The following is a 71,388-nucleotide window of genomic DNA, read 5'->3' as shown; positions in this document are numbered from 1 at the left end:
GAATGCTGAATCAAAGGGAGGAGGAAGAAAGAGGAGCAGTAGGGTTGCAAGTACATCTTGTTAAGAAGCATTTTGACTTTTGAAAAGACATCTTGTTCATGAGAGTGCAACTGTTGAAAAAGATGACCTTTAACAGGATTGTTTAACTGATAAATATTTTATTGCATTAAATAATAGAAACAGAAATGTTTTAACTATATACAGTTGGCCATCTCAGGAATGGAGGTTGCACAGCCATTCTGCAGACCCTGTCTGGATGCACGTCCGTGCTTTTGCCACATGTAGATGAAAACCGGAACTGACACAGGCTGGGGGCTAAAAACCTGATCCTGCCAAACCTTCCCGGAGCCCAGAAATCCCCTGCAGATCCTGCATACCCATAATCCCTCCCATGGATTGTGTTTACCCTCCACCCTCCCAGATTGTGCCTACCCATTCCCCACCCAACCCCCCATGCATTGCACCCCCCCACCCCCTTCCCCTGCAGACATCCCCTGCCCCCTGCCCCTCTGCCAATGCCCCCCTATCTAGGGTTACCAGGGGGAGCAGGGAAACGTGGGTTGGGAATGAGGAGCACCAGCAGGGCTGGGGGAGGTCAGGAGTGAGGGATGCCGGTAGGGCTGGGAGGGAGCGGGGTGCTGCACACCTGAGACACCTGAGCTGGAGCAGGCATTTCTCAGTTAAAAAGGCTCTGTGCACCCAGCCAGGGGCGTACACACACGACTTCACCAAACCATTTCTATTGCATACGGATGCCTCCAACGCGGCAGTAGGTGCGGTGCTGTCCCAGACACGGGAGGTGGGGAACATCCAGTGGCCTCCATTAGTCAATATTGCTATTGGGTCTGCTCCCAAGGGGGACACATGGGTTCATGCCTGTTGTGTCCCTGGGAGCCGAAGACCCGGGCGCCCCAGCAAAGAGCCAGGAGATAGGAGCTCGGCCGTGAGAGGGGGCGAGTGAGCCCAGGGGTGCTTGTACAGCGTGAGGAAGTGTGAGTGTGTGCGTGAGTGTGTGCATGTGTGTGTTTGGGGCCATGCTGGGCAGGACATGTCAGCTGAGTGGAGCCCAGGAGGGAACCCCCCCCCGCAAGTCCCTACTTAGCTGAGCCCCCCCGGGAGCCCCGGGAACAGAGCGCACGAACAGGTGCAGCCCAACTGGGGAGCAGCGGTTTGCACAGGAGCTCGTGCAGAGGGGCGTGCAAAGGGCGCCCAGAGGGCTGGTCCAAGCAAGCGGCCTGAGCCCACGGGCCTGAAGAGCAGCTGCTGAGACCAGGTAAGTACGAGACGTAGTTCGCAGCCGTGGCAGTGGCTCAATGTGCCTGTCAGCTTCAGCTTCCCCACACCCAGACCCCAGGCAGACAGAGCGTGCAGCCCTGGCCCTGGACGGCGGGGCTGCCTGGGGTGGCAGCGGTGCTGGCCCCGAGCACAGGCGCTCCCCCACTTGTGGGATGTGCTCCTTGCTGGAGTCCCTGGAAGGCCGAGTGCAGGAGCCTGAGCAGGAGGGACGCCAGCTGTGCACATCGGGGCCTATGAAGACCACATCGACAACCACCGCCAGGCCCTACTCCAGGGAAACGGCACAGAGAAGAAGGATGGGGAGGAGAAGGGAAAGGAGGTGGCCACGAAGAAGACTGGCCACAAAAACCCCCTGGAGCTACCTGGAAAACAGTCGTCTCCAGGTCCAGTGCACACAGAGCTGGCCCACTCCTCCCTGGCACTGCACTACAGGTAGCTCCCCGCCCCACGCAGGAGACTCCGAGAGAGACACCGGAGGAGGAGGTAAGTGCTCAGGAGGTAAGTATTCCCACCCAGAGGAGGGCACGCTGGGTGGGGGGAAATCTCTCCTGAGGGGCACGGAGCGACCTATCTGCTGTCCGGACCCCTTAGCCCAAGAGGTCTGCCCGGGGACTTGCACCCAGGAAAGCTCCCTTGTGCAGGACACGAACAAAACTTCTTTTCAAAATGCTAACCGTCTGGTTCTCTCACAGCGTCTCAGGACATCGAGGGGGTCAGCTGGGGCCTCAGCTGCCTGTACGCCAGTGCCAGGAGCATAGGGAACAAGCAGGAGGAGCTAGCCCGCCGGCTCCCTAGTGGGCAATATGACCTGGCAGGGATCGCAGAGGGGAGGCTGCAGGTGCTGCCTGGGACAGGCGGCAGCAGCAATTATCGCTGGTGCTTGCTGCGCCCCATGCCCAGTGCTGGTCCCAGGTGACAGGGCAGCCTCCTCTCGTCCAGGGCACAGATCCAGGGGATCACACCACCGGGAGGGCTATCGAGCTTTGCTGGACTCCTAAGAGATTATGTTTGCACTTGTGCCTGGCATCTTGGGCATCATACTCATGCTGGCGCTAGCACTGGGCCTCCTTCTCCACCATCCCCATCTGCGTCAGCTCCAGCTCATACTTGAGCTTGCACTCCTCAGCTTCCACCTGCAGCTGGGATTTGCACAAGTCCCACTCAGAGGACGGCCCCTCGGGTTCTGTATGGACACGCGGAGGTGATCTTGCGGCCCAATCATCATCACACAGGATCTGAATCAGGTCTTCTCTCATTGGCTCCTTTCCCTCTCTTTCATCACCTCTTTCAAGTTGACCACAGTCATGTGGTCATACTCGTCAGCCATTCCAGCTATCTACACTGCCCACTTGACCCAATACCAAATTAGAGATTGTTTGCTCCAGGGTTTCCAGCGACTCTGTTCCCTTCCCCAAATGATGCCTTCAAGACAGCAGGTTGTCAGATCCCACAGCTACCATGACACGTGGTGGGCCAGTAGCAGGTATTCCTGTGTTGAGCCATCTGCCTCACTGCGCCCAACCACCTTCCAGGCTCCAAGTGCCTCAATGGGGGCACCTCACATCCAGCCGACCCCACTCCTGGTGCACACCTGCAAGCCTGGGGGTCATGAAGCCACCATCCATGATCTGGACTGATCTTGGCCCTGTGCCCCATGGGAAACACAGGCCTAGTAGTCCTTGATGGTATTTGATCCACTGCAAGAACTTGGGGTGCTTCCCTGTCTGAAGCAGAAATTGTGGTCCCCCTTACTCAACCAAACCAAGGGGATCCCAAGGCATAAAGTACACCCTCTCCTAATGAGTCTCCCATGCTAGGTGCAGAGGAGACCTTTATTGGTTACAAGGAGCAGGATTTGGATAGGGAACAGGATAGAGCAATATCAGAGAAATCTCTTAAAGCAAACTGTGACATGGTAGCCTTTAATCACACATCTGAGTCACTGCACGCAACGTATTTAGTTAATAGGGCTGTGAGAAATTTCATGGGGTCTTTCATTTCAAAGCTGTTTCAAAGCGTTTCAAGCTGGAAAGAGTGAGATTGAAACAAGACAAAAGGATTCCAAATGAAAGAAGGAGCCTCTCGTCCAGGGTGGAGATCCAGGGGCTTGCACCCCTGGGAGGACTGCTGGGCTGTGCCACACTACTCCTGGGGGTGCAAGCTCCTGTATCTGTGCCGGATGAGGGGAGGCTGCAAGCTGCTGCCTGGGACAGGAGGCAGCAGCATTTATCTCCAATGCTGGGTGCAGCCTGTACCCCCGGGAAGGCTGCCACGCTGTCCCGGACTCCTTCCAGGGATGCCAGCCCCAGATCTGTGAGCCTCAAGAAAGGAGGCTGCCCTGTCACCTGAGACCGGTGCTGAAGCCAAGTAAGGCCAGCTTCGAAACTCAAAAGACTTTGAAACTGTCTAAATGTTTTGAGGTCCCTCATTTTCTTTTGAAGCTGTTTCAAATCCTTTTGTTTTGTTTCAATGTCACTCTTTTGAGCTCAAAACGCATTGAAACAGCTTTGAAATGAAAGACCTGGGAAAAATGTGCACAGCCCTACTAACTAAATATATAGCCTGCATTAACCCAGATGTGTAATCAAAGGCTACCATGCCACCGAATGCTCTAAGGGATTTCTCTGATACTGTGCTATCCTGTGCCTTATTCCAAGCCTACTCCTTGTAACCAATACATTTCTCCTGTGTACCAAGAGTGGGAGACTCGTTGGGAGAGGGTGTACTTTATACCTTGAGATCCCCTTGGTTCAGGGGAATAAGGGAACCCACTATTTCTGCTTCAGACAGGGAAGCACCCCGAGTTCTTGCAGTGGATCAAATACCATCAAGGACTACTAGGCCTGTTTTTCCCATGGGGAGCAGGGCCAAGATCAGTCTAGATCATGGATGGTGGCTTCATGACCCCCAGGCTTGCAGGTGTGCTCCAGGAGTGGGGTCGGCTGCACGTGAGGTGCCCCCACGAAGGCACTTGGAGCCTGGAAGGTGGTTGGGCGCAGTGAGGTGGATGGCTCAATGCGAAGCACCATCTACTGGCCCACAACGTGTCATGAAAGTTGTGGGATCTGACATCCTGATGTCTTGAAGTCATCATTTGGGGAAGGGAACAGAGTCGCAGGAAACCCTGGAGCAAACGATCTCTAATTTGGTATTGGGTCAAGTGGGCAGTGTAGATAGCTGGAATGGCTGACAAGTATGACCACATGACTGTGGTCAACTTGAAAGAGGTGATGAAAGAGAGGGAAAGGAGCCAATGAGAGAAGACCTGATTCAGATCCTGTGTGATGATGATTGGGCCGCAAGATCACCTCCGTGTGTCCATGCAGAACCCGAGGGGCCGTCCTCTGAGTGGGACTTGTGCAAATCCCAGCTGCAGCTGGAAGCTGAGGAGTGCAAGCCCAAGCAAGAGCTAGAGCTGAAGCGAATGGAGATGGTGGAGAAGGAGGCCCAGTGCCAGCACAAGGAGGCCCAGCGCCAACGTGAGCATGATGCCTGAGAGGCCAGGTTCAAGTGCAAACACGGTCTCGCCGTACTCAGCATGCAGTCAAACACTGGAGTCGCAGGCGCTTAGCCAGCCCCAGCTGCTCCCCTCAGCCCAAACACCCCAATCTTCTCTCACAACCAACACGGAGATACCCCAGAAGCGTTCCTAAATCATTTTGAAAACAAGCACGCCAATGGAAGCTGGCAGCCAGTGAACAGGGACTGCAACAGGGCAGCAGTTTGCGGCAGTTCCCAGGCCAGTTGTGGGCAGGAGCACGTGGGGGCTTATGACAGAGACTTCAGGTAAGTGAAGGAGGAGGGGTGCTATTATGGGGTGACACGGAGCGCAGCCAAGGCCCCTGCCCTGCTGCTGCCTCCAGCCCGCAGCTCCTGGGAGGCGTCCACGCAGATAGGCCCCTTGGGTGGGTCAGCAGTGCCCAGACCCCTGTCTGCAGGAGGTGCCTGGCAGGACCTCTCAGGCCTGGGGGTAGCGTGGGGGCCGGGGGTCCCTTACCTGTCCCACCCGTGCCCGGATTGAAGCCCTAGAGGGGCAGGAGAGGGGGCTCCAGGCAGAGGTGAGCAGGCGGCAGGGGATCGGGGCAATGGAAGAAGAGATTGATGTCCTCTTTCATTCTCTGCAGGACAAGGGAGGAGCACCAGGAGGTATGTGGGGGTGGGAAAGGGGCTGTGGGTTGGGAGTGAGGGGCACCGGCAGGGCTGGGGGTCAGGGGGAAGGGGTATATACCCTTCCCCCACCCGGGTGTCTGCTTCTTTGCAATTGCAAACCCTACCCCCATCCCCCGCTTCAAACAAACCTCTCTCCCATTTCCCCCTATCCCTCCCATGCCTGCACCCCAACCCCCCGCAGGTTCCCAGGGTCCCCCAGCCTGACAGCAGGATTTATGGCAGTTCTTCATCGGATTCTGACTCTGAATCATCTCTGTAGGTGCTGCCTCTTTTTTGTGGGCCATGGTACAAACTGAAACGTGCCTTTTTTTTGAGTAAAAGGGCTGCATGGCATTTGCTGCTCATTCCATAAAATACATTGGCTCTTTCTGGGAAGACTAGCTCTGCAGAAAGAGAAAAGCAAAGAAGCGTCGAATGATTTACTCTGGATAGTAACACTACAAGCAAAAATGGGGGAGCGTTCAGAGGTGCATTCTGGCTGGGCACGTGCCACTTGGAAGTCTAAATGAGGTTCTTTAATTGGGTTTTTACTAGTTATAACACCTCCTTTCCCACCAGCAGCAAAAGTATGAGAAGATGTTGGACCATCCAAAGTCATGCGTCTGGAAGTCTGAGAACACCAAACTTACCTGTGCACTAAATGAAACCGTTTTCTGGCTCGGAGATCACTGACTACAGACAGTAGCACGATGTATACACACAGGGCTGTACATGTAGGTTGAAAGACAACCGTTTGATTTGCTTCCTTAATGCATCATTTCCATGTGTGGTTGTCTACAGCTTGCACGTGTTGGGTTCTTTATTCAACAACTAGGGCAAGACAAATTCTTTTCCATTCAGCTGAGACAACCCCTTTACCTCCTCATGCACCAAGAGCAGGGCTTGCACCGTGCCTTTTGGCAGCAGAGGAGATTGCTGCTCCAGGAGCTCACAGGTCCCTGTCTGCTAGCAATGGGAGACAGCTGTTTTCCAAAGAGGTGCATGTGTGGGGAGGGGCACACTGGGGCATTGGGTTGCTGGGTGCCAGAGGTGAGCAGAAAGAAGCCTGCTCAGCCTGGCTTTCTCCTTTCCCTTTGCATCCTCCCTCTCTTCACTGGCTCTGAAAGAGGGCCGGTAAACCCAGGGCAGGGCCTGATACTGCTGCTGATTTGATGGTGATGATAGTTTGACCTCACAATGGTCAGGGATTGATGGTAGACTCTCCTCCTGCCACTCAAGATACCCAGCAGGCTTAGGGCTTGCCAAACACTGCAAGTGCAATGCCTACAATCCAGTAGCCCTCTGTGAAGGTGAAGCTGTTCTGTGGGTAATGCTCTGGATTGATACAGTGCTTTCCCTAGTAGGGTCTTTGACCATAAGTATGGCTTTTGGCATGACAATAGTTCAAATAAATAGTAAAGATTAGCAAGGGCATGCAAAACCTCAAACAACTGGTGGCCAGGGTCCCGTGGAACGTAAGTTTAAAGGAAAAAGGAATTGGGGAAATTGGTTGTACCTTCGAGGGAATATTAAGGAAAATGGTCTTACAGTAATGAAAGAATAATATAGTAGTTACAGGAGTAGAGCACAAGCTAAATCTGAGTCATCCCTGTAATATTGTTACAAAACCCAAACAAGAACAAGAGCATGTGGGGCTGTGTTAATATGCATGTTGTATGCAAAGGAGGGGAGCCGTTTTTCAATGATGTTCAGCATCGGGGAGGCCTTAGCTGGAGAACTGGGGCCAGTTCGAGGCATCATGGTTCCTGAGAAACCGACAACCTAGAAGGAGTCCGGAGAAGAGCAACAACAACGAGGAAAGGTCTAATATTTTCCTAGACAGGAAAAGTTGGAAGACCTGAATTATGTAATCCTGAGAAAATGGAGCGGGTGTTAGAAATCTTCCAAAAGGGTTGTTACTTGTAAAGAGGATCTCTAGTTTTCCGTGATTGTAGCGGGTACAGTAACGGGCTTACTTTCCAACAGGGGACATTGAAGCTGGAAATGAGGAAATACTTCCGAACTCGCAGGTGGTGAAGTCCCGACACAGATGACTGAGAGAGCTTGTGCAACCTTTGTCCCCAGTAAGGACAGGTAGTGTTTAAGTGCCAATCAGACAACCATTTGTCTGTGATGTGTTAGTAGAGATGATCCTGCCTTGAGCAGGAAATTTGGACTAATAACCTCCTGAGGTCCCTTCCAGCCCTGGTTTTCTATCAGTCAATGTTTGTCTGGAAAATCCAGGCCTAAATGAAACCCTGACGGGTCTCTTCTTGGGTAGCTTTGACTAGCCACAAGGACTGTTTCTCATGACAAGCACTGCCCCATTTTCAGTGCCAAGGATGCTGCCAGCACTTTCTAGACTGAGCCCCTAAGAAGTTACTTCATGGAGAAAATGAGCTGGAAAGCAACCAGGGAGCTCTGTGTGCCAAACAGTGTACTAGCAAGAGGGAGAGCCTGCCCCGATGAGCGTGTTCAGGCACACAAGGTGAAGTGGGATATAGCCCTGTGACCCAGGTCACCTGCACGGGCAAGAAAGAAGCCATGCCCATGGCAAACATCTAGGAAACTTCAGTCTTGTCCAGGAAGTTGTTGAAGTCAAGGACGGAATAACTCACAAGGGCACTGGACATATCAGGACCAAAATTGGCTTCCGCCAATACTAAACGAAGTGGAGGAGAGGGAGGCTGTACTGTGCTGCACCACAAGGAATGCTGCGATGCTGAGATGACACAAGTCATCCCAAAGTCCTGGTGCAGAGGGCATCGAGTTTTGAAGCAGGATGGCTTTCAGGGAGTGGATCTGGCCTGTGTCGTCCCTGTGGCTTTCTGGGCACCGGTCAGTGTACGGGTGATGCTCCCAGCTCTCTCTTCTTTTTCATTTGGCCCTGACTTCAGACAGCTGGACACATGTCAGCGCTGGATCTCCCATTGCAAGTCTTCCCCACCTGCTCCCATGCCATCCCAAAGGGGAGTAGAGGTGTGCTGACTCCTCCAGGTAATCAAGAGGGAGGTCTCCTCCACCTGGCTTGGAGGTGAAAACAGCCCACTCTTTCTGAAATGGAGTCACATGCATGTTCTTCTGCAAGCACAAGCAGGCTATTTTCACCGGTAAAAAGTTTTGCTTTCTTACCTTTGTCCTTTGATAGCACCTGCACAAGTTTGTAGTTGGCCAAGTCCTCCATTCCTCGGTTGTTCGCCTCCAAGATTTTTTTAATTACGTCTGCCGTCCTGTCCTGGCAAGTCAGCTGGAAAAGGGATTTTGCAGTGAATGATTTTGCTTCTTTGTGTATGAAAGTCTGTTTTCAGTTTACCTTTGGATCTGGCCCTAAGTTTCAGAGTAGTGAGAAAAGGTCATGTTTTTGGAATGACTTTGTAGCTGCCGCTGAGCAGAAAACTGCGGTACACCTGACAGTGCAGTATGTTTGCATTCAAAAAGACAGGGCATGCACTAGCTGGGGCACCAGCAACTCAGAGTCATTCCCTCGACCAAACATTTGGAGACGTGACGTGCCCGTCTTCCTAGCCATACCCTTCCACGTAAATCCTTGTCCTATATGTTGCTCACAGGCATCAACTGAGTTACAGTCTGAGGTGGCAAATACGTTCTTTGACACCTGTGAAGTTTTTTGGCCTTGTTTCTTGCTTCCACGCTCCTGTGGAAGTGCAATGGGTTGTGAAAAAGCACAGGGCTCGATGCAATCCCTTTTGAAATCAGCAGAAAGATTCTTCTCACCTTCAACAGGATTTGGGTCAGACCCATAGTTCACTTGCAGGGATTCAGGTCTTTAAAACTGCAGCCACAAAATACTGCGAACTACAACTGTTCCTGTATGTCATTTATGTAGCAGGTTACAGTTACCCTTGGTGTTTGGGGCACTGGGAATAGTGGTTGTGTGGGAGGTTGGTTTGTGCAGGATTAAGACTAGCTTAGACATAACTTGAGTGGGAAGGTTGAGGCAGAAATGGTCCTGCCTTCAGCAGGGGGTTAGACTAGATGACCCCCTGAGGTCCCTTCCAGCTCTCCTTTTCTAGAAGAGAAACTGAAGGAGAATACATGAGGATATCTAGAAGTTCATGCCCTTGAGGATCCTTGTATAACTACATACTATCTATTGCTATACAGCATCTTTCAGTGACTTGCCTTCAAGCTGGTCTGCAGTGTATCTGTCTGCCTACCTGTGCACACACGCCCATTCCTACCAGTGGTGTGCGCTTTAACATCTACATTGTCATCCAGAGTGAAAATACATCCAGTAATAAATCTACACAACTCTTCCACATCACTTACCAAGATTTTGCTTTCAGCGCCTTCGCTGTCATTTAGAATGCACCGCACAATGCGGGTGTCTTTGTTTTGCTGGTAGTAAAATGCAGATGGAGTTGATGTCACGGTGCACAAGGTGTGTCCATGGAGGTACAGATGAACATGGTGATGAGCAGTGAGCGAGGTAAAGAATAAAAAATAAATGAAGAGAAAAAGTCAGAAACATGATGCAAGCAGTAGGAACAAAACAGCACAAACACAAGCAGGCATTTTGGGGTCTATACCTGGTTCTGCGATGTTGTTAGTGGTGGTGTCCTACCTACAGGAGGAACTTGGTCTTTGCAATGAAGTATTCATATCAAGACATCCACTTACAACTAACACCCCTGAAACTTGGAGGATACTGAATTTTCCTGTTTGCAATGGATATTTAGTTGGTGTCATAAAAGATACCACTTGTACCCAAAGAGCCTCGTCTGCTGAACAAAAGAGTGGCTTTCCAGGCTCCACAATGTGCTTTGCTCAGGAAGGAGCTCCTGCAGAGCGGATGTGCCTACTGACCTCCCTCTATTATTACATATTGGGCAAGGCTCTTCACCCAAGGAAACGGGCTGTCTCGTGATCTGAAAAGTCAAGCCAATATTCCAAACCACTGGACGCTCTGCTTCCATCTCCTCCACTCCTTTGTGTTTGCAGACTCCTCTGTCTTTTGCTATTTTTCCTTTTGGTTGCCCTTTAAATTTCCTCTAGTTTCCACTCTGAGCCTTGCCCATACAGAACGCGGCTCACTTCATTGGAAGGTGTGAGCTGGTACCGCAGAGTCACAGACAGAGTCCTAGAGAAGCAGGGCTGGAAGGGACCTCCAGAGACCATCTAATCCACCCCCTGCCTGAAGCATGAGCAGCTCTATCTAAACCATCCCATGCAACTCTCCTCTCAGCTCTACATAAGAAAACGGTCAGCCCTGACACAACATAGACCTCCCACCCCCACCTGTCAGTCTCTGGCATCTAGAAACCTCCAGAGGTCCTAGACAGAGGGCCATGCACATACAGGGTGTGGGGGCCGTGGGATGCAGGCACTGCTGCCTCTTGCCCAGGCAGAGTGTGGGGAGCACCGGATATGGGCGCTGCTGCTGCTTGTCCAGCCGGGGTAGTGCGGGCACAGGATGTGGGCATGGTAGTAATAGATGCGGGGTTATGCCCTGCTGCTGCTTGCCCCCGTCTGTCCGGAGCAAGCCATTTCACCCTTCGCCCCCATCTCAGACTCCCACGTCCTCACGCCCCGGCTGGGCAGCTTGTCCAAGCCCCAGCCCCAATCCCTCCCGCACAGTGGGGGCATTGATCTGCCCCCCCATGCCCTTTCCCTACCCACTCATCCCACCACAACAGACTCACCAGCTGGAGGCAGATGTGCCCAGTGTCCTTGAGGACTGCTGCCTCTTTAGTCTATGGCCGAATCTCCAAATTGGGCCGAATTTTTTCCAAATCGATTTGGAAGCTTCCTATTTGATTTGGTCTCTGGCAGCGAAGATCACGCTGCCTGCTCAGAGGAGATTACAGGGACCCAGGAGAAGTACCCCGAAGACAAGAAGGAGTGCCGGAGCAGGCACTCCAAGCACAACCACTTCTCGCCTGACGAACCAGGAGTGAGAGCTTGGGATGCGGGAGGATGAAAGACGCCCAGATTCATCAGTTCCCATCAGTTCGGGGTGGCTGGCGCGAGACGGAGAGCAGTGACAAGCCGCCCCCAGCAACAACCGGAAGGAAGAAGGAGGAGGAGAGAGAGAGGCGTGGAGAGAGCTCAAAGGAAGCGGGTTGAGAACAGAAAACAGGGACGATGCCCCGGAGGGGAAAAGGATGAGAGCAGGAAGCTCTCTCCTTCTGAGGCGCCAAGGAGTCTCCGTACTTACCGGGACCTGGAAACAAGAAAAAATTCTTGAGAAGATGCGACGGAAAGCCGGTTGCCTCCGCCGCGCACGGACCTGCAGGGACACAAAACCAACCGTGAGTGGCTGTGGTGCAGGACAAGGGCACCTGGAAGAAACCAGGGAGCCATACTTCTGCAGCACACCAAAATTAATGATAAGAATAATATAATAAGTCAGGAGTAAAATGGAGATAGAAAGCCAGTAGCCTCACGTTAACAGGGCCACGCCCACAAAGTGGAGCTAAGCATGGTAAAAAAATCCAAAATAGGCCAAATGTCAACAACCATCGAAAACAGCAAGCCTCCCTCTTTTTTCTTTCTTCTTACACAAAGTCGTGGCAGCCGACGCTGCTTGGATGTGCTGCGTGAGGACCTTCATTCAAAGATTGGCTGTGGCGTAGCAGCCAGCACGCTCCAAAATCTTGACTGTTACGTCACCATAAGATCAAATTTGAGTAACAACCCCGCTTATCTGGACCTTTTAATTGGTCTCCTGTTTCGATTTGGATTCGGAGATTCTGCCGCTGAATCGGGAAGGATCTCCTCCAAATTGAATCAGCTACCGAAGCTTCGCACAGCCCTAGGAATAGTGCTTGCGTGTGTGGACGTGTCCTAAGGGTGCAGATAGAAGTGGAGCTCCCAGCTGTAACTCAGAGCAATGTTTGCAAAGCGGTCTGAGTGACAGCGTTACCCGAGACCAAACAGAAAGTCACTGTTGGTCCGGGGGGTGGGGATCTAGCTGCCCGCTGGGAGCCTGCAAGCAGGTTCCTATAGCAAGGGCCAGGCTCTGTGCAGTGTTGGCTGTTTCAGCATGGCAGGGGGGAAAGGAAGCGCAGGGAGCTCGTTCTTGGGGCTCCTCAGCTGGTGCTGAGGGGTGGAGTGGGGGAACTGGAGCCCCCCACCTTGGGAGGCCTGCAATACACTGGGCCCAGCCTGCAGAGGGGGGCTGAAAAACCCCAAGACTCAGCTCCTTCTGCTCCCTTGTCCCCCTCCCACTCTGAAAACACCCACAGGCTGGGAGCCCCAGCACACGCACGTTACAGAAGATGCCTCATTTTGAAACATCTTTATCTGACACCACATGCAAAGAGGGGTCAGATTTTCACCCAGTGGGCCACTTGTGCTGTTTGCAGCCATGCACTTGTGTTTGGTCACAGCTCTGAACAGCTTTCTCGGGGACAGGAGTAAATACTGGATGTGGAAAGTCTATTTTCACATAGAATACAAATATCAGCAGTTCCGCATACCCTTTTCATATTGAATACTTGGAACAAAAGGTTCCAGACCATACCTTTTTCTGAGGCTGGACTCTGGGCTGGTCCTCAGGCAGGTCCCCGGGCTGGTCCTCCGGCAGGTCCCTGGGCTGGTCCCTGGGTTGGTACTTGGGCTGGTCCTTGGGAGGTGCCTGGGCTGGCCCTCTGGCAGGTCCCTGGGATAGCCCTCTGGCAAGTCCCCGGGCTGGTCCCTGGGTTGGTGCTTGGGCTGGTCCCTGGGCTGCTCCCCAGGCTGGTCCTTGGCCTGTTCCCCGGGCTGGTCCTCGAGCTGGTCCCTGGGCTGGCCTAGATACACCAATTATTTGGAGCTAAATGAGGCGAGTGAAAATGGCTGGACCAGCCTTAGTTAAGTGTGGATATTTGATGAAAAGAAGCCACAGAAATGAAATTTTATAACAATTGTTTACAAAAATCATCTCTCTCTCCTCCTTTTCTGATTCTTCTCCCCCACAACTGGCATCTCTCCTCTCGCTCTCTTTATCTTAACTTTATGGAGTCAAATCACATCTGTCAGAGCCCTTTGGGATATCTATTGTCCCAGCCTTGCAGTCTAATCCACATGGGTGGAGGCTGCATAGAGTCGTCGAGGGGGTCTGTAGAGTTCAGGCTGCATATAGAAAGCTCCGTCTACATGTTTCTCACTAAATAAATCCCTTACAACAATGACTCAACACCGAGTCTTTACATGTGCTCACGGAGAAGCATGATGAACTTTTGAAAGAATAAATTGTTCAGCTTTGTATAAACACGAGCAAACCTGATGAACACATAAAATAAGTGATCGCTATCAAACTGTTCCTATCACACTCGCAAATGAGACACTGACCTGCCCTCTCCGCACTCCCTGGCACACAGACAATTTAATGTAATTACTCTCCGTTATTTCAAGATTTGGATCATTCCATTCTCATTCAAGTGAGGTGTCTGTCGCTCAAAGTTTAAGGACCTTTTTCAAATATGACTACAAGAAATAAATGCAAGAAGAACCCCGCTGGAAACTTGTGCTCACTTTGAGCAACAGTTGGATCTCAACGTAGACCTGAACATTTTCTTGGCCCACTGAAACCAAACCCAGGACACAACCTCATTAGACACCTATTAGCAACCTTGGCGATCTGAATGTTGGTAACATTAACCCCCCAAAATGCAATTCTTTAGTGAGGTTTGGGAGATTAGGTAGTGATAGCTTGAGCAAAAATATAACTTACTCTCATTTCCAACTTGTTCTTGCTGAAACGTAACCAGCAGCTGTTCTGCCTCTTTTAATGGCTGGGAGGCAGGCATGTTCCTTTCCATGTATGCCACGAGTTTGTTCAAGGTATTGAAACTTGGTGGCTCCCTAAAATCCTCTGCAATGTTCTGCAGCCACATGGAAAACAGCAGGGCTAGTGGGCTGAAAACAAATACATTGACAAAATCCCGTCATAGTCAGGCTTTATCACAGTGATATTTGTCATTCAAACCCGTATCAAGTAGATGAATATATCCCTTCTGCTGTGAGCCAGCAAGGAATTGTGATCTGGGCGCCGTTTTACCTAATCATGGTCTGATCTCACTGACACCCGTTTTACCACTCCTGATTACTGATCCAAACTAGGGAATGAATACTGAATTGTATCCTCAAGATGCAAAATATAGGACAATTATAACTTTTTTTAGCTATAGCAGCATCCTCCAATTGTTGGTCCAGTATTATGGCAAACAAGTAGAGGAGACACAGGCAAAACACAAACATCCTGCCCCAAACCCAACCTTTACACAACACAAATCGCCTGGCTATTCTCGCTTCCTACTTTTCTTGCTTTCTTTTTTCTTGCTACATTTGGACCACGTTTTGCAGTGTTGCATGCTTTGTTTGCTCTCCCAGAAATGATTGATCCACAAATAAAAGACTACATCTGTTCAGTTTTGGGGCAGCATCCCAGTCTCTGGCAATTCATGTAGGCATCATACAGTTAATTCTTTCTTTATACAAATAAGGCTGGCTGTCTCTCTCTCTCTCTCTCTCTCTCTCTCTCTCTCTAGATAGATAGATAGATAGATAGATAGATAGATAGATAGATAGATAGAGCTGATTAAGTTTACCACATCCTCTGAATCCTGACTGAGGTTTTGCTGTACAGCAGAAAGCCACACTTACTTCCCAAGTTCTTGTCTGGCCTGGCTGGCATCTCCCGCTGCTCGTGGGATCTCCAGGTGCCCATGCCTAAATATCAAAATGGTTACTTTCAACATTTATTTAAAAAACGGTCTATGTCAGAAGAGTAAGACGGTCTACGTCAGAACCTTGCCCAGACAATGAAACATGAAGATTTCTCTAGTCAAACTAAGTTAGAGAAAAAAGATGAAGAACATCATTGTCTTTCATCCCCTTCGTCCGGCTCAACCAGGGTTTTCCCTGAAAACCAAAGCTGTCGGTCTGCTGTCCCTCCACGAGAGCAGAGCTGGGGGAGCCTTGTGGCGCAGGGGGAGGAAGGGACAGCGATGCTTTGTGCCTTTAGCCCTGTGAAATCCCTCTCCTGATCCAGCAGAGCCCGATTCATGGAGCAAAGAGTTATGCGAAGGGACAGTGACCGCCTGCATTGGTGACCCTGGTTTTTCCAGCAGTGTGTCCAGCTGTTCGGAGGACTGCTTGCCTCCAGCTGTCCTATCTTTCCGCTAAAGAACCAAACCGTCCATTTTACTTCTCGGTCTCCTTCTTTGATAAAGTGCTCGGATGGGGGAGGCATTTTCAACCCAGTTTCAACTGAAACACTGAATTTTTCAGGCTTGTTAGAAAAACATCCATATCATTTGGCTTCTTAATTACGCCTTCTTCAAAACTATCTGACATCATTGCTCGCAATGCCCCACCTCTCAAGGCTATTACAGCTTCCTCCACAGCTCTTGGCTCTTACCTGCTGAGGAGAAGGTCCAGGACTTGGCCTGGTGGCAGGAAGGCCCAGTAAGATTTTAAAAACCCTCCAGCATGGGTCAAATCCCTGACCACAAGAAAGATGTCTTTCTCCAGGCTTGCTCTGCAGTCCCCCGCAGCCTGTGAAACAAAAGACCAAAAGCTTGACATGAATCAGAAAACAAGGAGAGCCCCCACTCTGAAACTCTAATTCAGTTTGGCCGTTTGATAACACAGATGATCGGAGAGCACAAATTACTGAAGTGTCGTTATTTTGATGGCCGGTCTAGAGATGGCACCAATGGTGAACAACCGGCTCTCCTATTGGACAGTATTACCTTGACATCCTCCCTCCCCATCTCCGTAGCTAACTGCACCCCAGAGACAAGCACATCTCTCCTCTCCCAACCAGACCAGCGCTGGGACACCCTAGCGGGGAGACACTCATCCAGGACAGAGGAACCAGCAAGAGTCCACAGTGGTCTCCTTTGAACCGGTGCCAAACCCCACGTCCACCCAGTGCTGGAGCGGGGAGCTCTCTTATCAGAAGTGCATGTCGGTAGAGGAGATAGAAACTAACGCTTGACCAAGGGGAATCAAACTCGTCTTGTGAAGGAAGGGTGTTAATCCCACGAGTCCAGGCATATCCCAGAGGTAGCAATGTATTTTGTCTCCCATTGTCCCTCTTCCAGTTTTACATCTAGGTACAATATTTCTTGTCACTTTTAGACGTGCCCTTGCACTGGCTGGAGCCTGATCCAAGCCCAGGCAAGTTAATGGAAACAAGCCATCATTATTACTTGAAAGGCAAACATATGTTATTAGTGGGAAATGGTCCCTGGGAGTGATTCAGTGACTTGTGTGCGACGAGAGCCGGGGTGGAAAGTTCGAGATCGATAAAAGATGCTCCCTGCTTTGGTGATGGACAAGAGGGGGCAGCTGGGAGTGCCCGTGACTGCCCTGCGAGGGCCATCCGGGGAGCGGGGGAGCCAGCTGAAGCGCCACTGGCACTTCTGGGAGCACCGCAGCCACTTCTGAGAGTGCTGCGCCCACTTTCCAGTCAGCACAATCGGCCATGGGGGGTCTGCCCCCAGGCAGCGAGATCGGCCACTGACGGGTCACTGTCGGGGCACGTACTCCCCCTGACTAAGGTGGCACCAGTTGCAGCTCCAAGCTTTCTTTTCCTTTAAGGAAATTCCTTAAAGATTTTGAGCGTTGATCCAAATGATGTTTAAGTACACGTGTCTATGTACCCAACTCCGTACGTGCACATTGCCCTTTACAGAACTCGCACAAACAGGCAAGGCGACTCAAAAAATTGGGACGTGTGGATCCACCTTTCAGGTACGAAGACATGCAGGGTCCGAATGGGAACAGGACAGGGAATCCAATCTGGAGCGCTTTGGCACTTTGTTTTCAAGTGATAAAATGACAGAAATTGCTTCGCTTTTTGTGGAGACTCACAACACATTCATCCTTGACAAATGTTGGGATAAATGGACTTCACTTCAAACTGAATAAGGCAACTAAAAATGTTATCAGGTGATTCACAAACACGCATTATAAAAATAGGACGTTTTATTCTCAGAAAACAGGTATCAGTTTTACAGCTGTAAATATGTATTGGTCAATTAAAAAGAAAACTCTTTAAAAGATCATTCTTATTTTTAAAAAACCAACCATCCATAAAGAAGGAGATTCGAAGCCAAATTTCCATTTTAAAACACTCTCTGGGGGGTCTGTAACCCCTACGGGCTTTTGCCTACTCTAACAACTTGCTCCCACCTTTTTCTCGGGAGCAAGTGGGCGGACGAGAATCTGATGGTGTTCAACGCCGATAAATGCAAGGTTCTCCACCTTGGGAAGAAAAACCTGCAGCATCCTTATAGGCTCGGCAGTGCTATGTTGGCTAGCACTATGGAAGAAAGAGACTTGGGGGTCATCATTGACCACAAGATGAACATGAGCCTGCAATGCGATGCTGCGGCTAGTAAAGCGATCAAAACACTGGCTTGCATCCATAGATGCTTCTCAAGCAAATCCCGGGACGTCATTCTCCCCTTGTACTCGGCCTTAGTGAGGCCGCAGCTGGAGTACTGCATCCAGTTTTGGGCTCCACAATTCAAAAAGGATGTGGAGAAGCTTGAGAGAGTCCAGAGAAGAGCCACACACATGATCAGAGGTCAGGGAAGCAAACCTACGATGACAGGCTGAGAGCCCTGGGGCTCTTTAGCCTGGAAAAGCACAGGCTCAGGGGTGATCTGATGGCCACCTACAAGTTTATCAGGGGTGACCACCAGTATCTGGGGGAACGTTTGTTCACCAGAGCGCCCCAAGGGATGACGAGGTCGAATGGTCACAAACTACTACAAGATCGTTTCAGGCTGGACATAAGGAAGAATTTCTTTACTGTCCGAGCCCCCAAGGTCTGGAACAGCCTGCCACCGGAGGTCGTTCAAGCGCCTTCATTGAACACCTTCAAGATGAAACTGGATGCTTATCTTGCTGGGATCCTATGACCCCAGCTGACTTCCTGCCCTTTGGGCGGGGGGCTGGACTCGATGATCTTCCGAGGTCCCTTCCAGCCCTAATGTCTACGAAATCTATGAAATTAAGGAAATTCCTTAAAGATTTTGAGCGTTGATCCGAATGATGTTTAAGTACACTTGTGTCTATGTACCCAACTCCATACGTGCACATTGCCCTTTAAAGAACTCGCACAAACAGGCAAGGCGACTCAAAAAGTTGGGACATGTGGATCCACCTTTCAGGTACGAAGACATGCAGGGTCCGAATGGGAACAGGACAGGGAATCCAATTTGGAGCGCTTTGGCACTTTGTTTTCAAGTGATAAAATGACAGAAATTGCTTCGCTTTTTGTGGAGACTCACAACACATTCACCCTTGACAAATGTTGGGTAAATGGACTCCACTTGAAACTCAATAATGCAAATACAAATGTTATCAAGTGGTTCCTAAAGACACATTATAAAAATAGGACGTTTTATTCTCAGAAAACAGGTATCAGAGTTACAGCTGTAAATATGTATCGGTCAATTAAAAAGAAAACTCTTTAAAAGATCATTCTTATTTTTAAAAAAAACCAACCATCCATAAAGAAGGAGATTCGAAGCCAAATTTCCATTTTAAAACACTCTCTGGGGGGTCTGTAACCCCTACGGGCTTTTGCCTACTCTAACAACTTGTTCCCACCTTTTTCTCTCAAGGCAATATTATTCTCATTGCTGGGAACGGACATTTGGAGCTCTTAGAACTTGCTCCTCCATCCTTTCCTTGCTGCCCACAAGGCCAACGTGTTAGAAACGTCCAAGAAAAGCTTAGCTCCTGCCAGTAAACTGCCTACTTTCCTCCTGAATGTAGAAAACCTTAGAGCTGCTGTAGAGAGGAGGAGAAGACAGCGTGGATACTTCCTAAGTGCCAACAGGAGCCGGCAAAAGAAAAAAGAGTTCCCTGGGAGCCATGGTTGCAGAGCAGCAGCTCCGTAACACTAGAGCAGCCTCACAAAGGAAAGGACCCAGATGAAAACAAGGGGCGGAGGTCACGAGTCCAGGAACCTGGGAGGACAGGCGATACGGCCGCAACAGCAACGAGCCAGCAGCCAGCTGGCTGGGAAGCTCGCAGGAGCTATATTGAGCCGGGAGAGACCAGCTGAAGAGGCATCTCAGGGAACACCAGGCACCAACCGGGACTGCAGCAAGGAGCTGAAGGGCTTGCCGAGGAAGGCGGCTCAACCCCAACTGCAACAAGTAGACTTTTTTTTTCAGTTTCTATTGTTTAAAGGACTTGTTGTGCCGGCGGCTACACAGAATTGCAGACTCTCAAGTCAGAACAACATGTGCACTTTGTCTGATTCAAGGGGAAAGACCCCTTTCATTTCATTTGGATTCTCCAGGGAGAAAGGAGTTAGAGAGGATACTGCCCAGAACGGCTACAGCCCAAGTTCCTGGTCGGGTAGTCTTGGTTTTTCTGACTTGGTAAGGGAGACTGGAAGGAAGACGTACCTGAATTGGACGTGGCCGTCGGATTATCTGTGGATATTTAATGAGCTCCAGGTCTTGTGCCCAGAGATACGTGAGGTCCTAGAATAAAGAACAAGAATTGAATAAATACAAGCTAATTCTGAAAAGAGCGAGACCTGCGAGTTTCAGTTTACATGTAGGACTGAATTCCCAAGTGTCACTACGAGGGGCTACAAGGGAAGTTCGGAGCCATAGGATTAATTGTCCCTATGTCCTGATGTTTAGTGGTGTCTAGAATTCAATGCTCCTGACAGAAGACTTCTTACATCAAGACGTGGCAGACGAGAGTCAGGGTCACCATTTAGATCTCCCTGCATCGACCGCTGGACATTCAACCTAATCTAGAGGGCTTCGAGCAGTCACACCTTCTTTCAATAGTCCAACAAGCCTCACAGCTGCTCATGCTACATCTTCAGCATTTGCAATCCCAGGCACTTGCTCTCATAATAATGTCCCACGCTTGATGTACTAGTGTGTACCAGCCACCCACTGGTCACATGAGTTCCACCTACCCAAACTACCAGATCTTCCACTTTCCTCTCTCATCATGGGCCACCTTCCCACTATTAATCAAGAAAACACCTTCAGACCGTCGTATGCGCTCTCTATCAGCTCTACACAACATTGGCTTGTATCTACGCTCCCACTCTATGCCACAAAACACACGACAGATACAGCACATTACACGGCTCTTGTTTCCTTGCTTAACATGAGGCTGAGACACACTCCCACCTCCATACTATCAGATACCCATCATGGACTTTGCCCTGTACGAACACCAACCTCAGACACAAGCCAGCCTCAGCTAAAGTGCTCTAAGCACTGGCTGCTCTCCTTAAACCACCTTAGTGAGACACAAATATCACAGGAACTGGTTTTTCTGTTCAGCAGACTGAAAGGCAGAGAAGGGGAGTGCACACGTTCACTAAAGGAGTCAGTAACACAATTCAGAACGGAGCCAGAGCCCAGACGCTGTATCACCACCTGAGCCAGGTTCTTTATCCCAATCCCCCTGACACCCCAGTCTACCCCTCTGCTCCACCAACATATGGACAGGACAGGGGACTGCCGGTTGGAGAGCCCAAATCCACCAAACTCTGTAAGCCCCTGCACTAGACTCCTTGCTTCCTTCACCACTACACCCCCATGCACCCTCCCCGACTGACCTCCAACCACACCACCACACCCCCACCACTGCCCTCCCCGCACTCCCACTCTCGAGCCCATGTCAGTAAGGGAGAGGGCTTGGGGGAGGGGGGAACGGGAGCGGAGCAGCACTGGCAGCATCCTCCGTTCCTCTGCCCTGTGGGGGGAGGCGGAAAGGGGCAGCAAAGCCACCGATTGCTGTGGCCTCGTGGAGATTTCCAAGTGCTCCAGCCAGGGGCCACTGCAGGGGCCGTGCAATGTCCTGAAGTGGTTCCCTTTTTGAAACAGCCCCAAGCCAGCTATGCCTGGAGACATTTCAAATGTCATGTCTGCCTGCACCTTAAGACTGAGGTGCATTGTGTCAAGCGTGACTTGATCTGAGTGCTCTCCACCTCATGCATGTGCTTATATTTTAGCTGGGGAATATCAAACCGATCCAGAAGATGTTCCATACTTCAGGAGCTATTCTCTCTGATAACAGGAAGGAGCATTTTAACAGCATACAAGTTTTACGCTATGTCCACAAAATTGCCCATAGCTTACCCTGTGAGAGCACGTGTCAAAGTGCACACGTTCTAGATCAAGGATTGGTAGTTGGGGTGCCCCAGGGGACCTTTCAAGGGTGCCACAGGGGATGTCTCCAGATCACAGCTGGTAGTCATCTCTAGCAGCAGTCCTCTGGGCAGCAGGCACCAAAGAGGTGTTACTTTTAATCTATGGTGTTGGTGTGCAACAAATGGCAATGAGTTGTGATGCAAAGAAGCACCCCACTTTTGTAGCTATGGAAACGAATGACGAAAGCCTCTGTGAATAAAGACAGCATCCTTTGCAACTGCCTCCTCAGCAGTCATCAAACTCAGCACTTTGCATTCAAAATGGGGCCTCAACCCTCCGCCTCAGGATGTCTCCAAATACAATTGGTTTCTGATCAAACAGGACTGTCATGGGGGACGGCCAAATTCTGACGGCTTGTCAAAGTCTGGAACAACTTCCGATCTGGATGGGTAAAGACAGCCCCGCCGGTACTAGCTCAATTTGCCATGTGGGTGCGATGTTGAAAGAGTAATTGGTTTTCTTACCAGTTAGGCTACAAATGGACATGGTTAGTTTGGAAAGGGTTCTTCAAAAGGGAGGATAACATCTAGGATTTTTAAGTGGAGGCAGTCCCGGAGTGGGCAGACAGGGGTACAACTACTCATTTTTGCCCCCGGGGCATAGAAGGGAGGGTGGGTTGTGCGTGGGGGAGACCGAGCGGTGGATGGTCTTACCCGCTCCTGGCCTGCCCGCTGCAGCCGCAGCTGCTGCCGCCACACAGCGTCCCAGGCCCTTGACTCTGCTGTGGCAAACATCTGCTGCCCTGTCTGGCTGCCTGCTTCGGGCCTCGGCTCCCGTGTGCGGCAGTGCTTGAAGCAGGATGGCAGAAGGATGCATCTCCATCCTTGTCCCTCCTCCTGAGATGCCCTGTTGAGGAGTTCAAAACCTAGTTAATTGGAAATTATTACTTCTACTAGTGTAAGGAGCAAAGGTGATTAGGTGCTAAGCACATCTACACCGTTCGAAGTAAAACCAAAATAAATCAGAGAGAAAAAAAGAGAAAAGAATTCAAAACGCATTTGTGCCGTTTCTTTGTACGCATAAAGCGTGGCCCAATGAGTGTCCCGATGAGTGTGCACAAACTGCGGAAAGAACAATGGGGAAGATCCTAAAGTTAAAATTAAATAAATGTATGTCCTTACTTTAAGTTCAAAAGCATGCCATCATGGAGACATGGACCATGAGCACACTGGCACAGAGCCATACCTCTTCACAAAAAAAGGAAGCACGAAGGCAAGAAGAAAAGTGTTATGATATTAAGTAGGAAGTTTTAGGAGACCGTTTGCATCAACTCATTTAGAAACTGGAAATTGAAATCCAGAAGAAGCCCACAGAGCGGGTCCAGCCCCTGCACCAGGCAGGACAAGACACCGGGCAAGGTGACCGTCCCGTCTGCTCCTGAAGATTTCCAGGGGAGGTGACTGCACCCCTCAGGGTCACAGTCAGGGCGGCCAGGATCTGGAACCAGCTGCCAAGGGGAGCGGTGCTGGCTCCTACCTCGGGGGTCTTTCCAAGGAGCCTGGACAACCACTAGCTGGGCTCAGATGAGCTTCAGCTTACCAGGGCTCATATGAGCCCAGTAATCATTCCTGCCCAGGCAGGGGGTCGGACTCAATGATCTGCTCGGGGCCCTTCCCACCCTGCATCTATGAAGCACCACTGCGGGGAGTTTATTCCAGTCTGGACACTCAATTAAATGCATAGAAATACATTTTTAAAATAGATTAAAGCCGGAAACTTGTAAGAGAAACAGTGCATCGATGGGACTACTAAGGCATTAAAGGAGAAGAAGACCCCAAAGAAGACCCTTCAAGGCTATCATCCAACACAAAACACTTTAATAATCAGGGTTTGGTTATGTAAATCCCCCAGAGTCAACGGACGGTAACCAATGAAACTGGAAGCAGAATTTCGGGGTCGGTTCAACTACCAAAAAAGCCAACAGAAAAACTGGTATTGCTGGGTTGAGCGCTCGGCCCTTTTCCTCAGCGCTCAACCAAGGCAAAGTTAGCAGCAATAGCATCTTCTCCTTCCCTAGAGTAAAGAGGGGAATGGAAGTGAAGTAAGGCTTCGTTGCGTGTCTGCGGGCCTCGAGGCTCGGTCTTTCTGCATGAGCTCTCTCCGAATCCTGCGTGGAGTATGTTGCCTTTTCTGGCCCTGCTCCAGCGCTCACTGCACCGCTATGCGCAGAGACCTGGCTGGGCCGTCTCCTTTCCAGCGCAGCTCCCTGCCCTTCCCCTCCCCTCAGCACTGCATTCTTCAATTCACACCTGAATCTCTCAAATTAGGCAAGGCAAAAAGAGTATGTGACAGTGAGAACTGGCATCTCTATTTGATTTACCTTCCTCTCTTTCCAAAGGATCCCATATTTTTCTCCTGGGATAAAAGACTGTCCAGTCTTCTGTAGCTGTATGAAAGAAATATTGAAGAGCAAGTTGAAACCACAACCAGTCATTCCCAGTTACTTGATGTCTGGAGCGAGGGACAGCATCATGGCCGGGGGGCAGGGTACTGCAGTTTGGGGTGAGGGGCACTGGCAGGGCTGGGGTCAGTGGGTTGGGAGTGAGGGGCAGCAGCAGGGCTGGCGGGGGCTATGGCTTGGCACTGAGAGGCAACAGCATGGGCAGGGACAGGGCACTGGCATGTCTCTGCCCCCCACTGTCATATCCCCCGTCCCCCCTCCGCCATGTGACAGGTGTCCTGCATTTTGGACCTGGAAATATGGAAACCCTAAAGCAACCATCCGCATCCTCACTGCCTGCTCCACTGCACCCCTCACCTTGCCTGCCCAGCCAAATAGCATCGCTCCAAGCACTCCCCCCGCCTCCCCCATGTCAGGCCAGCACACCTCGTCTTCAGCCCTTGGCTTGTACTGAAGCGGACTGAAGTCATGTTTAGGAAAGAAATGAAAGCATAAAAGTGACAATTCCCCCAGCCACAAGTCACCCACCCCTACGACCCCCCAAGTGTGGGTGCAAACACCCCCTCATTTGCCCACACTTACCCTTGCGGTCAGGGTGACACCAAGGACACAGGTGTGACCTGACTCCAAGCAGTGTTGGCTCGGGAGCAGTCCAACTGCTGTGCGCGTCTCCAGGAGCCGCACGGCGACGAGCCGGTTCTAGAAGGGGCCATTGTGATGCGCGTCACCTTCTCCAGGTCTCCCTGCGTGCACGCCTCGGCCGTGTCCGGCCACACCACTGCATCAGCCTCCAGGTGTGAGACAGGGCTTGGCTTGCACGCGACCTGATGGTACTCACAAGGAGGGACTCCAACCAGGACTGGCCCCTGCCAGGGTTTCCCTCCAGGGCACTGTGACAGCGGATGAGGAAAGGGACTCCAACACCAGGTCCTAACGAACACCATTTCTTGTCTGTGCAAAAGAACAGACGGCCCAGGTCTGTCTCACATGTGCTCTCTGCGATGACTCTAACTTCTATTTCTGGAGGCCGGGGGCTCCCGCTGCTCCCAGCTCTGCGCTGGGGAATACACTGTATTACTTGCCGCCTACTGTCGGCCCTTTGACGGTGTGGGTCCTCCCAGTGTCTCAGCATTGCACTGCTTTCACGGGCAACTTCCCCCAGTTTCCCTTAAAGCCCTTTCCTTTTTGGAGGGCGAACTGTTTAACCAGATCCGTGTCCTGGATCTCCCTCTTCTGCCTTTGGTCAAACAGCCCTTGCACCAGAGCTGCGGCTGAAGAGGATCTTTCATGGATATCATGTGCTTACTGCGCCTTGAGGTAATGCTCCTTCTCTGCCATCCTCATTTTACCTTTCCTGCCTGGTTCCTTAACGATAACGGTGCTATCTCTTTCATTTTAGATGAACGGACTGGAAAACAGACGGATCTTGGTTGAACAACTGTGTCCTGAGATTAGTCCTCAAGAGCTCGATGTCTTCAAATCCCTGAGAGGTGGCCATAGAGAGGATGGAGACATGTCCTGTTTTCTTCAACCACAGAAACAGACGCAGAGGAAATCAAGAACTGCAGCAGGGGACATTTAGGCTCGATACAAGACCTTTCGCACTATATGCGGGCGATGTTTTTAGGTTTTTTTGAGCACGGAAAGGGGCTACCCAGAGAGTTGTGCAATCTCCATGCTTGCCAAGGCGTGAGAGCAGGGTCGATGCTTGGCTGGCCGGGTTTGTAGGGGTGATCCTACCTCGAGCAGGGGTGACTGGACAGCCACGACGTCTCTTCCAGTCCTGGGTTTGACGATTCAATGCCCTCTCGGTGTGCTACTAAAGGGACACAGAAGATCATAAGAAGATCAGATCAAACCCCTTTTGTCACAGAAGAGTGAAAGACATGCTCCATTTGTTAGAGAGGCTCCATGGCCTCGTTTGGAAAAGGGGGGTGAAGTAGCAGAATAAAAAGTCATTTTGGGAGCTTGAGGTGATCAGTTCATACAGACATTTAAAAAAGTAACTATAAAGCAGTGCCCACGTGCCAAACACCTTGGAGATTGGCAGCGTGCTCTCCTGAGACAATGTGAAGTTTCATGGGTCTGAAGGCTGATAAAATGGTACACTTGAAGCACTAATTCAGATTCATAGATGCTAGGGTGGGAAGGGACCTCAACGGATCATCAAGTCCAACCCCCTGCCTGGGCAGCAAAGAGCGCTGGGCCAGACGCCCCCAGCCAGGTGCCGATCCAGCCCTCTCTTAAAGACCCCTGAGGTGGAAGAGACCAACACCTCCCTTGGGAGCCCAGTCCAAAATGTGGCCACCCTTACTGTGAAGGAGTTTTTCCTGATATCTAGCCCAAAGCTGCTCTCTCTCAGTATGTGACCATTGCTCCTTGTTACCCCAAGAGGTGCCCTGGTGAAGAGAGCATCTCTGGTCCCTTGCTGCATCCCCTAATGAACTTGTTGGCGGCCACAGAATCCCCTCTCAGCCTTCTCTTGCAGAGGCTGAAGAGGTCCAGGTCCCTCGGGCTCTCCTCCTAGGGCCTTGCCTGCAGGCCCCTAACCATATGAGTGGCCTCCTCTGCACCCTCCTGACTCTAGCAACGTCCTTCTTGAAGTACGGTGCCCAAAACTGGACCCAATACTCCTAAAAGTGGGCCCAATACTCCTAATCATACTGTATAGCTCTTTTTAGGGCTGAACTTTGCCTTTGTGTAGATCTGCCAGGTTGTTTTGGCATTTTTTAAAGTGCCAGGTCCAGTGAAATGTCTGGGAAACTGCCTCTGGCGGGTAGATGTCGATGTCCCGTGCAGCGAAGACTTGCAGCTCCAAGAGGCGCACGGGACATTTCTATTGAAACTTCCAAGCAAACATGAAGACGCGTGTGCTTTCCCTAGCTGGCATGACACCGATTTTGTTAGGAAGTGTTTAACTTGCACATTTAGAGCTAGTACTAGCAAAGTGCCCATCAAGACTGACAGGCTCAGGGTCGAGATCCATCCCCCGTGGGTTAATGGGTACTGGGCCTGGGGTACAAGGGGGTGGGGAGGGGCCCTTCCCCTCCTGGTGCTGGCGGGGGAGGCTGGGGGGACCCTGCTGGGCTGGGGGTGGGAGGCACATGCCCCCCTCTTCTCCCTGCTACCAACCCCCCATCCCCCATTATGGCTAATACACACACACTCACACACAGGCATGCACACAGACAGGCACACACTCTACTTACCACAGGGGCGATGTGTGGGGGTGCACACAGGTGCACGTGCACCCCCTGAGCGTGGCGGTGCACCCTCTACTAAAAGGAAAGCCCACATTGCTGGCAAGGTCTGTGGGTGGTCGCTGCCCCCGGCCAGCGCTCGCCACCTCCCCCCACCCCCCGACCGATGCCAGCGCCAGTGCCGCCTGTGGGAGCTCCCGCTTAGCCCTGCCACTCTCCCGCCACCACTGCCCCGCTCCCGTCGCCGCCGTAGGCACGTGTCCTTCATGACGCACCATCTCTCTGCACATGGGCACGCTGGCACAAGCATATTCTCCCTGCCATGAACACACACACATACATGCAGGCACACGCACGCACAGACACATGCACTCAGAGACAGAGATGTGTGTGCACTCTACTCACTCGCTCTGCACGTAGACACATTAACACGCTCTCCATGCCATGAACACAGATTCATGCACACGCACACACGTGGACAGACATATGCACACATGCAGGCAGGCATGCACTCTACACACTCACTCTCTGCACATGGACACGCAGACACAAATACGCTCTCCCTGCCATGAACACAGACACACATGCACAGACAGGCATGTGCACATGCAGAGAGGAGCACACACACAAACACGTGTGCACATGCATACACACTTGCACACAGACACATGCACATATGCATGCACGCATGCACACACACTCATGCAGGCACTCACGTGCACACAGATACATACACGTGCAGACTCATGAACAGACACACAGCGGTACATATGAATGCACACAGACATCCCTTAGCCTGACGAAGGGTTTTTGAACCCGAAAGCTTGCTTAATAACTAGTCTCCAACTATTTCGGTTGGTCTAATAAAAGATATCCAATTCACCCAAGGAACCTTGCTTGCCTGGGTCCTTAGACCAACACAGCTACAACCTACACCCCCACAAACATGCACGCACACACATGCACACATGCATGCACAGGCACATGCAGGCACACACACATGCACACAGACACATGCACATACGCACACAGACATATGCACATAGACATTCACACACATGCACAGACATGCAAGAACATACATGGATGCACAAACACATGCACACAGACGCGCACAGACACATGCATGTAGACAAGTTTGGGGTTGGGGCCCCTGGGCACGGGCTGTTCCCTAGCCAGGGCCTATGTGGGGCTAGCTTGTCTGCAAGGAAGAGAAGCACCCTTCCCCTCTTCTTCCCAAGCAGCCGCATCCTTAGGAACAGAGCCAAGGAGATGGAGACTTTGTGGCAAGCGAGTTTGGGAAGCCGGCCTCCAAGGAGATCTCGCCACCACCTGGTGCCTAGGTCTACCTGGGCCTGGCCTGCCAAATCAAGCGTGATTTCCACAGGGCCTTTTTCTGGTTGACAGCTCTCTTTCCTTTCCAGTCTTTGGGAAAGATGAGGGGCCCAGCACTGAAGCTCCGCACAAGGCCCCCACAAGAGCCACACCCGCTGTGGCTTTGCTCACTTGGAATGCCTACGAGTGTGGGTCAACTCTCGCTGGGCCAAAATTTGGTCCATATGCGGGAGCGGGGATGGCAATCCGCACGCCCTCTCCCGGAAGGGGCACTGGCACTTCCAATTCCCCATGTTCCCTTCACATGAGAACGGGCCCAGTATTGGAGCTGGGCTGAAGCAGACCCGCAACCCTGGGCCTGTTCTTCTCTCTGTCCTTGGCCAGCCCCATGCGCAAGCTAGCTCTGACCTGAGATGGAGCTCCTGATTCCCAACAGCATGTGTAGGCCAATGGCTCTCTCTCCTTGCCAAATGGAGGGGAAAAAAGAGACAGGCAGTGGGCAAGAGGGAAAAAAAAGCGGGGAGGAGGCGGGGCGGGGCGGGGCAGGGCGGGGCGGGGCGGGTGGTTTTTGTGCCTGGGAACTGGTCTTTTGCCAGAAAGGTGAAAGTGCCAAAGCAGTCCAAGCCCCTGGACCTGTGAGTTCCCACGTTTGTTGACTCACTTTCGGCTCTCTTGTCCTATCAGGAGCATTTGGACTGCTCCAGGAGTAGAGATGAGAGCTAGATGAGCTCAGGGCTACAGGAAGCTTGACTACCCAAAACCATAAGCAAACAAAACCCGCGCCTGCTCCTCCTCCTGTTCTGTGGCACGTCCTGGCCCCAAGTTCCTCCTCCTCCTGCCACAGCGCCTCTCGGACCCTTGCGCCCGAGCCCTGCTGGCAGAGGCTGGGCCTGCCGGGCCCTGGTGCTGACAGCTGCTGCAGCCGTTCCCTGAAGACAGTGCAAGGGCAGAAAGGCCAGGTGCAGCTCACATCATCCTGGCCTGTGTGGCTCTGTTGGTAAAGTGTGTGACTCTTAATTTGAGGGCTGTGGGGTCAGGCTTCTCCTTTTGTGAATCTTGCCAATTTTCCCAACCTTGGATATTGCACTCAGGATGCAACTCAGCACAGCCTTCTCCAAATCCTGGCTCTCGGCTGCAAGGTACCATGCATTCCCTGCCTTTACTTTGCATATCTGTCCTTACACATACCTCAGTCTGGGATTGTGCGGCCCCGGGAGGCTGGGTACGTGCTAGGAACACAGTGCTGTTTCAGGCACAGCTCCCTCCAGGCAAAGGGTTTACCAGTTCCTCTAGGAATTGATTTGATCCAGAATCACCTCGTTCCATGCCCACATCTTCTTGGAAAAGCATTGCTCAGGGTGAGGAATTTCCCACAACCTGGGCAATTGAATCTTCCACCGTGTAGGGCAGGATGGCATCCTTCATCTCACAGGCTGTAAAGTGTTTAGGCTGCCTGACTGGTCTGCAGTTTGAAGCCCTCAGTGCAGGAGCAGGTGGGGAGGGATATGCAGTTTGTGGGCTACCCTGTATTCAGCATCCAGGAACATCCCTTACCTTCCTTCTTCAGTTGTCAGGTGAGAGTGAGCCTGCACAGCTACAGCTTAGAAGGCTATGGATCAAAACCCTCCTATGAATCAAACGTAGCCCAAGTAAACCCCATGGTGTGCCCTGTATACCGATGGCAGGGGTGCTCGTCAGGCAGGGTGCTGAGGAAGCGGTCAGCTACTAGAGCAGCTTCCTCACCCTTTATAGAGTTGGCCGAAACCAGATACTTAACTATGTACAATTAATTACAAGAATAAATACAGATGCTTAATATCAAACATAGAATATTCATACATTCATAGACATTAGGGCTGGATGCGACCTCAGAAGATCATGGTGTCCAGCCTCCTGCCTCAGGGACAGGAAGTCAGCAGGGATCATAGGATCCCAGCAAGATAAATATCCAAATGTTTCTTGAAGTTGTTCAAGGTAGGTGCTTGAGCCACCTCTGGTGGCAGTCTATTCCAAACCTTGGGCGCTCAGAAAGTAAAGAAGTTCTTCCTTATGTCCAGCCTGATACGGTCATGGAGGAGTTTGTGACGGTTCGACCTTTTCATCCCCTAGGGTGCTCTGGTGAACAGACGTTCCCCCAGATGGTGGTGAGCAGCCCTGATTAACTTATAGGTGGCCACCAGATCACCCCTGAGCCTGCGCTTTTCCAGGCTGAAGAGTCCCATGGCTCTCAGCCTTTCTCCTTAAGTCCTGTTTTCCTGGCCTCTGATCATGTGTGTGGCTCTCCTCTACACTCTCTCAAGCTTCTCCGCATCCTTCTTGAATTGTGGAGCCCAAAACTGGATGCAGTACTCCAGTTGCAGCCTCACCAAGGCCGAGTACAAGGGGAGAATGACGTCCTGGGATTTGCTTGAGAAGCATCTATGGATGCAATGTAGTGTTTTGGTCGCTTTATTAGCCGCAGCATCACAATGCAGGCTCATGTTCATCTTGTGGTCAATGATGTATAAGGATGCTGCAGGTTTTTCCTCCCAAGATGGAGAACCTTGCATTTCTCAATGTTAAACACCACCAGTTTCTCATCCGTCCATTTGCTGAGCCTGTCCAGGTCAGCCTGGATCACCCTCCTGTCTTCAGATGTGGATGCTTTGCCCCAAAGTTTGGTGTCATCGGCAAACTAGGCCAGTCTGCTTCTGACTCCAATGTCCACATCATTAATGAAGATCTTGAACAATATGGGTCCAAGGAGAGAGCCTTGGGTGACCCCACTTGTAATAGGGCACCATTATGACTGATTTCCATCAAATACTACCCTCTGGGTCTGACCACAGAGCCAATTTCCCAACCAATGGATCGTGGTGGTCCCAAAGCCACGATTGGCCACTTTCACCAGGAGGTGATCATGGGATACCAGCTCGAAGGCTTTTTTAAAGTCAAGATATATGATATCAATCTCTTCTCCCAAAGAGAACATATGAATCCATACCGATTTATAAATGAAGGTTGTTTATATTACCAGTACCGCCCGTGCTGCACTGGACTCTGGGATGCTATCTGCACCATAGCAATGTTTCTTTATGGACGATGTAGGAGAGTCTGGGGGGTGTCAACCATCTGCATGGCAGGTTTTTTTATTGAGGTAATATGAAACAGAACAGAGTTGATGTAGCAATTTTTCAAAATTTTCTATCGCTACTGAGGTCTGAAATACTGACCACAAGGGGAATTCAGAGCAGCCATCTTGGATTCCAATGTGGCAGCTATACGCACTTCTTGCCAGATTGGCAACATAACTGTCCTCAGATGGGTAGATCACCTTTACCTGGAACACACTGCTGTCATTTGTGGCAATGAGTTTCCTATGGCTACAAAGCACCAACTCACAGGATCATCATAAAATTCGAGTTTATTGGATGGATGCAAAAGTCAGACCATAAACCTTGGTGGTGATCCCTCCAAACACACAAATTCACGCACACAAACACACACACAGTAGCTAGCTATGAATACTAAGCACCGGAATGAAGATATACCTATCCCCAAGTGCTGGAGTCCACCATCGATGGCTAGTTGAGGCTTCTTACAGCGTGATGTTGCTTTGGAAGGGGGTCACCAGCTGGTCCTTCTGGCTGGACAGGCAGGGTGCTGGTCACGTCAAAGAGAGCACCATTGTGGGATATTCTTTGCTGCCTTTTATCCCTCTCTGGCAGACTTTGGTGACTCCCCAAAAGGGAGCAACTACTAAAAGAGGGGCTTTAGCCATATGGAGGAGCTCCACATTTGAAGCGGGGGCTGAGGCAGATGAAAGGGTTTCTTGCTACAGGGTGCCAACATTTCCCTCCTTCTTTACCTTACTTTGGATAAGAACTACTCTCTCACTTGCCCCATTTCTCTGTACCTGAGGCCAGCCAGGTTCTGAAAAGGACCCCAGACCTTCCTTACCTTTCCCGTGGGAAGCTTCAGGGATGGGTTGTGGGGAATGGTGCACGGGGCTTCACTTCTCCAGGGAATGCTTTGGTGGGGCCAGCATGACTCGGGCACCAAGGCCCGAGAGGAGATGTGGTGAGAGGGACTTAGGGACATGAAGCACTCGGGAACAGGTGCAGACATAGTTCATTGTAGTTTTCATTGACATGTTGCCCTACCCAGACCTACATTACAGGACCTACAGTGAGGATACCTGTCATAATTTGTGTACAAAAGAGCTGGCCCAAGTTACAAGCATGGCTCCTATTCACCACATCAAAAATGAACTAAGCAATAGGTCTAAGAATACAATTGTAAAAGAGGCATCTTCACTGTGCCAGTGCCTTTCAAGTGTGATCTGTCCCACAGGGGCTGATTGGGTCCTGACTTGAGCTTTCAGGAGCGTGGAATGAGCTTGGAATGAAATATAAATCATCACTGACGCCATTTGCAAATGCCACAAAATCTGGCACAAAGGCTACAGTGAAGAGCACAGGTCTCTCCACCAATGCAGTCTGGATTACTTGGGAATGTAGACTCAAGGGTAGAATATGTCTTTAATATTATAGGGCCTTCTTACTCTGGAAGGAAACATGAAGCCACCAGGAATTCAGAAGCTCGGGCAGGCTTGGGCATTCTCTGCTGGGAAGCAATGATTCCCAAAACTGATGCTAGACAAGTGGTGACGGATCAGTTGAACCTGATCTCCCAGGGCCAGCTCCCTGTTCCCAACAAGCTACTGCCATGGATGGGTGCCTAGTTAGGGAATTGAGTGAGTTTCCGTGGTCACTGAGGATACCCATGGGAGTGATCACCCCTACCATAAGTTACCCAGACTGGTAGGCTGCAAAGATGTCTACTTGGTGTGTGGCAGTGTTGCCATTGGACCTCTTCCCCTTTATCTGTGAGACTTGTAGGGACCTGGGAGGAGTCTGTGGGTGCTTTGGGGAGAGATGGATCCCTCGGGTGCTGGTTATCCCAATATTGGCATGAAATGTGGGTGAGGGACAAGTTTGGAACTGACATCAGATCATGCAAGAGCAAATGCCCTGGGCAGATGCAAACTCTGCCACCCCAGCAGCTGATCTGGAACAAGTTGCTGTTCTGGAGCAGTGGGAGTGAAGCATTTATACTCCTCCATTGAGACCCTGCCAGCACTGATCAGAGTCACGGTGCTGAGGTCGCTGACCTCTGCAGACACAAGCCAGAGGGAGGTGGCACATGGACATGCCCTTCCACCACAAAAGTCCTCTCTGTCTTGGAACTACAGAAGATCTTCATGGGGGACAGTCTCGCTGAGCAGCATCTAGATTTTCCACCATCACATCTACAAACATGAGCAAGTCCTTCCTTACACAGCGTGCACTGACTCCAGAGACCTTGTCTCCCTGGGAGGTTGGAGGGGCTGAAATTACACCCAGAGTGGAAAAAGATTTGCCACATTCCTCAAGGACAGATTCTTTGAGGGGTGTGAAATACAGCCGGGAAGGGCAGGTGATGCCAGGGGAGGTTTGACAGAGGACACAGGAAGAAATATTCACCAGCAAGTATCCTCTCCCTCTCCAGCACCTTGCCACCTTTCTGTCTGCCAACGTCCACACAACCTCATGGATGGGGCAACCCCAGCTCCGACCCAAGGTGGGATTTCTTGTGCCCCAGGGGTTCTTCTTCCATTTCCTCTTTCCGTTCTGCCGCCATTCCCTGAGGCAATGAAGTCTGGGCAGAAATGTGGCCTGAAACCCTCATGGGTATTTTAGTTCCCAAGTCCTGACAAGTCCCTCATTCCTTAGGAAAACACTGGAGACACCGGTCCCCTTTGAGCTCCACCTCAACTCCCATCACTGACACACTCCTGCCCAGGGAACAAGCCAATGAGATCCTCCTTTGGGCAGTCACATCACAGCTCTTAGTCTGTCCATCCTGCTCCCCACACCGACACTGATCCCTGCTTGGGCAGTACTTCCAGTGCCTGGGAAGAAAGCGACCCTGAGCCCTGGGACAGAAGGAAGGCTTTAGGGAGGTGCTGGACAGCCTGGCAGGTGCGAGGGCTGTGGCAGAATGCCACCTCTGTCTCTGCCCCACGACTCTGCTATGTGACAATTTGGCTAACTTGGTCACTGAAAGGGCACACAACTCGTCCCCCTTTGTCAGGTGACCGTGAGTTGTAACCTGAGTTGGATACATTCCTGAGGGAGGGGGTAACCTGCTCCCTCTGCCTACCTGACTGCCATCACATACCTAGGTCAGGAGTTTATGTTCCCTATTGTTCAAAGCAAGGCCAACTTTACTGGGATGGGGCTAGAGACCCTGCCAGTCTCCCCAGCAACCAGTGATGCTTTTCAAATTGGTTGTCTGGCAGCCAACAGCTGCTGGCCTCCATTGGACCAGGGAAATGAGGTCATACGGTCTATGTAAGTTAAGGACTGCCCAGAAGGAGTGGCAGTAGCCAGGATGGAAAAACTCAGAGAAAGAAGCTGGACCATCTGAAACTTGCACTTTCTCTTGAAACTTATGATCAATGTACTGCCTGCCTCCAGAGGCAATCTCCACCTGCCTCTGTATGATACTCCTTAGTAATCTACTTCTTGGGAGAGGGGCTAGGTTATGCATTGGGTCCCCTTGGTTCAGCTGATTAAGGGGGAACACTATTTGTGCTTAAAACTGAGGAATGATCCCCAAGTTCTTGAAGTGGGTCAAGTACCTTCAAGGGCTACTAGGCCTGTGTTTCCCAGGAGGCACAGAGTTCTGATCAATCCAGAGCCTGGGTGTTGGTAGCGTTACCGCGAGGCTAGTGGGTGTGCTCCAGGAAGGGGGTCGGCCAAATGTGAGGCACCCCCAGAGAGGCACTCAGAGCCTGGAAGTCAGTTGGGTGCAGTGAGGTCGGTGCCTTAGTGCAGGAGCACCAACGTTCGCCCACCACAAGGGCAACAGGGCAGGGCTGCCGTCACTGTGCATATGCCACATCCCCTGCCTGCCCTCATGCCCCTTGCTAGACAAGTCCAGAGGTTACTGAGTTGCAAAGCTCCTGGGTGTTGAGCATTAGGTGGAGCCAGTGTCCTGGTCCTGTTGTAGTCCTTCTCGCTGTCTCCAGGTCTAGTTGCATACCTCTCCTTTTCATTCTCTCTCTTCACTTCCCCTCCCAAGGGGTCTTTGAACAACCTGCACCAGGTGTTGACTTTCCAGATGGAGTTGGCTATATCCTCTTCACCCTCACTCACTGATTTCCGGTGGTGAGACTGAAGTTCACTCAGAAACATTTTAACACAGTCTGTTTGATTGAGCTTGGAGGTTCCTGTATTGCCGCACGGCGCTTCTGATAAAGGACACAAACTGATTGAAAAGCACTGACTGGGACCTCTGCTCCTCAGTCAGCTGTCCATAAATCTCCATCTCCCTTGTCATCAGCCTGACTCCCGTCACTCTTTCAAGGAGCCGGCTTACCTTTCCTCCTAGTGACAGGCTCTTCCTCTTCACTCAGCAGCCTGGCTTCTGAAAATCCCTTTCTGTCTTTCTTTTTTTATCCCCTAGCACACCACAGGTATCCCAGGAAACATGAATGCACCCACCACAGGGCTGAAAGTCACATGGACAGGGGATTGCGCCGGGCAGAAGACATCGCGGGAGTCTGTTCCAGACGCTGAACACTAAGTTCATAAAAAAGTTTCTCCTTATGTTCAATTGAAATCAGCCTTTTAGGAGCTTGTCACCATTGGACCTTGTTATTCCTGAGGGGGCCCTGGTGAACAACTCTTCTCCCAGGTCCTGATGCACTCCCCTTATGTACTTCCAGGCTGCCACCAAGTTTCCCCTAAGCCTTCTCTTCTCCAGGCTGAAAAGTCCCATGTCCCTCAGCCTCTCCTCAGAAGGTTTCTCTCTTGGTCACTGATAATATGGTGGCTCTCCTCTGGACTCTCTTGAGCTTATCCACATCCCTCCTGAACTGGGAGGCCCAGAACTGAGAGCAGTACTCCAGTTGTGGGCTCACCACAGCTGAATGAATTGGGAGGAGGCCATCCCAGGTTTTGTTAAAGATGCATCGATGCATTCATGCCAGAGTTTGATTAGCTTTGCTGCCCATGTCATCACATACTGCCCCTCACCCCCAGCCCCTTGGCCAAAGGAAATCTAGGGAGCTGGGAATAGAGTGCTTTCCCAGGACGCTAGGTCCCAAAACTCACTTGCAACAGTCTCCAGTTCCTGTATTTCTTTCTTGGAAAGAGACTGATTTGGAAGAAGAGGGGAAAGATGCCTCCCTTTCTGCCACAGAAGCCAGGCCCAGTCATACCGTATTTGTGGAAGAGACTCACCCCCAGGGTCCCAGGCCCAAACTGGGTGCATGTGTGCAAGTTTCTGTGTGAGATTAGGGGTGCATGATACCACTCTATGTGGTCCTGTGAAATCCCTGGTACCTGGTGAAAAACTAAGCCCATCAACTATAGAAGAGGGACAAAATCCACCCTCAGAAACACAGGCAGTGTCCCAGGATATGGCACTGATCATATTCTGTCTGTCTCTGCAGCCCCTGACTGCTTTGGGGAGGGGAAAGCCTCAAGGCTCCTGCGGAGATCGTCATCAAGGCCTGAAGAGTCCACCCTGCACCAAGCCCCTGCTCTCCACAGCCAGGGCCAGAGCTGGGGTTGGGGCCAGGGCCAGGACCCCGGTTGGGCAGGAGCTACAGGGGTGACCACCCCAGCACCAAACATCAGGTTTAGTGTCCCCAGCTGATGGGCTCAGGTGTTTGTTATGTTTTCACACCTGGAAGGGGTAAAGGTGCGTCTGGCTGCAGGGCAAGTGAGTAGCTGCACCATCGGGAGGAGCAGAGAAGAACTAGACTGAAGCCAAGCAGCTCTTGACAGAAGCTGCTCTTCAATGGGCTGCGCTGTGTAGTGTGGTGCACGGTCACTCTGGTGCTAACCTGGTGTGCATGTTTCACTTGTGTCCTCCCAACGCTTTGCTCTCTGCCCTATGATGCATTTGAACTGCCTCCTTCACATTTCCTACTGGGATGGGCTAGCTGGCAGTGACTTAGCCCAGGGGTTTTGAAAGGGCAAAAGATGATTGGCGGACTTGGGATTCCCCTTCCTCACCAATCAGGCCCCAGAAACGCACCCTCCATGTCCCCTGATTGGCCCCTTGGGTCACCTGGAGGGGGATAAAAGGGGCAGCATAGCTGACTCAAGGGAAGACCACTGAGGGACCACAAGGAAGGAGTTTCAAAGACCTGGCAAGAGCTGAGCCAGTGGGGTGGGAGCAGTTGCCCCAGAAGCACCTGAAGGAGTGGGACCTGCAGGCAGCAGTTGGACCCTCAGCAGTGCGGCGTGCAGCCAGCAGGAGAGGCTCCCCACTGGGCTCCTGGGTCACCTATGAGAGGCTGTGGCCAGTAGGAGAGGCTCCCCAGCTCCAGCAAGGATCGGAGCAGCAACCTGAGAGGTTCACAGCCCGGCTTCCAGCTTCTCCAGTAAGAGGCCAGGCAGCTCGACAGGGAAGCAGCAGCTGGGGTGCCCATCTTGCATAGGGACAGTGGCAGTGGCAGGTGGGGCCGCACTCCTAGCACCTCTTCCCAGTGGACCCACAGCGAACAAGAGCACCTGGAACCCACTGCCACTCTTCTCTCTGGCATACCAAGATGCAGAAAGGGAGGCTTGGGGGAAGAGGCTCCACAGGCTGAATCTGGCCTGTGGGGCATATCTCCTGCACCAGTGAATTAAGCGTTAACCATTGCTGAGTGGGAAAACCCAAGAGTCTAAGCAGGATGGATCAGACTCCCAGCCAGCAGCCGGCTTGTCTGTGTGGGAAGCCCGGGATCCCTCCTATCTCGGTAGCTCTTTCTGGCAGGCTCTGCACACTTCCTCCACATCTAACATTGCCTTGGAGAGACTCAGACTTTCTCTGAGGATCTCAAGGTGCCCGAGGGTGCCACAGTCCCTGCTTGAGAAACCCTCTTTCACAAGCCTGGACACGCAGCAGCTCCTTGGGTCCAAGGGGTCGGTGGAGCCCGTGCCCTGGTTTTGGCGCCACCGTGTGGCCAAGCTGGGAACAAAGCTTCAGGACTGAGGGAAAAGCACAGCACATCCTCAGGAGGAGAAAGAGCAAAAAAAAAAGAAGCATTTAGCAGAGGATGGTTTCGATCCATCGACCTCTGGGTTATGGGCCCAGCACGCTCCCGCTGCACCACTCTGCTGTTCCTGTTCCAAAGTTGTCATCATGCTTCAAATAGCATGTTCACGATCCCCTTTGATAGCACAAGTATTTAGTACTGCAGCCTGTGCCTCGGCTGGAGGGACTCTGCGTTGGAAATGCAGCCCTGCCACATGCTCCTGCCTCGGGTTGTGGACAGACAGCTCTTGCCACTGCTCTGCGACAGTGGTGCCCCAGGACCTGCTCTTGCGCCATCTCTGCCCATGGCACCAGCTGCCGCCATCCCTTCCAAGGCTCTGCATCCCACACAGGGACAGTTCCCCTGGGGCTCAGTCCTCGGACCTGCACTGTTCAACATCTTCATCAGTGACTTGGATGAGGGGGTAAAAAGCACCTTGTTCAAATTTGCTGATGACACTAAGATGTGGGGGGATGTGGGCACACTACAAGGGAGGAATAGGCTGCAATTGGACCTAGACAGGTTACGGGTGTGGGCGGATGAGAACAGGATGGGTTTCAACACCGACAAGTGCAAGGTGCTGCACCTGGGGAGGAAGAACCAGCAGCACACCTACAGGCTGGGGAACTCCCTTCTCGTCAGTGCAGAGGCCGAAAAGGATCTTGGAGACATTATTGCTGCCAAAATGAACATGGGCTGAGTGTGGGGACGCTGTCAGGAAGGCCAACCACACCTTGTCATACATCCACAGATGCATCTCAAGCAGGTCCAAGGAGGTGATCCTCCAACTCTATGCGAAACTGGTCAGGCTGCAGTTGGAGTACTGCATCCAGTCCTGGGTGCCGCAATTCAGGGGGGATGTGGACAGCATTGAGAGGGTCCAGAGGAGGGCCACCAGCGTGATGGGGGGCAGCAGGGCAGGCCCTACGAGGAGAGGCTATGGGACCTGAACCTGTTCAGCCTCCACAAGAGAAGGCTGAGGGGGGATCTAGTGGCCTGTTATAACTAGTCAGGGGGGACTAGCAATCATTGGGGGAGTCCCTGTCCCCAGAGCACTACCAGGAGTGACTAGAAATAACGCTAACAAGCTGGCAGAGGGTAGATTCAGACTAGACATCAGGAGGCGTTACTTCACTGTCAGGGCAGCTAGGATCTGGAACCAACTTCCAAGAGAAGTGGTGGTGGCTCCTACCCTGGGGTCTTTAAGAGGAGGCTAGATGAACAAATTGCTGGGGTCATTTGACCCCACTACTCTTTCCTGTCATGGCAGGGGGTCAGACTTGATGATCTGTCAAGGTCCCTTCCTACCCTACAAACTATGAAACTAAGAATCTATGACCTGCCTCTGACAACACAAGTATTTTATACTGCAGCCTCCGCCTCGGCAGGAGGGTCGCTGGGGTTGGAAGTGCCCGCCCCATGCCCGGCCAGCTCCGACCTGCCCAGCAGAGATGAAGCCAGGCCTTGCCGCCACTCTCAGCTGGGGTGGGAGGCAGTTGCCTGGTGTGAGCTGAGCGAAGTAGTGGGAGCCTGCGATGTTCGGGCACCAAAGGCAGCTCAACTCCTCCTGGGGCCTTGCCCCTTGTGTGCAGAGTTAGCTCCCAGTTCACGGCCTCAAGTCTCTTCAGGCCTGTGGAAGACAAGGGCTGATGGAAATGAGATAGTGAAAGAACAATGCTACAAATAACCGTGCCAAGGACCGGAGGGACCCAATGAAAATGAGCACTGTGGCCGAAACTGGAGGGAGAATAGTGACCGGCCCCACCTGGCCCAAGGCTGGAGCCCGCCCAGCAACTCAGACCAGTTGGACCCTCTCCCGAGACCTGCAGGGATCCCCGCTCCCATGCAACACACCCGCTTGTGCCACCTCCCTGCTCAGGGTCTGCTCCTGGGCTGGGCTCTGCTCCTCTCTCCCAGCTCTGTGGTCCCAGACCCTCCTCTGATGTCCAGGGAAGGCTGGACACTCCCCGGGTTGCACCAGTCCGGGATGGGCAGGAGCAGGTGCAAATCCACAGGTTCTGACATGATCCCATATCCCCAGTTGGAGAAATCTGAGAAGCCAGGAGTGGAGCAGGACTAGGGCCCTGTGAAACAGAAACACAGTACCAGGGTTTCCTCCTTGTTTAGCTGTTTGGCAAGTGTAGATTTGGCCTGCGTTGGTGGTATAGTGGTGAGCATAGCTGCTTTCCAAGCAGTTGACCCGGGTTCGATTCCCGGCCAATGCAGATACTTCTCCTTTCCCCCCACTTTTGCTTCTTTCCTCAGCCCTCAATATCCAGACTGCGAGGGAAGGCACGGAAGAGAAACATGATGCACAAGAAAAACAGCGAGGATCTCTCCAGTCCAGAGGGGCGGAGGCTTTTTCCCTTGGTTCAGGAATTTGCTCAGGTGCACCAAGAGTTGGATTAGGCCAGTGTTTCTCAACTTGTGGTATGTGTACCCTTGGGGTACGCGAGACACACGCAGGGTGTTGGCGGGTGCTGCATTTCGGACTTTACCTTCATAGACCAGAAGTTCCTGCTGCCACCCCTCCCACTGAGTCCGGTGCACAAGGGCGTTCACACCCCAGCATCAGTGTGCCAGGGGATAGGAAGGGAGGCCCCACGCAGGCTGCTTTGGCCCAGGCCACAGTGGAAAAAGTGGGACTTGGCTTGTGGCCGCGAAAACGGAAGTGCCATGGCAGGGCTTCCAGTTTCCCTTTTGCCGCCTCGCTCGGCAGGGGACAAATAAGGTAGCAGGTGGAGAACCACTGCATTCGCTGACAGGTGGGGAGCAGCTCCCACGGATCCCTCTCTGCACAAGCAGGCCGAGCCGGGGCAGCAGAGAGGGGCGATCTTGGCTCCGGTTCATCGCAGGCTCCAGCAGATGAAACCTTTCACACTCGCTCGCCCTGCTCACTACACTGGCAGGCAGTGCAGCCCCGAGTGGAGATGAGCCCCTCGCACTTGGGGTTTTTCAGCTGAAGGGAGGCAGAGGCAAGGCAGAAGAGATGGAAGGAGGCTCAGGGGGAAGAGAGGGACACGGGACATTCACACAGGAGTGACCTTCCATGTGACTGATGCCCGGCAGCCTTTGCCAAGCCCCTGGGGAGGGCTCAGCCCCGTCCTCATCCCCACATGTCCTGGCACCGTTACAGAGGGGCTGGAGTGTGAGAGGGTGAGCACCAGCTGTCCAGCCTGAGAACACCTCTGGACAAGGCCAAATCCCCACCTGCCTTCTCCCAGCTGCACCTGCCCCTACAGTGGCCACAACACACGTCCTTGTCCCGCTCCTGGCAACAGCTGGCTCTTGGGAGCCTGACTCCCTTCTCCATGGCCCAGGGCTGAGCGACAGCTCCAGCACCAGCCTTGTCCTTGTCAGGGTCATGGTGAGTGTCCCTGTTGTCCCACGGGCACCCCAGGTTGGATGCCCCAATGATGTGGTGCTGCTTTTCCCTCTCACCAAACCCCACAGCCCCTCCCTGTGCTCCCTCCACCAGCGCTTCCCTGCCGGGTCCACGGGGCAGCAAATAAAACCCCGGGACCCCACACACATGGGCTTTCCTTGCAGCCTTCAGCCCGGCCACTCTTGCCTCCCACTCCATGCCCCGTGCACCACTCCCCCCGGCAGCCTCCCCCTCCATGCATCCTGCTGGGACCCAGCATGGCGAGTGCTGCGAGGGCTGGTGCAGGGCTGGCACTGCTGGAGCAGGGAAGCGCAGGCACTTGTGTCCCCACAGGATCAGCAGCCACGGGCCCCAGGGGACACTTGTGACCAGCGCAGGGCTGGGCTGGGCTGGGCTGGAGGAGCCTGGACAGCACGGGGTTAGGTCCGTGCGCTCTGGCGGCGGCGGAGCAGGGAAGCAGCCCGCTGCCTGGGACAGGGGCCGGCGGCGCTCATGGCCTGCTCCTCTGCTGCCCGTGTCCTGCGGCAGCTGCTGGGCGGAGCCGGCAGTGAGAGAGGGGCGGGTCTGAATGACTGCTCGTCCCAGGAGCTGTCGTACGGTGGCCGGTTAGCTCAGTTGGTTAGAGCGTGGTGCTAATAACGCCAAGGTCGCGGGTTCGATCCCCGTACGGGCCACAGAGCGGAGTCCTTTTGTGTCCTACTTCCTTCTCCTCCTCTTTCTCGTGCAAAAACCACCCGCCCTCCACCTCTGCTCCTTGGGAGGGAAAGGGAGCAGGAGTTGACTTCCTGCACGGCTCAGCTCCCCTCCAGGAAGTGCTGTTGCAAGGCCGAGGTCCGTCCCCGCAGGCAGCAGGAGTTTTAGCAGCCCTGTCCCAGGCAAAGGGAAGGAAAGTGGGGAGAAGAGTGGGTGGCACAGGTCTCTGTTGCCTGGTCCAGGCACCTAGTGCCGGGAGGGATTTCCTAGGGGTGGGATTCTCCCTCCTGTGCAAGGCTGGTTGGAAACCAATGAACTCAGCATGTACTCTTCCTCACCCACAGCCCAGAGCCCTCTCTCAGGTCAAGAGATGCAGTATAAGCCAGGACTGTTCATAGAGCCTTTAGAAATCTTCCCAGAAGTATTTGCATCACCCCCACTTTCATTTCTACTTCCCAGAGACGTCTCCCTAAGGTGAATCCCTCAGGACCAGCCCCCACAGCTCAACTTCTGCTGTGCTTCTCTCCAGCTCACACTGTCCCAGTCCTCCAGCAGGACAAGTTCTGCACAAGATGAGTCAAACGCACAGTCAAGTCTCTACATGAGATGAATGCAAATAAGAGGGTCGGGGGACAGTTCAGGCCTGGGGGAAGCAGGGGCCATTCCTCTCCTCCAACCCCGCAGCAGCCCTGTTTTACCTGGGACATTCCCCGTTCTCTTGCCTCCTGCGGCCCAACCCTCTGCTGGAGCTAGGCAGGGACATCACTGCAGTCTCATCTTCCCAGGCAGGAGGGGTGCTTTTCCAGATATTTTTTATTCCAGCTGTGCCTTTTATTACAAGGGACAAGCAAGCAAATACTCACTTTAGTGTTTTATAATAAATTAGCTCCATCATTTCACCAAGCTTTTTAACAACAGAGCAATGGTATCACCAAGTCAAAGTCACAGCTGACACCAAGTCATTACCTCAAATATTCAAATCACAAATCAATACTGCAGGCCAGGGCTCTCAAATATAGCACCTACCAGGTGGTTCTAGACTGAGGAGCCATGCCGTCTGGCCCAGGAAGAGGACAGTGAGGAACCTGGTGGCAGAATTAGTTGCCACCACTGTGACAGCCACAACTATTTAGGCTGCTGCCATCAAAGTCCACCCCCGTGGGCCAGATGTCATAGCACTGTGCTCTGCATGCAACCTGCACAATGGCTGCAAAGGGGCCAGATGATTTTGAACTCCGCTGTAGGCAGCTCAATAAGGAAATTTCATCCAAGCCTAGCTGCCCATTGGACTAATGCAGATAAGGCACAAAGGAGTGATGAGGCTGGCATCACATGTGGCTGCCTCTGTGTTGCACAAATGACCAGCTGCCTCGAGTGATGACCGAGACCTTATGAGGGAGATATGTCAAGATGACATGTTTATTGATTATAAGATTCAAAAGAGCTCTAACACACACACACTCACACTCACAGTCACAATCACTCTGCAGATGTTATAGGACCAAAGTCCGCTGCTCAATGCTACACTCAGGTGGCCAACCTAGTGAACATGAGAAGTTAGGACCAGGGCATACAGACACATCTATGTTCCAGTGAAGTTGCAGAGTGTGCCCCGACTTTTGTTTCGAGTCACAGCGGCTGTTCTGTGTCGCTTCGTCAAGAGTTTCCCATTTCGTGCCTGTTTCGACGTTCCGCCCATAGGCTATAATGGGGAAGTTCAAAACAGGCTATAACTTTGTCATTTCTGACTTGATTTTGATGAAACATACTGCAATGGTAGCCCATTCTGAGCACATGACACCTGCCAACATTCAAGGAGATAGGTGCAGGGGGTTAGGATAAACTGCACCCCAAAATCTTGAGAGCAAAACTCCTGTCATGTGTATGTGTGAAGCCACAGCGGGGTTAAAACTGCAGGCTTGCTAGCCCTGGTGAGGCAACGTAGCCTGCCACGTTCCAACGAGATAGGTGCAGGGGCACTCTGGGCTCTGGGGCCCTGCACCTCTGGCTGTTGACAGGCAAAACTCGTGACACTGGTGAGTGACACTGTGTGTGTGTTCAGGTGTGCTCTTCCTGGCACTGGTGCCCCTGCACAACGTGGCAGTGTGCCGCGCTGAGGCCACAGTGAGGACTGTGTGCATACATTAGCTGGAGGTTATGGTACCTCCTACCCACCTTTAGCCAGGGGATCGTTGGTCCTGGCATTTACAGGGCTGCCACACTGCCAGCAGTGCCACCAACCCTCCCTACAGTGGCAGGGTGCAGTTTTAGTGGTCATGCCCAGGACCTGGTGCCTCCTCCTTCCCCATCCCCCCATCCCATACCTCCAAGTTCATCCTGGCAGGAGTAAGAGCTCTCCAGGGACATGTTCTTCCCCTGTTGGCTGGTGATGCAGTTAGTGCCCACTCAAGCTGAGAGCGGGGCATTACCTGGTTTTTGAAAGAGGAAAAAAGGAAATAGGCGTGGACAGAGTGAGGAGGGTGGCACTCAGTCCATCTACACCTGGAGCTTGGGGAACCCCAGCAGCGGGAGGTTCACCTTCAGGAACAACAGCTGCTCCACTAAACCACCGTCCAAGCAGGTGCGGTGGGGTGTCACTACATCCCCAGGGATGCTCAACACCCTCTCACTCGGCACACTGGTCAGTAGGCCAAGGGGTCACACACCAGTGGCTCCACATCCTCGGCAACATAGGCAGCCACCAAGGGGTGAGCACTACCTGCCTCATGCTGGGGTCTGGTGGCTCTGGACCCCACCACAGAAGGCATGCACCTGTGTTGGAGCTCAAGATTGGCTTGTGGATGATGTGCTAGCATGAGACAGTGTATCCCCCTGTTCCACGTCCCCCCGCCTCTGTCATTCTGCCTCCTTGACTTCCTTTACCAGCACCTCCATCCGCTGATACAGTGTTTGGCTGCCAGATCCAGGGCCCTTCACCCTTTGGTCACACATGGCAGCCAGCACGTGGACTGCACTGGACTGCAAGGGATATCAAGCAATTTCCTGATGCCCTCCTTCAGCCGCCTCACCAGTGCCTGCACATCTGGTGACAGTGGCTGGCCCCAGCCAGGATCATTGATCCACTGCAAGCTCGCCATTCGTCTCTGAAGTTCCCTCACTGTGGGGATCACCTGGCTAAGGAGGGCAGCAGCAGCACCGAGGCTCTTGGGGGCCTAAAGGAAGGGCTTGAGGACCACTGAGATCTGGGAGATGGTATCCCACATAACTTTGTTCAGGGGGTGACCAGCCCCAATCTCCCAGAGCAGGGCGATCTCATGGATGGCCTTCTGTTGCTCCACCAGCCTCTCCAGCATCAGGAATGTGGAGTTCTGCCTAATCTCCACATCCTCCATGATTTTGTGTTGCAGGATGTTCAGCTCTGTTTGTTTGTCCCACAGCTTCTTGCCCCCCTTGATGCTCCAGTGGAGGTAGCTGCCACCTTCCTGCATTTGGAAATGAGCTTGCTGGTGGTGCTGGCTGGCGCCATCACCGGCAGCCCTGTCCCCCTCCAAGGCATCCCTGACAACAATGTGCAACTTGTGTGCCACACAGCGGATGTTATCAAAGTTGGCATCACAGACCACCTTGCCCATATTGGCCCCATCGTCAGTGACCATGAACCCACTGGTGAGCTTGCCCTGCACAGCAAGCCACAGGTTAGCATGCTAACTCACAGGAAGGAGTGAAACAGTTAAATATTTGCAACCCTCCCCCCCCACCCAACCCCGCTGTATGTGGGAAACCCAAGTAAGCCTGAGATCAATAAATGAATAAAGTTTAAGGCCAGAGCCAAGAAAGGTTGGATAAAACTGTCTAGAACATAAGAAAAATCAAAAAATCACATTCTTAAGTCTAAGGACATCTCACAAAGACAAGAGGCAAAAGCAAATATTGCAATTGGCATAAGGTATTAAATCTTGAGGCCTGAAACATTTTAGATCTCTTCCAATTTAAAATTTTCTTTAAACTTGCTTCTTCATAGCTTTGGCAACTATATGATATGATGAAAATAATGCCCAGCTTAAAAAAATTCTTCTTATTATTTGAAAAGTAAAAGTTACAGCAGATGCATAACTACTGCTCTACTCATTTTCAAGTTCTCCAGTGATAGTTATGTAAGAACCATTCACTATATGGAGGCACAGGCAGTTATTTAATCCCTTCCTGCCCTCTCCATCTACTTTTGAAAGCTGTTACTGAGAAAATGAGAAGATTCTATAATTGAAGCTTCATTTTGCACCTCCTCAGTAACCAAAGAGCCCTGTCATCTGATCTGGCAGTGTTCTTGCACTCATGCAAATATTCCCACTGGCTTTACCATAAATTACTCACATGAGTAAGAGATGCAGAATTCAGTCTATTTCCTTCATCTTTCATTATTGCAGCAACCTCACAGCTGACTGACAACATGTATGCTATGGCACACCAGCCTCCCATATCTCGGCAGCATGCACTGTAGGATGGTATAAAACACTGGACCCCTTAGATTCAAGACTTTATTAGTTTCCCAGGAAATGCTTTCACATGTAGGATGTTTCTTTACTAAGGTTACCAAAAATTAAAGGCCCAAATGTCCTGGCCTCAACATTTTTTTTAAATTGTTAGGCAAAAACAACAAGCAAAGAAAAAAGCCCCCAAAGTTCTCAACCTAGAGCTTGGAAGCACTGAACTTCAGAAGACTAATATACTGCAGTGTTGCTTCCCTTTCTACGCTATTTGGTTGCTTGCTGGCCGCAACCTCGTTGCTGTGGCTAGTCTCCATCAAGCTGGCATCTGCAACAACTTCCAGGCTGTTGTCTCTTGCTGTCACATATCCTCTGGTTCTCCTCTAAACTTCATTTCCTCTTACCTCAAGTTGTTCTTACCTTTCACCACAGTGGAGGGAATATGGATCTCTTGCTGCACACTGACCTGGAGAGTGACAATGCCCAGTCACAAGCTAGCTATTTAGTAATTAAGCTCCAAAGTTCTTCCAAATACATGGGGAGTGGGGACCTATAAAGGAAATGCAAACTTTAGAAATTGAGCTGGGAAATCATTCTGCCCATGACACAAGTTTCCAGATGGTGTAGAGCGGATTTTCCAAAGTACATAAGAAGAGTATTTGGCACATGAAAAAGTTATAAACATTTAAATAGGGCTAAGAAAAATACCACACATCAAGCCGAACCATTTTATTCCACTCGATTCTGAAGTGAGTGTAAGTACAACTTTGGCAATTGTTACAGGTAGAGGCATTTGGGGAGTCTGCAGTTTTATAATCCTGGATCAAGAAAAAACAACACCACAGCAACAAAACTAATTTGACTGGCTTTTCTCCTTTGCACTAACTATAGTGGGCAACTCAGAACAACAGACATTAGCAATCTTTTTATTTTTTAAATCATCTTTACTTCAACAACTGAGCTTCAACATAGACCCAACACAGCTGCAACGTGCTTCTAAGCTCCTTTATAAAGCCCCTGTATCTGGAACTCTGCTGCCTAGCAGCCTAGCATGTCTTCTGGTCTCTAACCCCTATGAAAGGAACAATGCAACACTGACAGATAGCCAGACTACACAGCAACATCAAAAATAAGGGCAAAGAGAGAGTGCTTAAAACTTGATGCCATGGCTCAGTTTAGCTTATCTGTGTGACGCAACCAGTCTGTAGCAGTTAAACCAAATCAGAAAGTGGTGTCAGCAAATACAAATTTTCTGCCTTTGAACCTGGTAGAAAATGTAATGGATTCAATGTTGCAAAGAGGAGTGTACATGTCCAGTGGAGCTTTTCTTTAGGATTTAAATACTCCTTCCTAATTTAAAAAGCTGCATTGTTCAAGAAATTTAATGCTTTAACTTGGTCCAGTTTCAGGAGGTAAATCCCAAAAGGCTCAGTGTGGCATTTTTAAACAACTGCCACCACAAATCTGTGGAATTTTGTGTTTCTAACCTTGCTTTTAAGTGCTTGCATGACTAATAAAGTGTGACACTGCTGAGATTTGCTAGCATTCTTTTCTGTAACGTAAGTTCTAGCTGACAAAAATATGGCTAAATTTAGATACCTGCAGCAAACAAGAACCTGCAAAACAAAAGAAGGCTTAAGGATTAAAATTGGCTGTGACATGTTTGTGCTCCAACATACGTAAGTTCACATAACCCCTTGTCTGCTGCCCCATTCGCAAAGTCATAGGCTGTCTGTGAAAAGTATTTTGCTGATGCTAGTTAAATGGTGTTACCTATTGTGATGTGCTGTTACGGTTCCGCCACTATGGGCTTCACTGGATCCTTCATCTGAAAAAAAAAATAAACTGCCATTTTACTGGGGGGAAAAGGGCAAAGAAATCTTAGATAAATTCTAGGGAAACACTCTCTCAATTACACCAGAATCTGAATACTGTAAATACATTCAATTAAAATACCGTATTTTTCCAGGTCTTGACTTATTCCATGACCTTTAAAACAGAAAAATGCCAGCAAGTCCTTAATTATTTCCTTATTGGCATCTTTCCAGATAACTTAGTTTAGCATTTTTAAAGGCTACCTAATGGTTCATACCACATAGGGAAAAAATATTACAATGCAAGTTAAGCACTGCAGCAATTAGATACAATAGAGAAGAGGATATTTAATTAACAACCAGATCTCCAAAATGTTTTGTTTCTGCATTGTGCCAAACAGCCACCACAAAAATTGCATAAAGAGAATTTAATGCCAAATGGTTTGGCCTGATAATACAGTGGCTGGTAGAATTTGTCACGTTATTTAAAAGCCATTTTGCTTTTAACTGCTTGTAAAAACAAACATTTATTTAAAAATATATTGAAGTCCCATTGAAAATTGAATTTTTGAGCCATTAACTGTACCTGTCTAATCTGGCCAGCAAATTGAAAGGGTGCTTTTTGGCCACATCAAGACATGCAGGCCCGTGAGGTTTCTAGTGCTGCAAACCTCTTTGTGGTGCCACAAACTGCACATGGGGAATATTAAAATGTCTCCTGTGCTGCAAATTTGCAGCATGGGGCCAAAATATTTTACTGGGAAATCCTGGTAGCAAAAAAAAAAGTGCCAGGCATAGGCAACTGATAGGAGGTGCACAGGGGTACACGTGCCCCCCCTGACAGCTGACACTGATGCTGTCAGCAGGGCTTGTGCCCCCCAACAGGGCTGCCACCGTCAGCAGCTTCTGCGGGTACTCCCCAAGATTCAGGAGGCACCAGTCACTCATAGTGCCAGGAAAAAAAGCAGCAAAATGCATGTGCAGGAGTGTACGTCAGAAGTCAAGGGGGCTCGTTCCTCCAGGGAAATTCTCTGACTGCTGGCCAGAGTGTCTCCACCCCTGCAGTTGTGCCCCAGCTCCTCCGGCATGCCAAGAGCTGAGAGGAGCCAGGCAAGGGCAGTTTGCCCAGAGTGCGATAATTTGTCCCTCATAGTACACGTGCAGGGAAGCGCACAGCAGCAAAACGTAGCAGCATAAAGTTGTGCCACTACTATTTTTGTCACTGCAAGCACATGCCCCTGAACATCTGGATGTGGTCTTTAAGACTTTTTATTAAAATGCTATAATAAAGACAATGAGTTCAAGCAACTGGCAAAACTTGAAATATAAAGCTAAAATTATATACACACTAGGCATGTCTACACATATACATTTAATCCACATTAGCCCATTTTAAGGTGCATTAAGGGTGCATGTCTATACAGGCGTGCCCTTAATGTGCTTCAAAAGTGGAACTTTTAGGCTATTTGAACATATGTGTGATACCTGCATAAAGCGCTAATGTGCATTAATACTGTGTGTATTCATTGACTTGGGACTAACTTTAGCCCCTAGTCTGCATACCCGTGTTAATGCGCCTTAGCACATGCACGTGTAGACTTGCGCCTAAATTTCCTTAATGCACATTAAGTTTAGGTACACATAAAAACACAGGTTTGTGTTGTAGACAGTGGAGTCCTGATGTGACTACACATGCATAGGATGATTAGAGGGTGGAACTCTCTGGAACACCTAAACTTCTAACCTTAATGATGTTATGACCTACTTTTAAAGGCTGAGCTTGCACAGAGAGTGTTTGAAAACAAGTTGTTTGTTTTGGGAACTGAGGGAATAGGACATTTAGGACCATTATGGTAATGAGTTGTTGCCATAGTTTGAATTGTATAGTCCTTATAATGATTGACTTTGATGGAAGTAGGAGAGGGATAATTGGATCTCCATTTGATGGACAGGTAGGGTGATTTAGTCCTTATAAAAACCTGTCCAGGGTCAGTGTGGATGGGGCTTCTTTCTCTGGGATAAGAGGGGTTCTTTCATTTGGGAACTTGATTCTGCAAAGCAAGAGCTTGGCTTATAAAGATTATATGACTGAGTGTGCAAGTGTCATTAATATGGAACTGATCTACTGCTTGATTGTTTGTGGTTGTCTGGAACCCAGAGTTTCTCGGTGAGGTTGTCGAGCGATTGAGAACAGGGTATGTTGTGACAGTGCTCAGGAGCAATGACAGAGGGTCCAAATCACCTAGGCACTTGCTGGCCACTCAGCTGCTTCTTTGCATTGCATCAGTCAGGGTAAGTATCACCTACCCTTTGTTGAGGTGCTTAATACCCACCTAGAGCGAGGGAACAGCATAGATATCCTCAGGGGTGTGAGATACTGCACAGCAGGCCTTCCCTGCCCATCAGCACTCTAGGGTGATAGTCTGCCACCTAGGGTGACAGACTGGTATTGGGCTCCATAACTGTATATTGTTTATAGTACTGTAGGTTGTTGTGCTTGTTGTTTTAGTGTTTTGTTGTGGTTACTTGTCAATATATATCTACTTCTTGTTGACTTTACAGATGTCTGAAATTTTCATTGGTAGTTTGCACCTCTGGTCGGGGCCATGCAGTACGCCAGTTTCCGGAGGGAATTAACCTTAGGGTGTCTGAATCTAAATGGGAAGTTGGTAAGGTATAGAGGCTTAATGACCCTCTGTGTGTGTGTTTGAGATGTGAGCGGATGTCTGAAGGAGTCCAAGGGGTTCCCTTGCCAGCCCCTCCTGCTCTTCAGTATAAACATGCCCACTGTGAAAAAGTTGTTTTTTCAGCACTAAAATTTACCACGTTTAGCAACAGAAGACATCCACTTAAGTTATTAGAATCCCAAAAGGCAATAAAGTTTACTATGTTATGTTTTTCTGCGTAGAACATTTGTAAATTTGTATAGGAAAAAAACTGGAAGGGGGAAAAAAAGGAAAGTGTACTTAAACTTAAAATCATATTTCTTTCCAGTACAGGAGAACAAATGAAAAACATTTGTATCACAGAACATAGCAACAAATTTCAGCCCAGGTTCTGCCTAAGCTGAATGTACAGCTCCACATGAAACTCCTTGCCAGTTGAAGAGCCTTACATTCCAATTAGATTGCAAACTCATTGGACCAACTTCATTTCAAATGATGACATAGTTTCTCTTGGGATAAATTTCTTCTCCCAAGGTAAATTCTTCTAGTGATAGCCAGTTTTCAAAGGTCTTTTATATAAAGAAATTAGCTTTATGTGACTGGAACTAAGGGTAGCTCTTGTGGACAGAGAACTTGCACAGTTTGATATGGGCACTGCTTTAGGCCAGACATGAAGAACAAGAGCAGCTCACAGAGCATGGTAGTAATTATACTTTTTTGGGGGGGAAAGGAAAAGCCAACACCCCCCCCCCCCGACACATTCATGCCCTCCCCTCCCCCCAAAGGCACATTCATGGCACTGGTTTTGTTATCAGGACCAAAATTGTTACTCCAATACCTCATGATCCTTTGTCTACAACTGACCAGCAGACAACATGCAACAGTCATCAGTGCATATACCCTAGCCCTAGATGCAGACGATGAAACAAAAGAAGAATGTTATTCTAAACTCAATCAAGTCCTGTCATCTGTCTTCAAAGAAAATAAGACAATTCTTGGCAATTTCAGTGCTAGGGGCTAGGGACAGACACTACACATAAACCTGTTTAAGTGATCAGAAACTAGTTTAAACCTGTAACAGAACAGATGTTCAGTGCACATAAACCAGTTTGAAAATGGCTGAAACCGGTTTGAGAGAAACCTGGTTCAATGTAGTATGAGACTTAACTGATTTAGCTCAAACCAGTTTAGGCAATGTCTGTCCCAGACCCCTTGCTGTTTTAACATAAACCAGACTCCCACAGCATCCTGGCATGTTTTCTGGGTTGGGGGGGACTCTCTGCTCCACAGCAGGGCTGGCCCCCCCCCTCTGCTCCCTGGCTGGAGCTCTGGTAGAGACTGCAGGTACAGCAGGGTCTGCTAGGCTTCCCCCTGTCCTACCCCACCTCACTGCTTGCTGGACAAGCAGGGATCCACTCCCTCCCTCCTATCTCCCACAGCACAGACCCTAGCCCCATGGACCATAGGCATGTAGTATGCTAGCTAATGCTGAGAGATGTCTCTGTGCATCTTCAATTTTAGTGGGACAGGCAGACAGAACAGTGACCCCTTAGGACTTCTGGGAGCTAATCAACAGGTCAGTCAGTAAGCTGTTTAAGAAGAGTTTGAATTAATGGAGAGAGGGTATTGTTTTGCTGATGGGGTGATAAACACTTATCAGCTCCCTGCTAGCTTGCTCACCTGTTAGTTTGCTGCAGACAGTATAAAGAAGCAGGGGAGAGGGAGATTGAAAAGCTCCATTTCATCAACAGATGCATACACTGCACACACACCCTGCCTCAGAGTGCTAGCAGGGGGCTGGGGGCTGGCAACACTGCTGCCCCTTGAGCAGCCAGCAGGTAAAAGCCTGGGATGCTGCAGGCAGACCTCCCTAATCAGAGCATCCTGCCTGGGCCTGGGCCTGGCCATGCCCCGCTCAGTTCAGCTCTGTGTAAGGGAAGAGAAGGCTCTCTAGCATCCCCTGGCTTCTAGCCTGAGCCACTACAGGCATGTGCCTAAATTTCAGACAGAATGTCTGTCCAGTTACAAACTGGTTCAGCCTACCCAGGTTAGACTAACCTGCAAAGATTGAATCAATTCAGGCTCAGACTTTTTGAATGCCTGTCCCTAGCCAGAGTGGGCAGGGACTCTAAGCTGTGGAAAGGAACACTTGGAAAGGAAGGGGTGGGGAAAGTCAATTCAAATAGAATTCTCCTGAGCAAGCATGCAGAATATAACCTCACCATCATGAACTCCTTTTCCACCAAAAGGAAAGAAGGAAGACATCATGGATGCACCCCCACTCAAAACACTGGCACTTGATTACATCATTGTGCATGCCTAGAACAGTTGCAATATCCATAATCACCAGAGCCATGACTAGCACAGATGATTGCTGGATGGATCATCATTTGGTATGTTCCATTGTGTCCATTTGTATTGCCCCAAAATGATGTAAACGTATGCTGTTATGGGTAGACAAGGTTCCTTGAGTGAATCTGATATCTTTTATTAGACCAACCCAAATAGTTGGAGAATAGTTATTAAGCAAGCTTTTGGGTTCAAAAACCCTTCATCAGGCTAAGGAAGTTTCAGCAGTTAGTGTGTGCTCTATTTGGGTTGGTCTAATAAAAGATATCAGATTCACCCAAGGAACCTTGTCTGCCTATGTCCTTAGACCAACACGGCTACAACCTACATCCCTGCTGTTATGGGTAGCTTTTGGGCAGATCACAGACAGGCATGTGGTCATGTCAGCAGAGCTGGCCACTTTTACTTTGGCTGCTGGCTTTGGCTAAGGACCCACTGTTTAGGGCAGAGCTAGTAGATAACACCAGGAGGCCACCTAGGGCTTGTAAGAAATGTGAAAGAAGCAAATGAAGTTAAACAAATCAACTGCTACTTAGCTCTTTGCAGACTTCATGCAGCTTTTCCCAGGTTTCACCTTCTGGTCAACTATTATCTTTCAGAGGCTTTGAAGAGAGCCTGCAGGGCTTCTGCAAACAAAACAAACAAATGAGGAGGCTTGCTCTCTCCCTCCTCTCCGCCCCTGGTGGCTGCTTGGCCTCTGGTAACCTCAGGCTCCAGGCGGCCTTGCTCCCTGCCGGTGTAGCTGCCCCCAAGGCTGCTTTCAATATCTTTTATTTCCCCCCCTCCTGGTTCTCATAGCCAGCTCTTCCTCATTCACCACACCAGGTTTAGCTCCCTTGCTGGGAGGTTCACTGCATCCCTGGACCTGGATCCTCAGCCTTCAGTGACCCCTTCCAGGTCCGGGATGGGTGTAGGAAAGTGCTATCAGGATGTGGGGCAGTTCAGGCTCCCCTACACTGGACCTGCTACAGTAAATCAAAGGAGAAACCAAGGAAGAGATTCAATACTGAGTGAAAAGCAAGCATGTCCAGCAGTGCTACGGTGAGACACTCTGATCTCCCTGATGACCTGGACAAGATTGATCACTGAGAGAAAGGCATCCATGAGGCACACAAAGAATCTCTAGACTTCTTCACAAAGAAACATCAGGCCTGGTTCAATAAGAATGATAGGGAAATTCAAGCTCTCATTGTAGATATGACAGAAAAAGGAGAGGCTTCAAAGCTTGGTAGAATGACATCAGCTCCAAACAAAAGCGAGACACTTGTTGCCACATTAAAGCCAAGACCTGGAGGAAAATTTGAGTGAAAGAAGTGGCAGGAGGACAAAGCAAAACACATTCAAAAGGCTGCCAACCACCACAATGTGTAGTTTCCTCAGTGCCACCAAAGCTGTCTCTGGACCAAGCACACAAGGAGCTGTCCCTCTGAAGTGCAAGGAAATGTGCAAGGTTGGAATGCAGGATGGAAGGAGCACTTTCAAGAGCTCCTGAAACACAACTTTAATGCAGAAGACAATACCATCCAAGCCATTCAACACCACCCTGCTAAGTAATACCTTGCAGATCCACCAATTGCTCAAAAGTCTTTGAAAGCCATTGATGAACAGATGACGAACAACATACATGGTCCTCATGGAATACCAGCTGAAATTTAGAAGCAAGGTGGGAGAAAAATTTTCTCTCTCTCTAACTACATGCCATCCTGAAAATCTGGAAACATGAACAGATTCCCAGTAACTTGAGAGATGCCAGAATCATTATCATATTCAAGAAAGGAGATAGATGCAGCAATTAAGATGGTATCGTACCCCTGTCCATAGCTGAGAAGATTCTCATCAACGTTCTCACTTGTCTCACTGAGCAGATTCTACCTGAGTCCTGGTGTGGTTTCAATCCACTCAGAGACATTATGAACATGCTTTTTTGTTGCTAGACGCCTGCAGGAGAAGAATTGCAAGCAACAAAGATCTTTACATGGCCTTCATTGACCTAAGGCTGTGGATTCACACTCAGAGACATTTTATGGAACATCTTGATGAGATTTGGATGTCTACCTAAATTTGTTTCCATTATCAGACTCCTTCACAATGACATAAAAGCAACCAGCCTAAGCAATGGCTCAGAAATGGACCCCTGCACTATTAGAAGTGGAGTCAAACAAGGATGTGATTACACCAATACTCTTTTCCATCTCTACTGAAATTATTCTATATCTCATTGCTGACAAACTTCCATCTGGAGTCAGCATCCAGTATCACATGGATGGGAACCCTTTAAAAATCAACCAGTCATATTCCAAACCCAAGACAACCAACACCTCCATTACTGATCTGCAATCTGCTGACAAGTGTGTCATGTGTGCCTACTTAATAGAAGAGTTTTCACTTGAATTGAAGGTCACTCTTGATTGCTTCTGTGAAGCATATGAAACCTTTGGATTTGCTGTCAGTTTCACAAAACCCAGGATCTTTTACCAACCCACCCCAAACCAACCAGCTGCATCTCCACATTAAAAATTAGAGGGTAATCTTTGGAGAACGTTGAGCATTTCCCTTACTTGGGAAATGCTCAAAAGGTAAATCTTTCACATATATGACACTATTCAACACTGCATAAAATCTGTCTGCCTTTGGATGTCTCCATGCCTGCGATGATCATGGTATTAAGGAATCAAAAAGAACTTCTCATTTACTATACCCTGTAGTACAGGTGGGTGTGAAACTTGGATGACATTAGAAACACTTGAAAGCTTGAGAAAAGTTACCATAAACACTGTCTTCAGAAAATCCTCCATATCAAATGGAAGGACAGAAGAGCAAATACCAGCATTCTGGCTCAAGTAAACATCACCATCATGATGCTATGTCTATATAACACCAGTTCTGCTGCACAGGACACATCATAAGGATGCCTGACAACCAGCTTCCAAAACAGGTCCTATACTCTCAACTCACCAATGGTAACCATTCTAGAGGTAGGGGAAAAGCTTCAAGAACACCTTGAAGTCCAATATGAGGAAATTAAATTTTAACTTCAACATCTGGGAGATTCAAGCACTGAATTGTCCCCATTGGTTCCATGATGTACAAGGAAGGCATCAACCTTTTCAAGAAAACTTGCCTTGCTATGGAAGCAGACAGACAAGAGAGACAAAGCAAAGAGCTGTGACCCGACATCACCATCATCTACTCCTTCCTCCTGGAACTATTTGTCATGTCTACAGTCAAACATGCAGATCTCTGCAGATGATAAAAAAGACATTAATGGCTTGCCTATTTACTGGAAAACTGTTATATTTATATCAATGGACTGCTGCCATCACTGCAATATTATTATTATTATTATTAATTTAGTTAACACTGTTAATAAATTGTGACAACATAAGAAAAGCACTGGAATTACTTCAACAGACTTTAAACATTTGAGTACTAGAGAGCTCATAATGCTACTTTTGGAGAAGGAAGGTGTTTTAAAAGACAATATCATGACACTATGGACTTGATCTCATTTTTCTTTATGCAGTTGTATTATTTAGTGGCTGTATTTTTAAGTTGAAACTATACATATTTGAACATTCTTGAAATTCAAAACTATTTTTGAGGGAAGAAATACATTAAGTAAGTTGGTTGGGAAGAGAACACACTACTTATGCCTTCATGCTATTTATTCAGATGAATATCAGGGAACATTGACCCTCCTTGTGAAGGCAGAAAAAGCAGCCTCAATACCAATTTTAATCACTCAGTGTCACTCATTTATAAGTTTCACATCACCCAGTTATCTCCATCATCTCAGGTAAGCCTCCCACACATTTCCCCTTCATCGGGATGACTGGAATATTAAGTGGCACTGCCACAGTAAATGCTTTTCATTAAAAGCCTCTAGCAGCAGTGGCAGACAAACTCTGATGCTGCTTCTTTTCCTCTGTACTGGGGCCACATGCAGACAACCCAAAAGGGATTGGCAGAGGCAACATCAGGCCAGAGATGCCAAGTGGGAGGATGGCCCCAGGCAATACATGTTGCCATTCAGATTCTTGCTGTTCTAATGGCCTAAGAGCAAGATTAACTCATCTGCCATTCGGTTCCTCCCCCTAGTAGCATTAAACCATACAGTACAAGGATACAAAACGAGACACCGACTGCATAATCATGCCTCTCAAAAGAACTCACAAAGCTCCCAGCAGCTTCTGTGATACCCAGTGTCATCAGAGACTTATGGCAGTGTGGTGCCTGAAGCTTGAAAGCCAGTAAAATTCATCCTACTGCCTCAGGAAAGAAGTGCCAGGGGTCAAAAAAGGGCAGTGGAAAACAGGAGAGCCACAGAGAAAGGCACTTTGTCCTCTAGTGCAACACTACCTGAGAAGAATAGAAAAATACTGAAGGAGAAGCAATGCTTAAAAATATCAATAAGAGGGCAGAAACACTCCTGCCACAATGTTATACTTTAAGCTAATTTTAAGCAAGAACTGTTTGAGAATTTTTTTTTTAAATAATGTGTTTTTAAAACAGTTAAATAATTTTTCTATGAATTTTGGAGATTTCACTCTTCCTTCGTTTTCTCATGAGAAAAAGGGGAAAAGGAGAATCCCTTTAAGAGCTTCATGATTTTAATTTTTAAAAGGAAAAAAACTGAAACAAAATTCAATTGTCAGCTTTGCCATCCTTTAATCAACTTTTCATTTGGAATGAAAAATAATTCAGCCACCTCTTATCTTAAATTATATTTCAGTGGTAAGATAGAACTTGTTCATAACATAAAACTGCCTCCTGTCTGACAATAAGTAACAAGTGGTCTACAACAGAACCTGGAAAACCTAACCAATAACTTTGGGTACACACAGACATTCGGGGAGGTTAGATTCTGTTAAAAATGGCCACCTGATCTAACTTAGTTCACCCAGGTACGGTCCCTACACTTAGATCCCTAGTTAGGTGGATCTAAATGTGAACTTTACAGAAGTACAGGTCAGATAGATGTGTCTAAAAATGGCCGACCTGGTCTCAGTTAACTATACCTCCAAAGTAGCCTGGCTTAGATCAAGTCAGGTGAGACTAATATAACTGAACTTCTGTACAGTTCCTAGCACAGCCCTGGGGCTGGGAAAGCCCAGCCACTGGCCCCAGTTCTGAGGCTACGCTTTTCTTATCACCCTCTGCCGCCAAGCACTGGACTAGTTTTGAACTCCAGACCCCTCGCTCCACCCCCAGACAGACAGCCAGATACCTCACCCTGCTCGGACAAGTGCCCCACCCCCGGTGCTAGTTTTACCAGCATTCACCAGTGCTGGGAGCTAAGGAAATAAGTCAGGATGGGGGGCTAAAAACAGCCCCTGGTCTTGGGGACCAGGGAGGAGTCCCCCATCCCCATAAGTCCCTGATCCTGCCAAACCCTACCTGACCTCACCAAGCCCCCCATGGACCCTACTTGCCCCCCTGATCCCTGCCTGCTTGCCCCCACAATTCCCCTACAGATACCACCTGCCCCCAGATCCCTCTAATCCCCTCACAGACTCCATCTGCCCCCAGAACTCCCCTGTGGGCCCTGCTAGCCCCCCTGATCCTTCCTGCGGACCCTGCTTGCCCCCGCTGATTCCTGCAATGGACCCTGCTAGCCCTCCTGATGCCACCCCTGGAGCCTGCCTCTGCTAGCCCCCTACATCCTGACTTACCTCAGATCTGAAGCCATTTTTAACTCAATCTAACCTCCCCATACTCTCCCCCAATGTCTGTACGTAGCCTTTGTGAAGGAGAAGAAACGCAAAGATGAAAGTTTCTGCTGCAGGAATTAGGAAGAATGTATACAGTTGCAAACTCAGATTCAGGCTCTGAAGTCAGTCAGACTTAAACTAGGTTTAGGGCAACCAGAAGTAAAGGTCAATGTAATGAAAAGCAAATTCTTATATTAAAAGAATATGGGTGCGGGGGGGGGGGGAGGGGAGAAGGGGGAATGCCAATCAAATACTTTACTGTTTGTAGAAGGAAGAAAAAACTTACAGAGAAAAAAAAAAACAAACTCCAGGAACTTCAGTATTCAGCCTAGCAAAGATCCTAAAAATATACTGGGTATTCAGCCTCGAAAGTCTAAGCTCATCCTATTCACAAATAACTTACTCTCTACTTGAGACTTTATAATGAAAAAGGAGTTCAAACCGACAACTGTTAGGACACATGGCACTTACATGGGTCTTCCTCTGTCACCAGCAGTTGTGCAACAAAATAGCTTAGATTTCACGTTGGAACTTTGCAGACTTGTATTAATGATTTGTTTGGATTTATAACGTTAGGATATTTTGGATTGGACTGTATTTGCTTTTAGGGAAACTGTTACTACACCTTTAATTGGGATCAAACATGAGCCAGGATCATTTCTGGTACCCTGGGGCTGATTTTGTTCAATATCTTCATTGATGACCTGGAAGATGGCAGAGTGCACCCTCAGCAAGTTTGAAGATGACACTAAGCTGTGGGGAGTAATATATATGCTGGAGAGTACAGCTAGGATTCAGAGAGACCTAAACAAATCGGAGAATTGGACCGAAAGAAATCTCACCAGGTTTGATAAGGACAAATACAAAGTCATGCGCTTAGAATAGAAGAGTCCCATGTACCAGTACAGGCTGAGGGCTGACTGACTGGGCAGCAGCTCTGCAGAAAAGGACCTGGGGGCTACAGTGGACAAGGAGCTGAATATAAGCCAACAGCATGCCCTTGTTGCCAAGAAGACTAACAGCATACTGGGCTGCATTGGAATATTGCCAGCAGGTCAAGGGAAATGATTATTTCCCTCTATTCTGCACTGATGAGGCCACATCTGGAGTACTGTGTCCAGTTTTGGGCCTCCCACTACAGAAACTATGTGAACAAATTGAAGTGGAGGGCAACAAAAATGGTTAGGGGACTGGGGCACATGACTTCTGAGGAGAGGCTCAGGGAATGGGGTGTATTTAGTCTGGAGAAGAGAAGACTGAGACAGGATTTCATAGCAGCTCTCAGCTACCTGAAGAGGGGTTTGAAAAAGAAAAGACCTAGACTGTTCTCGGGTGGCAGATGACAGAACGAGAAGCAATGGCCTTGTTTAGGTTAGATATTAGGAAAAACTCTCTCAATATTAGGAGGGTGGTAAAACACTGAAACAGGTTATCCAGAGAGGTTGCAGAATCCCCTTCCTTGGAGGTTTTTAAGACCCAGCTAGACAAAGCCTTGGCTGGGATGATATAGCTGGCGATGGCCTTGCCTTGAGCAGGGGATTGAACTAGATGTGACTTCCTGAGGTCCCTTCCAACCCTAATTTTCTATGACTTTATGAAAGAAAAACTTCTTGATCTATTCCAATATTCTAGCTGATAAAAGGAGCTACTTGGAATGTTCCATCTGTGCTTGCCCCCACTCTACTTCTAGCAGTAGCAGTAGGACAACAAAAAGAGTAATGGAAAATTATAAATGGGTGATTAGCCAGTTCATTTACACCAATGGGAGACGGACTAGGTAATAAGAAGAGATCATCCTGATTAAAGATCTTATCCTAGGCTAGTGTACCCAATACTCACCTACGTTTTATTCTTGTATTTATTTTTGCACTGCCTTCCCCCCCCCCCACCCCAACACACTTAATCATAGAAATTAAGGGATTAAAAAAAAAAAAGGATTGCTTGCAACATACACCATATCAGGATGCTTGGATGGAGCCAGTATATGTAGTTTTCAGGGTTTTTTTGCTTTCAATAACTTTTCAAGTTATTAAATGACTTTGGGCCTTGTTACATGGTAATTTTAGGTGGCTTTTGGAGGTCAGTCCTTGGACCGTCCGCACATTAACACCTTAAAGTGGCTTAAAGCACTTGTTATGAGGCTCAACGTTACGCCACTCCAGGCAGGATTACCTCTGATCCACACAACCCAGCTCCTGTTCCAGTAAGGTGTGGCCACTCCCCACAGATATGCCTTTCAGGGCTGGCTAGAAGCAGCTGCCCGACAGCTCTGGCTACTTACACCATCCCCTGCGAAGAGAAGCCAAGTTTCAGCTCACTCCTTAACTCTCCTGGTAGGCAAAGAGCTCTAGCCCTGTAGCTCCATCAGTACTCTACCCAGGCACCCAATCCACATACAGTGCAGCTGGAAGCAGCTGCTGCAGGGTGGAGTACAGCCGGCTGCCATAGAAGCCACTGCTCTGGGTTGGGATGGTTGCGAGTGGATCTGAGTTGCAGGTACAAGGCTCTGCTGCTACCTGTGTGGATACAGGAGCCAGCCGCAGGCAGATTCTGCTCCCAGCTGCAGGGTGAAGCTGACTTCAGGGGGAGCTGGCATGCCTTGGTGAGCCCTGCTGCCTCTGCAATGCTCCCTCCTCAATGGAGCAGGCATAGCTGCATGCCAGCAAACTACAGACCAGTTCCAGATCCAGACAGTGGGGACAGCCATCCCCCAGGGAGCCGGGGGCAGCTCAGCTGTCCTACCAGGCATGGGAGCACTGGCCCCCCTCAGTGCAACCAGTGCCAAGTCTTAACCCTATGAAAATGGTACCAGGGGTCAGTTGCTAATTTGGTTTCATGGGAGTTGCTTTGCTTTTCACCTCCATCAGCTCCCACCCACCCTGCAGCAAGCATAGGCTCAGCCTCCCCCTGCCAGCCCAAGGGAGCTAGGCACTTGCCCTACCAGCCTTGGCCTTGAAAGCATAGAGAAGTAGGGCTGGAAGGGACCCCCTGCTCACCAGGCCTCTAGTGGCAAGTCACAGCTGTGCAGATGGGGGACAGTCAGAGAGGGTTTCTAAATTTAAGGTGCGACTGCTCCAAACTCCAAGCTAGCACTAAGCCGAGCAAAATCTGTGCATGTCACAGCATAGGGCCCTTCTGCTGCTCTTATTGTTTGATCTTGACACTGTTATAAAAGTACTAACGTAAGAAACAGTGACACAGTTCTTTCTAGCAGCGTGTGGCATTATATGCTGCTAAACTGCTCTCACAAGTATAAGCAATATTTAGTCTGAAAAAGATTCCCTGTTGCTTAGAATGGGAAATGCCTGAAAACAATTCAGTAAATGTCACTGCTGAGAAAGATCTATGCCCCCTTCTAATCAGACCTGTATTGCTGCATTTAGGGGCCACACAAAGTCCAATCCGTGGGAGTCTTTAAATCATTGGATCAGGCCCTTCCTGAATAATTTTACTATAAGCTAATTTTCAGAAAGACATTCCCTCTAAACAAGATGATTGCAATATTAGATTATTACTATTATGGTACGTTATTATATCATACACCCACACCCACCAAACATCAGAGGGAACATTGCTTTAGAAGCAGCAACTTGGAAAACATTGTAATGGTTAAAGCTGCTAAGGCTGTTAGCGGGGGAGTGTTGGATCCAAAGACAATCCCTGACATTTTTAAAGATAATGGACATGGCCAAGCATTTCAAGGCTTTCAAGCCTCTATGTATTAAGAACAGTTACAAAACAATGAGAGTGACCAATAGGCTACATAGCAAGTCAGCCCTTACTCCAGCAGATTAAAGGGTGTTCATAGGACTTGGAGTGACTTACTTGGGGATTTCTGACCAATGAAAGAACCAGCTGCTGTGTGTTACTACTGCATTCAGGGAAACATATTTTGTAATTAAACAGCATATCTAATTTGCATAACTGACTTTTCATGCCAATGGAAACAATCTTTCAAGGCCCAACATCTCAGTTAACCTCTCTAGCCAAAAGGGGATATTAATATACACAGGGTAGCCAGAAACATTTAACCCATTTTGACAACCAAATCAGTCAGTAGTGGCTTGAGACACAATACTGTGCCCAGCTTGTCTTAAAAGAACAACAAACCTCAGTAAACTGTTTAGTAGGCTCAATTTTCACAAAATATGAGACAGATGTCCAAGAGAGTTGTTTGTAGTTCCAATTCATAGAGGATGATGAGGATGACTCTGAACCAAACATGCAAAGGAGCAGTCTTACTGACTCCAAGTAATAACAATCTCCGAAACACCTTTGCACCTTGAGAAACCTTAGGATAAGCCTGAGGATACTTGCAGTTTTTCACAACATGAAACAAAGTGAGAACAGATATGCCAAGGCCTTGTGGCTAGAAAAGTCATCTGGGATGTGGCCCAGTTCTGACACTTTTCCATATCCCATGCGAGTGCATAGACAGCTGAGTTCCTCCTAGATTCAGATGCCCAAGTATCCATTGTACATAGATAGAGGCAGAAAGAAGCCTACAACAGAGGCAGAAAGAAGCTTTCAACTCTGTAGGCTAGTGGTCAAGGGAGCTAATGGAGAAGCATCACCAATTCTGGGGGAGTGGCGTACAAGGCCTACAACTTCCAAGGCCTACAACTTCTATGTAAAATTCTCGTAACAAAGGATGCCAATAAAGATGCCTTGTTAAACAATGACTTCCTAAAAAATTATCAGGTTACTATGAATTTTGCAGATTGTTCATGTTCCCTTCTGGGAAGGTGTTTCCCCTTGTATACCACAGATGACCATGTGAAGGCATGTGAAATGGCAGTGGAGAAAAATCTAGCAATACCTCCTAGAAGTGAGATGATCGCCAGCAAACTTTAGAGATGGTGCCATGAAGAGGAGGAGGGATTATTTGAAGCTAAGTTCACTGATGAACTGGAACCGCTGGTGGGAACTGGAATGGGTAAGAGTCACAGAGGAGAAATTCCAGTGTGTGTTGCTAACACATCAACAGAACCACAGGTCACACATAACCGGGATGTTTCAGAGAGGAGGGACTGTCCTGCATGAGGACCTTGGATCAGAAAGGTTGTTTGCTGTAAGAGTACTGAGGTCAGACAAGAGCCAAAACCTTAGCAATGGAATGCAGGAAACATGAGTTCAAATTAAGTCATCATTGCCTGACACCTGAGCAAGTGAGTGCAGTGCAAGAAGTCCTGTTGGAATATGCAAATGTACTCAGCCTTGGAGACCACAACCTGGGACATACAGGCTTAACAAAGCACTGGGTTAATACTGGCAATGCCAAATCTGTCATACAGGTGCCTCAAAGAGTACCTGTACATTCCAGCAGGAATTTAATCAATAGCTACAAGAGACGGAGGAAAGAAGCATCATCAGGCCTTTTGTCAGCCCGTGGGCTGCCCCTGTGGTGCTGTCACAGAAGAAAGGGAGAGGTGTGCACATTTCTGTGGATTATCATAGACTGAATGATGTTACAGCTAAGGATGCCTGCCTTTTACCTCTAATTGATGACATGCTAGACCTTAGCAGCAATGCGTAGGGGGAATGTGCACCCCCTGAGAGCACCAGTGCACCCACTGACTGGCTGCACTCACTGCTTAGGCAATGGGCAGGGGGGGCAGGCAGGAGCACTGGTGCCTCCCCTGCAAGTGCCAGCCGGTCACTGTGATCACAGCAGCCACTTCTGGGAGTGGTGATTGGCTGGTGCTTGCCTCCAGAAGTAGCCGCAGCCACTCCTGTAAGTGGCTGTAGTGATCACAGTGATCAGCTGCAGTGATCCGCTGTCATGGGATCACCCGGGGATCCCCCCCTTCAGGATTGCCCGCGGGGGACCCCCGAAGTCTGCTAGATCATTCACGGGGGGACCCCTCCCCCTCAGTCGGCAAGACTGGTCGCAGGGGGAGCACGTGCCCATCCGGCTAAGGTGGCACTAGTTGCCCATGCTACACCTCCTGGCCAAAGTTCAATGGTTCTCCATCCTTGGTCTGGCAAATGGGTACTGGCAGGTGGAAGTGCATCCAGAGTCTAATGCTAAGACAGCTTCCTGCACTAAGATGGAACTTTTTGAGTTGAATGTTATGTCTTTTGGTTTATGTAATGCTCCTCATACATTTCAGAGACTGATGGATATCATGTTCATGGATTTGCAAGGGACATCCTGTCAGGTGTAGTTGGATGATATCAATGTGATAGGCCAAACCTTTCAGGAGCACTTGCAGAAACTGAAAATAGTGTTTAAGAGGCTGAAGGGAACCAACTTAAAAATTAAACCTCTGAAATGTCAGCTTTTCTGCAGGGAAATGAACTTTTTAGGGACACGTGATCTCCACAGAGGGGATAGGCCCAGATCCAGAGAAAGTGTAGGCAGTTAAGGCCTGCCCAGTACCTCAAAGTGTAACAGAACTATGCAGCTTCTTGCGCTTAGCCTCCTATTATAGAAAATTTGGAGCAGGTTTTGCTACCATTGCAAGCCTCTTACATAAGCTCTCTGGTAAGGTGAGATTCATCTAGACCAGGGAATACCTTGACAGAGATAAAGCAGCAGTTGATGTCATCCCTTCTCTTAGCGTATCCCAATCCTCAGTTACCCTTCTTGTTGGACACTAATGCAAGTGACATTGGCATTGGTGCTGTTTTGTCACAAGTTGAAGGCGGCCAGGAAAAGATACCAGCCTATGCAAGTCAAACCTAAAGCAAAGCTGAGTGTTAATATGCAACTACAAGAAAGGAATTACTCGCTGTGGTGACCTTTACAAAACATTTTGACAATTTCCCCTGGCGAGATGCTTCACATTAAGAACACACCAGTTTTCTACACAATTTCCTATAACATGAAGGACAACTAGCTAGATTGTTAGAAAAGCTGGCTGAGTTTGACTACGAAATGGTGCCTCTCCCTGCCGTGCAAGTTCCAGCACTGCCAGGAATAGGTGGAGCCCCACCCCTGCTTCCCGCAGAGTCCAGCACAGGGCTTCCCTTCTGCAAGTTGCAAGCTCAGGGAGCAGAGCCACGGGGGTAAGGCAGGCTCCACTCCCTGCCCCTGCGCAGTGCTAGCTGGAGCCATGCCTCCCCCAGGAACAAGCACCCTGACCTCCCCATCTGCTGCTTCTGCCAGGCAGTGGGGGCTGCACACCAGGTGGGGGGGTAGTGTGTGGGAATCCCTACACCCCTCACCCTCCCTTACACCCACACCCTGCCCAGCTGAGCTCCGCATTCCTGCTGCCCCTCTGGGGGGAGGAGGAGGAGGGGGAAGAGTTCCCCCCAGTATGGCACAGAGCCTTCCCCTGCCCTCCTGTACCTGCTCTGGGGTCAGGCAGCATCGCAAGGAGCACCCCCCATTGCAGTCCCACAGAAGCAGCGGGGGAAAGGGAGGAGGAGGAACAATCCCCATCCAGTATCTCACAGAGTCCCCCTTCCCACCCTGGGAGGAGATGGGGGGAAAGAGTTCCCCCCAGTATGGAACAGAGCCCACTCCCCACCCAGCAGGACAACCAATCCAGCGTGGCCCTGTTAAGGTGAAGGGAGAAGGGAAAAGGGTTAATTCCTCCCTCTGTCCCTCCCCTGCAGCCAGGGTCTGCCAGCTCCAGAGGCTACCGCTTCAGCCCTACCCCCCTCTGCTCCCCAGCAGACAGGTTGACCCTGCTGCAGTGGGGGAAAAGGGGAAGGAGGGAAGAATTAACCCCTTCCCTGCCCACTTTATGTTATTGTGGCCATGCCAGCCAGTGTCTCCAGTAGGGCCGGTCTCTGCTCCAGCTAGAGAGCGGAGGGGTGGGGTCAGCCCTGCGGCTGCAGAAGAGAGCCCCATCCAGCCCAGAGGGCATGTCAGGATACTGGGGGAGTCTGATTTACCTTAAACCAGGAAGGCATCTGGGACAGACATTGCATAAACCGGTTTGAGCCAAATCAGTTGAGTCTGATACCACATTCAACCACGTTTATCTCAAACCAGTGTTGACCATTTTGAAACTGATTTATGTGCACTGAATATGTTCTGCTACAGGTTTAAACCAGTGTGGCAAGAGCACCTTTCAGGCCCAGTACTAGTATGGCCCCGCCCTTGTCTCTGGGCAAACAGCCCATCTTGTTCTCCTGCCACACCTTATTTATAAATGATTGTTAAATAGGCAGGAGGCTGCCCTTCATGAGCCCAAATGATTGCGGGTGATAAGTAAACACTCCTTCCACCCCTACACATGTCCCATGCCTTGCTGATGTCTCACAGTGTGTTCCATCTCTGGTTCAAACCCAGGTCCAACTGGACACACAGTTGTGTCTCTCCCACACTGTCTTCTCAGGGCACACATGCATCACCCCGCTCTCACTGGGGTCTCATATACTACTCATGCATCACCAGCTCTCACCAGGTCTCTTGCATATTGCATATCCAGGCCACATTCACTCTGCCCTACTTGCAGAGATCCTCGGGTTTTACTCCCCACCCCTTGGTCAGCCCTGGCATAGTCTTTTGGGCCTCTCCCATGACCCTCACACAAACGGGACTGAGCAATTGCTCAACTATGGGTCTACTTCACCCCTGGCCCCTCACCAGACTACTGCACCCCTCTCTCAGGCCACAACTCTGCCCCTTACACTGGAGCCTGGGATCTTCCATCCCCTTGGGACTCAGCCACTCCCCCCTAAGCTTAACTGGCCCCACAACTCTGCCCTGCCACTCTCAGGCCCTAGTATCTTATACCCTCTTGGGCTCAGGTGCTCCTCTTTGAGCGTGCCTGGCCCACCTCCAGGGTCCAACACCCTATAAGACTCAGGTGCTTCTCCTAAACTTACCTACCCCCCCCCCCAACTCTCTCTGTAACCCACTCAAAGGTGCGGGAAGGGGTTTAGGTGCCCCAACACTCCTTACACTAGGTAGGTTCTCGGTCCTGGTATTTGGGTGGTCCTGCTGTGCCACAGGTAGGCCCACCCGGCCTCCCTATCCTGACAGGGTGCAGTTTTAGGTCATGCCCAGGACCAGTGAGGCTTCCTCCTTCCCCATAGCCACACCCTTACCTCCAAGATATTCCTGGAGCAGGAGCAATGCTGAGCGATGTTACTCCCCAAGCAGCCAAACACAAAATGCTCTGCTCTTATAACAGAGCTCTTCAAAATGGCTACTCACCAAAAATGGCCACCCTCATCAGCCACCTGGCAGCTCCCTGCTCCAGCCCCTAAAGTGACAGACACCCAAAGGGGCGTTCTGTCACAACCAGTTTCTGATCACTTAAACCGGTTTATGTGTAATGTCTGTCCCTACCATCCCTTTTATGTGTTCCCTCCCCTTTGGCCTGTTGGCTTGTGACCCTAACCCCTATGATTTTATGTATAAAAGTGGGAAGTCCCCCTTGCTTTTTGTGCCAGTTTCTGGGGCTGCAGGGTTGGCACAGGCTTTACTGCTAACTGAAATGTGCACAATTTACTACAAAGGAAATCATCAATGTACAGTAATTAATAGTTTAACTTTAGAAATCAAGCTAGGCTCATTTTAGTTGTTTGCCAACACATATATACTAATCCTGATGTACATATATTTCCTATTGTTCTTTCTTGTTAATAAGGGGGTGAAACTGCAAATTCACACCAGTGCAAAGAGACAGTGTAGTGTTACAAGAAACAATGGGGCATCTTAGACTGTTTCATTATGGATGTTCACTTAACAGAAAAGATACAGGCAAAAGTTAAAAAAAAAAGGTACTCATCTAGAATGCATACATTTTATTGTACAACTGCCAGTTTAATTTCCTTTTAATTTAGAACATAATGGACTTCTTTTTCTAAACATTTGTTTCTCAGGTGATTAATCATAGCTCTGACCCCTTTGTTGCCAAATTGCTTATCTTTGCCAGCTTATCACTTTAAAATGCTATGGGCTAAGATTTTCAAAACTGGCTGACTGAAGTTGACAATTTAAATAAGTGGCCTGATTAAGAAAAGGTGTGGAATACACAGAACTTCAAAAAGAAGTTGTGCATTACTGGAAATCAGGCTGCTTATTTTAGGAGACTAGACAAATGACAAAATTAAAGCAAATTAGCAAAGGTCAGGCACTTACTGTGGAACAGCTGATGGGTTTAACTTTCACTTCCTGAAAGCTACTATGGGCATATGAACCACTGCTCATTAGTTACTTCTGCAGTAGGTCTACCAGCCCTGTTAATCTGCTGTATTTCTATATTTGTCCAACCCATAAGTATGGACACGTGTCCAACTTTGAGAATCACTGGCTAAAAAACTTTTGAAATCTAGAAATAGACAGACATGACAACATTGTCTCAAGCTAAATCTTCAGTTATCTGATGGGCTACCATAAGCAAAAGGGAAAGCACCTTTTTTCCATTGCTGCAGAGAGCAGAATGTATACCAATGGTTTGAATTTGTAGCAAAGTACGTTTAGATGGGATATCAGAAAAAACTTCTTAAAGTTTAGATTAGTGAAGCAGTGGGATAGATGACTTGGGAAGTTATGGAATCTCCCTCAGTGGAGGTTTTCAAGGACAGATAAGCATTGATCAGGTTTTATCTAGGAATAGCTGTGCCTGGAGTGTGCTGTAAAGAGCGGTGGTAGGAAGCTCAGGAGCCGCTCACACAGAGATCTTGACAAGAGCCGATGATCTCTGAAAGGTAGAGTTTTGCAGTGAAAAGCAGGTGGATATTGAAGAAGACTGTGCTCAGCAGCAGTAGAATGAAACAGAGCTCCACAAGTGACTTAGTTACAAAAGAAAATGAGAGGAGCTGTGATAAATATAAGGAAGGGATAGGATTCCAGAAACAGGAGTTCTGGCTCTTCCATTGGAGAGTGTGATGTGGAGTGATGCTTGCTATCCCCAGGTTACAGACCAGAGTGGAAGGTGGTTGGCTTTTCCCATGCTTCTGGGCTTTGTGCTTGCCACATGGGGCCAGGAAGGATGTTTCTTCCCTCTTCTATTGCTACAGAAGTCAGTAGGGCCCGGGGGCTGCCTTCCTCAGAAGTATTGCGTGCTGGCTGCAGCCAAGACTGAGGATTTTGACTGTGGTGCGCCCAATGATCCTGCAGGAACTAAAACCTGGAGGGGTTCCTGGTTAGAGCCTTGCCTTTTAGCTTAGGATCAGACAATTGTCACATTTGTGATCAGGAAGGAATTTTACTCCACAGTTAGACTGGTACAGATTTGTGTTGGAAGGAGGGAGGGAGTCTGCCTTCTTCTGTAGTGGACTGCATGACCTTCTTCCTTGCTCCTCTTGAGTATATTTCAGCAACCATTGCACTGGCAGGACATTAACAGTCCTTGTCTGTCTGCGTTACCTGTGGTACATTACAGTGATTGGAGACAATATGCCTTGTAGTTGTGTGACAGGCTTGAGCTATAGTATTCATATATCTTCAAATAGCATAGGAGATTGATAAAAAATAAATAAATAAAAATAAAACCACAACTGAGTTTGACACAGAAAGCTGGTTGGACATTTTGAACTGTCACTGTTGAACTGTTGAACATGGAAGAATCCTACTTTTGTGTATGTATTATATTTGTGTGTCACTGCACACCTTCATTTCTTTAATTATGCTTCAGAGATAAACTGATGATGAAAATTCAAAACTGAGATCACAAACCTTGGGCATCAGGTACAACTTGCCTACCTTAAACTTCTGTTTGGATCATCTATTTTAGATTGCTTTAATGTTTGCCTGTTAGCTGCTGTTGATCCTGCAGGGAAAGTGTTAAGTGAGTTTTACTGATTCATTGGCAT

The 71,388-nt window shown here is 49.6% G+C and overlaps 2 long non-coding RNA genes and 2 other non-coding genes across 6 annotated transcripts; 2 read left to right on the top strand and 2 right to left on the bottom strand.

Annotated features, from left to right (window-relative positions):
• Positions 1-22,052: 22,052 nt before the first annotated feature.
• LOC132247340 (uncharacterized) lies at positions 22,053-24,763 on the bottom strand. Its single transcript, XR_009458638.1, has 3 exons — positions 24,592-24,763; positions 23,929-23,994; positions 22,053-22,454 (listed from the first exon to the last, which is right to left on the bottom strand). It is a non-coding gene; the product is annotated as an uncharacterized LOC132247340 (long non-coding RNA).
• A 15,994-nt stretch (positions 24,764-40,757) lies between these two features.
• TRNAG-UCC (transfer RNA glycine (anticodon UCC)) lies at positions 40,758-40,829 on the top strand. The gene has a single exon. It is a non-coding gene; the product is annotated as a tRNA-Gly (tRNA).
• Positions 40,830-42,589: 1,760 nt separating this feature from the next.
• TRNAI-AAU (transfer RNA isoleucine (anticodon AAU)) lies at positions 42,590-42,663 on the top strand. Its single transcript has one exon. It is a non-coding gene; the product is annotated as a tRNA-Ile (tRNA).
• A 1,420-nt stretch (positions 42,664-44,083) lies between these two features.
• LOC132247344 (uncharacterized) lies at positions 44,084-68,755 on the bottom strand. 3 transcript variants are annotated; one of them, XR_009458644.1, is made up of 5 exons: positions 68,674-68,755; positions 48,901-48,955; positions 47,548-47,677; positions 45,007-45,111; positions 44,084-44,384 (listed from the first exon to the last, which is right to left on the bottom strand). It is a non-coding gene; the product is annotated as an uncharacterized LOC132247344 (long non-coding RNA). The 3 variants fall into 3 exon arrangements; XR_009458643.1 differs by lacking the exons at positions 44,084-44,384; positions 45,007-45,111 and having other exon boundaries at positions 47,165-47,677; XR_009458645.1 differs by lacking the exons at positions 44,084-44,384; positions 45,007-45,111; positions 68,674-68,755 and adding an exon at positions 52,446-54,604 and having other exon boundaries at positions 47,165-47,677.
• Between the last annotated feature and the right edge of the window lie 2,633 nt (positions 68,756-71,388).

The sequence above is a fragment of the Alligator mississippiensis genome, unplaced genomic scaffold (genome assembly GCF_030867095.1).
Source record: "Alligator mississippiensis isolate rAllMis1 unplaced genomic scaffold, rAllMis1 scaffold_28, whole genome shotgun sequence".
Classification (NCBI taxonomy): domain Eukaryota; kingdom Metazoa; phylum Chordata; order Crocodylia; family Alligatoridae; genus Alligator; species Alligator mississippiensis.
The sequence above is the reverse complement of the archived record's forward strand: the minus strand, read 5'-3'. Positions and strand labels throughout refer to the sequence as shown.